This window comes from Aythya fuligula, chromosome 2 (genome assembly GCF_009819795.1).
Source record: "Aythya fuligula isolate bAytFul2 chromosome 2, bAytFul2.pri, whole genome shotgun sequence".
NCBI lineage: Eukaryota > Metazoa > Chordata > Aves > Anseriformes > Anatidae > Aythya > Aythya fuligula.
The window spans coordinates 135,355,132-135,426,576 of record NC_045560.1 but is presented as its reverse complement, the minus strand read 5'-3'; the positions used below and the strand labels follow the sequence as shown (position 1 = coordinate 135,426,576).

Genomic DNA, 71,445 nt, shown 5'->3' with positions numbered 1-71,445 from the left:
CAACCAAATATGAGGCGATCGGCAGCTCCAAGTCAAGTGCTAGGAAATGTAGCCAAAAAGCCGAGGTTTATACCACCAGGAAAAAGTAATGCGCTCTGTGCCAAGACTGAAACTAAGGAGGTGGACCAGGACATGAAATTAAAGGAGGTAAAACTGAACAATGCACTAAAAATTATATCTATTTGAACACCATTGTTACTAAAAGGTAGCGTTGAGCTCACCACAGACAATTCCAGCTTAGACAATCAATCTGTTTCAAACAGACGTTGGTACCTTTGCTCTTACAAGATTTGATCTAAATACGTTTCTCTCACTCTGAAATGCATACAGAAGAATGTCTTTAGAATAAAAGTAATAAGTATTAATAATATAGGTAATAAAGGTAATTAGTATTGAGCCCAAATACAGTTCTCAATGCAGATGAGGCACGTTGGCCTGGACTCTGAATTCAGATGTTTGGAATGCTGTGACAAAAGCAGTTTCAGAAAACACGATACTTATTCATGAAATGCCACTGAAATTGCAGTTTTGCTAAAAGAAACTTCCTCTGAAACCTTCAGTATTGACCAAAAAGAATGCAACAGTTTTTATTAATTTTATCTGTAGAAGACTTTTATTAAATCATGTCATAAGCCGCTTGCACAACCAGTGTTTGGTATTGTGTTCCTGCACTTACTGTTCTGAACACCGGGATGTGTATATTTGTGTAATATTGTATATATTTACGTAGACAGTTTGATAATGAGGATCACATGTCTATTACGATCCCTTCTGGTTGTTTTTTTTTTTTTTTAAATTTATCTTCAACTGCTCGAAGGAAACGCTATCCTGATCATGTTTCTCTTTTTGCAGATAAATGAGCAACAGGGAAGTGATTCAGGGCTTTCTAAAATACACAGCCAGAATCAAACTGTAAATTTTACACAGCCTGTGGAGCCAACTGCAAAAGTAAAGACAACAACAGCGTGGAACAGCGGCAGTAAGTGCGGCAGGTTGGAAATGAAAATGCTAAGAACGCCCAAAGCCGGTAAGATGCTCGTTCTTTCTTACTGCTGTGTAACGTGAGAGAATTTAAAAGCTTACGAGTGATGTGCTACTTCCTAAACTTTTATAAAATACTAATGTGTTGTGCAATGGGACCATTATTTGGTGCTCTACTTGGTAGAGTGTGACAAGAACAAACATCAAGTGAGTCTCTTAAATGGAAAACAAACTCAAAAAAGTTGACATTTTAAGAGGCAGTTGGTAGTGCCGCTCTTCAGGTGTGTGTCCTCGAGAAGAGTATTTATAATCAACTTGCTGTTACCCAGGGTAACATCACAAAGAGAGTTGGGATTCCCTAATAGAAAAGTGTTGTAATTTGGATACGTTGTTGGCCTCATGCAGAGAATGCTAACCATACTGAGGGAATTCACAGGTTTCTGAGAGTTTCTTCAATGCAAGATCTGAGCAGTTTTCTTCAGTGTACCTGGTGGGTATTGAGGCTCAAGCGTGGGTTGTTAACCCCGTGTAACCAGAGCAGGACTGGCTCTGCTCTCTCATGTGTGCCATTCATTATTTTTTTACCCTGATAATGAGTATTACTCAGAAAAGCTAATTAGTAAGCACTGCAAAGGTAGTGAAGCACCTGAAAGGTAGCAAATGGACTTTGATGGACCTGAATGACTCCGTGGGGTTGAGTGTCTTCATTTTCTACTCTTCGTGTGTAGAGACCCTCTGGTCTCTACAGTATCTGGCCCAGATTCACGGCTGCTCCAAAACCTGCCTCCCAAACCCCTTTTCCTATTTCCCAGTTAGCCCAGCTCGATGTTTGCTGGTGATCACCCACTGACCGCCACAACCAGGCAGTATGCCCGGCTCTCCAGTTTTTTTTGTGCTTTTTTTTTTTGTTTTTTCCTCTAAGAATTGCAGCATAAGTCTTGTGCAATCCCCAGCGCTCTTTCTAGCATCCTCTAAGTTCCACACCCAGGCAGGAAACAACCCCCTTCACTCCATCAGGTGCTCTCAAGAGCCTTTCCTATTCACTCTTCTTGTTGGCTTTCACCCTCAGAAAATGGGGTTGGATGGGCCCCTGGGGCAGGGGACCGATTCCATCAGGTGCTCTCTTTGGCAGGGGTAATGTGGGACAATTCAGCCATCTTTTATGCCCGGTTTTATGGGTTTTGTGTTTATCTGCAGCGTGCTGTAACTCCCAGTTCTTCCTGTGGTGCCCATACTTGCAGAGACCTTTCGGTGTGTGTGGGACAAGCTGTTTGAGCGGTCCTGCTTCCCTGTCCATACATCTGCGCAAATTTGTGCCTGCTGGTTCTCTCTGGCAGTGCATTTGAAAGATAACTGGTGGATTTTTCCCCAAAATAACTTGCCTGTGGCCTGCAGGGGAAACTGGCAGTCTTCCCAGCAACAAAAAAGTTGTGAAATGGACAAGATACTAAATATTTTCTGGTATCATGTGTCCCACGTGCAATTGGTGTGGGTTCTCTGTTGTGATCTGTTTCTGTTGATGTTGTACTCCTCACTGAGTGACCGACCAAATCATTTTGTGCCCAAGCCTTCCTGTGTCTGTAGCACGGGGCTAACCCTGCAGCTCCTTGTAAAGCTCTGATAAAGCCTGGTATAAAGCAAGGATTTTAAAAGTAGTGTGAATTAACTTCGTTTGTCAAAGCAATTCAAAACTCAAAAGCAATGGGAACCAGTTGTGAAAAGCAGAGTCACTATTGATTTATTTCTTTATTTATTAATGTCCTAACGGAATTATATCTGACTGTCGGTCTCTTCAACCAAAAAAGATTTCCCTATTAAAGGGGCGTTAAGACAATTTCAAGATTTACAGTCTGTGTGCATGCATTATTTTGGTTCGCTGTCTCGGTACCATTTAATGCGCATGATAAGCTGTTTGCTAACTCCATATCGTGCTGAAAGCTGCTGTGCTTGGGTTGCCAGTGCAGCAGTGGAATGTGTAAATAAATACCCCAGCTTCCACTGACGTTCTTAGGGAACACCTGTGGGCAGTCGGACAACTGCACTGCTCGTTGAGCTTTATCTTTCTGAAACCCAGCCCCGAGAATGCTGCGCATGCTTTCAGTAAAACTTGCTCTCTGACACACGGTGTCCTTTTTTCTGGGTGTAGACAAGGAAGGATTTGATCAGCTACCATCAATCTAAAAATTACAGCATGTCTAGCTTAAAAAAAATACTTGCTTTTCTAGCCTCCTTCTCAAAATAGGCTTTGTTTCCTAAAATTTCACTAATAAAAGTAAAATGAAAAGGACCCTGAAATTCTGCAAGATGAGATAAAAACCTCTAAAGAGGTTTTAGTAAGATTGTAGCAACTGTTGTAGGGTGAAACCTGGAGATGTGGTGTAGTTTTAAGAGAGCTGTGGTGGTGGTGCCAGGGTTTGGGCTCGAAGCTATTTCAGATGCAAGGTTGTGGCGTTCAACAAGCAGATTACTAACTGTGGTTATGATGAGCTCTGAATACTGGAAAATGATGCTTCTTCATAAATACATCTCTGTAGGAAAATAAACGTTATTACTGCTTTAGGAATCAGCCCGGGTTCTTTTGTTTGTTTGTTTCCAGAGGTAAGCAGTGTGGCAATCACTTTGGTTCCTTTTTTCATATTCAGAACTTAATATTCATCGCCACTGCCAACAGGTGTGCTGTGGGGAGGTCACTTATTTTTCTCATACGCCTCTACTGGATAAGTCTGTGTGTCTTTAGAAGCGAAAGTTACTTTACCATCCCAGAAATATTGAACAGAAATTGAAATTTATGTGTCTGGACTATTATTTCAGTTCTTAAAACTCCTCATTTTCTACTTGTTCTCATTCCATTTTGAGGTCCTGTAACCAAGTACAAAACAAACACAAATAATTTGAAGAATCCCCAGACAGGCAAATCTCTGACCTGCAGTTAATATCTCCTCGGTGTCTTAGTGCTCTGTCTGGATTACGTTGTTGGATTTATGCTCTGCAAGGTGATGAATTCAGATATGGTGCTAGTAAGAGGGATTGGCCAGGACTGGGGTTCTCACCTGCACTACCTTCTTCAACTTAACATTTTATAGGTAAAAATATACGTAACAAATTTAATTTATGCTTATTATCTGGGTTTACAGTTTACTTTCTGTTGGCGTTTTTAACCTAGGAGAACTTTGAGTTATTTCTCCTCTGGCTTTGCTACATCACACGAGGAGACAAACAGCTCTTGTCCCTTGTCTTTCATCCATCATTACCATCTCTTAATGCTTCTTCTAAGGGAAACTTTGTCAGAAGCCAAACTCGGAGATTACCTTTGAACTAGCAGTGCAGACAGATTGTAACTGTATTTCAGAACAGGATTAAAGTGTTCGCCCGATGATGACAGAGTGTTTTTCATGCTTATGATGTTAACCGTAGTTATTATTTGCATGGAGTTGTGAATACATTTTCCAGCCGCCCTGGGATGCTAATGTTTGCTGAGTTTGTTGGCCTGTAAAGTTTAACGTCTTTCCTCAGTTAAGGCATTTTTATTTTCATAATGGGATTGTTTGGCTCCTTCAGCTGTCTCGAGCGTTGTTACAGGTTAGCCTGGTTTCTTCTCACTTGATATGAATACAAAACTCTCTTAATTAATACGAATGCTATATGAGAAAATTTACTTTTCAGTAAATCATGACAGCACCACTCAATTGCCTATCACTGCTAATCAGAGGATTTAAAAAATGCTATTTGGAGTTTTTTTTCATACTGTGCAATTTCAGCCTATTTCCAGTTGCTAGATAACACAACCAAAGACATTCAGACCTGAAGTCTTATAAGGAAGCATACCATTGCTAGAGTTACTTAAGTATCTTTGCAAGTATTAATTGTAATTTCTATTATTTCATTCCTTTCCATTATTGCCCTTTACATCTCATGTCTGTTTATCAACAGATATTCCTGTTGAGTATTTTTACTGTGTGCCTGTATTAGTGGTGCAGCTGCAGTTCAGTGGGCCCCTCGCATGTTTTCATAAACAGTTGGTAAAGCAGTTAACTCTTTGGGTAAAAGATACTGGGTAACCACGTGTAGCTCCTAATAACAACTAAGTGTGCCTTAGAAAATTAGGCTGATGTTCGAGTAAATATATTGGAAAGAAATCGTCTGTGTCTCTGATCTGACACTGTTCAGAGATGGTTTTTGTGATGTTCGTTTGCTAAATGAACCAGAAGCGTTCATTTATCTGTCAGCCCCGGTAGGTAGAGCTGCAGATTGTCACCTCCTGGCCAAGCACCCTGCTGGCCAGCAATCGCTGTGGTGCTGGCATTGCTCTTGTTCTCATGACTCTTCAATCTTTATTTTTTTTTCCCTCACTCTTCCTATAGATTCCTCACCTGCTTTATGGTAGAGGCCAGACCAGAACCCCGTCCTTAAGGGTTTCTATTCCTGTGCTCAGAAGCACCAAAAGCAGCAGCTGTGACTTCCCTGCCTCTCCTGTTTGAAGGTCTGCAGTGGAAAAACCATTCCTGAACTGTAGCAGCAACCCCTTAACTCTGAGTCCTGGGCTGGGTAGCCACCTGCGATGCTCTATAATGGGCTGCTGTAAAACAAACCCAGCCTTGCTCAGGCGATATTTCCACGGTTAGTCCCACACAACCTATAATTTGATATGAACGTGTCTAGCTGTCCTGTGAATAACCAGGCTTGAGGTAATGATAGATGACATAACCAGGATATTCACACGTTTGAGAAAAGGGCAGTGAAATGGCAGCAAAATAAACTTTTCCTGTGTCCTACTTAGATGTGCTCTGATACGTGCGTTTGGACTCATGGAGATAAAGAAGGAGAGGGGAAGGAAACTGGAAATCAGAAGGGTGCTGCGTGGTCAGAAAAGGAAACGCACGTCAGAGTTGTTTTAGATGGAAGGAACCCAATGCTTCCCAAAAAGTTGGAGGGGTTAATGTGGAAGCTTTTCAGTAGAAGCTTGCCTAGTAAACCGAGTGGTGTTTGCTTCTTTGCAATGAAACAACACAAACTGCTGGTTTCTTTACATTTCAATAACAAAAGGTATACTCACTACTGAATAGAGCTATGCTGCACGTAAAGATAATAATCTTTTATGCTTTATTCCTTTGTTTTTATCATAAATTATTGAAAAATCACAAATTGTAAACAAGAAGAAAAAAGACTTACGTGCTCTTTTTAGTGCGGACACAGAGATCTAGCGTTGAAACTGCAGATATAAAGGAAACTCCCTTTTCTAGGGTGGGAGTGGGCCTGGAAAATGAACTGATGAAGCCAATGTATTTATTATTATTTAACTCCTTGGCAATTGCATGCAAATATGTGATATATAGTCTGCAATATGTAGGATATGAAATCACCTAACAGTGTAATTTTGAAATAAGGAACTTGGGAGATGCTTTGTCTAGAGACTATTTTTTAACAATTTAGGTTTAGCAGTAAAGGTAGTTCCAGTTTCTTCATTCATTCTGGGGGAAACTGTCCATATAATTTCCTTCTTAATTTCTCCTTCATTATCAGAATTTATTATCAGGCCGTGAGTAAGGAGTGAAGATGGACAAAAGAGGAAATTCACTGCCATTCTAAATTTCTCAGATATTTTCCGCTCCCACCATTCAGAAAGCCCCGTCGTGGGGGTAGGATGTGGGTTTGCTCCCCCCCAGCACCCTCCTGTCTCCAACAGATACAAAGCTGGATTTCAGGGAAGATGGGAGAGAATGTAACCAGGTAAAGGATGAGAAACGCCTTATTTAAGTGAAGTGGAAGGGGTTTTTTTGAGCTATAATGAGCACAGTTACAGACTTGGCCCGGATCCCTTCAAAGATAGTTGCCAAATCTTTCTGTAGCTCTGCCCATTGTTTGGATCCCCTTTGTTGCCATGCCAGCATAACTCGAGTTCAGCCCCAGCTTCTGGCTTCGGGCCTTAGGCTTCCCCCCCAGCAGAAGCTTTGTCACAAGACGACGTTCCTAAAACCAACGGGATAGCGGTAAGGCAGTTTGTTATCTCAGGGCCCTCAAAATAGCTGCTCTGAGCACACCAGAAGAATGGAGAAAGCTGCTCCTGTGTCAAATGCATGGAGTAGTGGGTAGGGAAGTGTTTTGAGGTTCCTATTAAAGAATAATCTCCAAAAGATGGGAGAATTGCAGAAACTTGGCTTTTCTCACATCCTTTTTTTTCTTTTTTTTTTTTTTTCTAGAGGCTATCTTGCTAATGGGGATTTAAGAACACAAATATCCTAAGAAAACCATACTTTGAAACCTTCCTGTATTTCCTGGCTGCTTCTGGTCAGTCGTCAAAAAGCTTATTGAAAACCAGGATCAGAGAAGGTGCAAGAGTGTCTTAGGAACCGGAGGCACTCCTGAGTTTGTAAAGAACGATGCTGCTCCCTTTTCTTAACATACAAAGCGAAGAGCTTATTTGTGGCGCTACGGGCACTTAGTAGGATAATTCGGAGCCCTGTAGCTTTAAGCCAAACTTGTTTGAAGGATGATTGCAGATCTGAATGTGTGGGCTGGAATGTCAGATTGAGATGAAGATAAATCCTTTAAAATTTGGCATGGAGAAGGCCGGCGTAATTACCTAATCTGAATATTTCCCATTTCAGTGGGCTAGATGTTGAGACAACACTTAGCATCAGCAGAGGGGACGGATGCATAATTAGCTTTTACGCCAGGAATTTTAGAGGACACGAGAGCTCTGGAGTGCATAATTCAGGCTAGCTTCGGGAGAGCAGTGCAAAGGTAATAATTACACTGTTAACTTCTGGGGTTTCTGGCCTTGTCCTGAGATCCAAGTGCCCAGAAGCTGCAAGAACTGTTAGTTAGATGTTAGCCCTGAGTATATGGTAGATGCTGATGACAGAAATAGATGCAGAAGAAAGAGTTAAAGCTTCTCTTTATTTTTTTCCTTTCCTGTCCCCCCTACCCCAAATGCTGGGCAGAGGTTTAGAAATATTTGTGCAAGGATAAGGGAAAGGAGCAGTCTGAGGGGTTCAGGTATGGTAGGAAGAAAAAAGTGTAAAGGTGATGGTGAAACGAGAAAAAAACTGAATGAAATGGGAAAGCTGTTTGAAAAATAAATTAAATGATCTTAAAATAATTCTCAGAGTCTGGAGAGAATATGTCCAAGCGTAGTAGCTTCCAGGTAAAGTTTTTCTGCAACTTTTGGCCCTCAATTCTTCACCATCCTCAGCCCTCTTCGTAACGAGTAATGCCTGAGCCCCTTAATTTGGGAGCTTACCCACGAAACAGCTGTCACCACGGGAGACCTTTGGAGCCGAAAACTTTTCTCAGCCACCCTTTGCTGCAGCCAGCCCTCCGGGCGGATCGGATGGCTTGGCACCACCTCGCTGGTGTGTCAGCGCAGAAGGCTGTGCGATGACCTCATGGAACTTGTGCAGCCCTCGCTACCTACAGACCCTCTCAAGTCCTCTTCTGCAGCTGCCAAATCCCATTTGCACGAGTGAGCAACTGCCTCGGTGCTTGCCAAATGTTTCTGCTGCCAGTACGCCCCAATATATTCAGAGACGTGTAACGCAGCCGGAGCTGCTCAATCCTCTTACGGTTTCTCATAAGCACGGGGGTATCAGGGTTTCACTTCAGATTTGGGATCAAATCTTGCAGTTGTTCTCTTCTTCTTAAGATTCTCCGGCTTCTACGGACTGCAAATGCCAAACCCAGGCCTACCCAGAGCTGGTGTGCTTACATATTAAATGAAAGAAAAATAGATCTCTTCTAGACTTACTCTGAAGCTACCCCTCTGTGGGCAGAGCACCCTTGCAGAGTTCAGCAGCCCTTTACTGACTTAATATTATTTGCATTTAAAGGTCCCAGCCTGGACCAGTGCAATTCACTTCATTAATAAGTCTGCTCCAAACTTCAACTTTCATGACATTCTTTTTTAGGGTCTCATCCTTAATTATCTCTCTGTGTGTGTACTCTGTAGAGATCCTCCCTCTTTTTTTTTCTTCAAAAATAAAAGCTTGTCATGGGGATATTCTTCCTCAGCGTGTTTGACAAAGGATCCTTCTCCCTTTTCTCTCCCCAGTTATTCCATAATTTTCAACTGCAAAGCCCTGGACTTACCTATTACCTGTAGTTTCAAGTCTTATTTCCCAACTATTTAAGTTCTACAACCTTAGCAAGGGCCTGTTGCTCGGTCCTTGAGTAACTGTGGTGGTTTTCTGTTCTCTAGATATTCCGATCTACTCTCACAGCTCCCATTTTTCACGAATTTCCAAAGACGAAGATTTCATCCACTTGAAAACTGGGGTTTTAGATGCTAACGTTTAAACTGGGAAGCATCAGGCTTCTTGAAAAGAAGGAATTAAGGAAATGGGGGAAAAAAGTTGCTTTGAGTGCTAATATCAGCACGGGGCAGGGGCAGAAGCACAAAAAAGCTGGGGGACAACAGTTTTTTTTTTTCAGCTGTATTATTGCTACACCTTTGGTAGCTGAGAGAAGCCTTCACGTGATGCTAATATGCAGCCTTCTCACCTCCTGTGATTCCTCACCCGAGTACTGACATGACCTTAGGCTGATGAGCAGAACTATTTAAAAACAACAACAACAACAAAAAAAAGAAATAGGGGAAAAAAATATCTTGTTTGGCAGCCGGCTGCGTTTTTTACAAGGGTTCTTTTACACTCCGGCAGAACAATATGTAACTCAGACTGCTTCCTTCGGGCGCTGGCTCGAAAGAAATCATCGTGGGAAGGGTCCCGAGCCTGGGCCCTGGTTCTGTGGCAGGCCTGGAGCAGCCGTGCCAAGGGCTCCCCTTCTTTCCTTGGGGTTTTTGGGGTTCCTCTGCCCGATGGTGGACATCTGCTGGGTGTTTGTGGGGAGGAGCCTTCACTCACACAGCCTGGCCCTGAGTTTTGTCACTAAAAGCCAAGAGATTGGGGCCTGCACAGCTCCTTAAACATCTGAGGGTGGGCTCTTCTCTGGCTCCTTGATTCCTATACTCCCAGAAGCCTAAAATACATGAGGCATATTCCTTTTATTTCATTTTATTTTATTTAACCGCTAGTACCCCACTCTGTAGTAATATTAAGAGCGAAATGTGGGGAAATAGGGAAGGATTAGGTGTTTAAAAGTAGTGGTTTTCATGCGGTGCTTCTAACCACAGCAGTATTTTGTTTCTCAGACTCTCACGAAACGGGCTTCAGCCCATAAAATGCTTTATTTAAGCTTGGCTTGAAAGCAGCTCCAGCAAAGCGGACCGGTCACAGTTTTGTGAGGTGGTGTGGGCAAGCCAAGCCTCGGGAAGTTGTTCCAAACACGCTTGTTGTAAACGCTGGCTGCTTTTTCATGGTGAAAGTCTCCTTTTCGTTTAGTTTCAGGCTTTTTGTTTTGATTGCGGCTCGCGTCTGCTCGGGGATTTTTCCCCTTCGAGCAAGCAAGTTTATACCTAGATCCTTATTGCCTGCAGATAGATATTTCAAGCTATAATTAGATTTCTCTTGCCTTCACCCCCCCCTCCTAGGCTCCCTTCTTGTCAAGGCTGAACATGTTAAGCCGGAGAGGCTGTTTGCCACCACCTCAGCTTGTGTTTCTTTCCACCCTCTGGCCTCTTGCAGCGACGTCCGCGGTTCTTCAAACTCAGCTGTTGCTTTTCGTGGTGCTGAGCACCTTCCCTTCCACCTGCAGCTTCCTCCGCTTTGTTCATTTTGTTAAATTTCAAACCTCGCCTGCGTTTTCTGTGCTCAGGCCTGGCTCAAGGTGATGCGCTTGGCAGCAGGCAACAGGGAGGCACCGACACAGCACGCACGTTGTGCCCCTAAAAGCCAGGTTTTCACCCCAAAGGAGTGCCTGGAAGCATCACCATGCAGGTAGCATGTTTCCCCCAGCTTCCACTCGCGATGGCAGGCCCAGAAATTTGGGACAGAGCCATCCCGTGAGGCAGGTCAGGCCGTTTCGCTGCCACCACAGCGATGCCACACGCCCCGAGAGGCAGGCATGTTCCAGCAGGGCACAGCTGCGGGCTGCAGCCAGGAGAAAAAGCCGGATAAAAAGCCCTTTCAGCCCTCACACCGCCGCCTTTGGGGCGTGTTTTTTTTTATTTTTATCATCATTTCACCAGGATCTGGGTGGGTTTTTTTTTTGCTCGCTTTCTCCCTCTGCCGCCACACGCCGGGCCGCGAGCGGCGGCTGCCGCTTTAAGAAGGCTCTGTGGAGGTAGCGGGAGCAGGCTGGCAAAATGCAGGAGAAGCTTAGCTTTGCTGGAAGGCCGAGTGTAACCTAACCAGCTGGAGGATATGCCGGAGCTGATTGACAGCAGGACCAGCATTATGCAAATACCGCCAGAGAGAGAGAGAGAGAGAGAGCGCGGCGGCCGGCCGGGGGCTCTCTGAGGGAGCTCCCTACACACGCCGCGCTTATCTGCCCGCTCGGTGTAACACTCAATAAATCGCCCCCCCAAAAAAAACAATTGTTGCTTTTTTTTTTTTTTTTTTTCTCTTTTTTTTTTTTCTCCTCTCCCTTTTTTCGGCCGCCCGTTGCGTGCGAAATCCCGAGTGCGGTTTCAGTTTGCGCGATGTGCGAGAGAGCGAGGGAGATGTGTCAGAGCTTGTTACTCCGGCTAAATTAGGTAATTTTTAGCCGGGTAACGTGCTAATCTTTAAACCTTTATGTCTTTAAATCCTGCGTGTGCCTGGGCTCTTCATACAAAAGTGTATTTTGCTTGTTTCTTCTCGTCTTCTTCAGTCTGAAGCCTTATGTAGGTCAGGCTTGGCTTAAGCAGATTTCCTGAACCTGCGTCAGCTTAAGCTGAAGGAATTTTAATAAACCCTCCCTTGTAGGCGTGGGCCTAAATGAGACTAGCCTAGTTAAGCCTGATCTTTTTCTGTTTGTGAAAAAGAGCTGAGCAGAGCTAGGGACTGCATGGTGGCTTGGGGACCGGCTCCCTTCATTCCCAGCTCACAATGGTGGGGAAGGCCAGATCTTCCAATTTCACCTTATCCGAAAAGCTCGATTTGCTAAAGCTGGTGAAGCCCTACGTTAAAATTCTCGAGGAGCACACCAACAAGCATTCGGTCATAGTGGAGAAAAACAAATGCTGGGATATCATAGCTGATAACTACAACGCCATCGGAGTAGACCGCCCGCCTCGTACCGCACAGGGCCTGCGCACGCTGTACAAGAGGCTCAAAGAATACGCCAAGCAGGAGCTGCTGCAGCAAAAGGAGACCCCCTCCGACTGTAAAAGCAGCATTTCCGAGCCAACCAAGAAAGTTGTGGAGATGATTCCACAGATTTCCAATGTGTGTTTAAGAGACAGGAGCGGTGTACAAAGGTGAGAGATTTTTTTTTTTTTTTTTTTTCATTCCCCTCCCTCCTCCTCCTGGTTTTGTTACTGAATGGTGAAAATGATGGCGCCTCCTGTCTGCTCTGCGACGCGTTGCTCGTGGGCAGTGTCCTGAAGGAAGCGGTCGTGAGAGGAAAAAGCCCCAAACTGGGAACAATGCCTAAATGATATTGCTTTTGTTTTATGGCAGGCTCGCTGGTGACTTAGCACTGCATTCATTTTTCAGCTCTTTCAAAGCCTGCTTCAGCCTTTGTCATACTCTGGAAAGTGAGGGTTAAGGGAGAATCAAAGGGAAAGAGTAGCTCCAACCTCTACCCCTCCCCTACCTTTTAATAGGCAGATTATTCAAACATTGGCAAAGTGATGGCTATTCTCCTCCATTTAAGGTAACACTGCAGTCATTTTGCAACATATGGCACTATTAGCAGTTTAGAGCAGATTTTTAACAAAGTTACTTCACAGAGCTGAGGAACCTCGTTCCCAGAGCTTTCTCCTCTCCTTCACTCTGCTGTCTGCGTATTACGTTTGAACTGATCCCAACCCTTTAAAAAAAAATGGACTGCCAGCACCACGGTGCCTTTGTGAGTTTTTTTTTAAAACACTTGTATTGCATTGAGGGTGATTTTCTGAAACTGGAGCAAAGCTCATTGCAGGCTAAACTCCATGCAGCCCTGCATCGTAGGGTAGGTGGTTTAAATGCACACAGAGAGAAACCGAGAGGTGCAGCTATAGAAGTTTTCTCTTTTTTTTTTTGTAGGTTTTTTTTTTTCTGCACTGCTCAGTAAAGTGAGACACACTGTCTAGGTTTGAGCCAGACATAATACAGGCAGGCAGCGTGCAGGCTTGCTCTCACAGCTGGCTAATGCCCCTCATATCTGACTCGCAACACTCTGCTGGTTCTGTATTGGTCCTCGAGGGATCAAAAAACACCCGGGTCAGGGCTTGGTTCCTCCCGATACAAAAAGCAAGGTAGGGAGGAGGGGGGAAAAAAAGCCAAATAACTCTCAGAAATCCTGAGAAAGCTCTGATTTTTTTTTCCTCCCCCCTCTTTTTCACCAACGGATTAATGGGAAGTGAACTTTCCATATTTTAATCGGCCACGCTGCTCCTTGGTGCAACAGCCAAAGGCTCTGCGGAGGGCTGGCGTGCGCGCACAGGGCGAATTGGATCCGTGGTGCCACTGGTTGAACTGAATGGTAGCAATTGTCTAAATCCCAACGTGCCAGATGCTCTAAAAATATGCTGCTGCGGGTCCCCGGCGTAAAGAAGTCTGAAGCAACTGGGCTGTGCTGCTGCTGCTCCTGGTGAATGCCCCTGGAGGAACGGTCCCAAAGAATTCCCTGGAACAAAACGAGGCTTTTAATTGCGCTAATAAAGGTTGCGGTGTCTTGGCTACCAACTTTTGTAAGGAGGAAGGGGGAGAAAAAAAAACACAACAGTGTGAGAACTTGGGTTTGCAGATCGGCTTATGAAAAGCGGTGACGCTTTTCATGAATGATTAAGAGCTAATGATCTCCGTAGTTTGTCTCCTATAATTTAGGCTTTTTTTTTTTGCAGGCTTTTATGGCTCTGGGAACATTGACTTGATTGCTGCTTACCCAAAATGGTTGTTCTAGGAACAGCCAATGCACTGTGTGTCGAAGGGAAGGATTATCATTTAAATACATATTTTTTTCTGCCTAATTACATCATTATTTGATAGTTCTAATTTTAACTCCGAGTTGCGTTTCCCCCTGATTTTGAAAACCCTGCGCTGGGTTTTAACTCGCTAGGATACGGCTTAGCTTTTGGGGAAGGAAATGCAACTTCTAATGAATCCAAATTCTTAATTGCACCTTTAAGCAATTTCTAGCTCACGGTGATTAAACAAAACCTAGCGAATCATGGGTGCCTCCAGGGTTCGAAATACCATCCCCCAGTTGTGGTAACTGTTGTTTGTCTTTCTTTCAGCCAAGTTGTCAGAAACAACATTAGTAACCACCGTGCAGGCGCTCCTTTTGTTTCCCAACTCCTTCTTTCTCTCTTCCCCCTCTAATTGTTTTCCTCTTAGGAGGCTGACACCGAAAGGGGAGGAAAAAAAGCCCCGTCTGAGCTACCTGAAGGTTTGCTAATGGTCAAGTTTCGGGTGAAATACACCGCAGGAGGTGAAATTGGCAGTGTTTGGAGGCTGTTAGGCTAAATCGGAGCTGTTTTTTCTTTCTCTTCAACCTCTCTCACTTTCTCTTTCTGCTCTCCCTCTCCATTTCCTCCTGTCACAATGACCTGCTTCTCCTGCTAGCTGTTTCCATCGTCTGCAGGCGAGACGCTGGCCGGGAGCCAGCAACCCCGAGCGAGGCTGAGCTGGTGGAGAGGGGGAAACCCAGCGCTGCAGCCAGCCCCGGGGAGGCACAGAGGGGCAGGAAAATAATAAAATAACTCCCGATGCTCAAGGAAAAGGAGGGAAAGGCATGTGAGAAAGAGGTGCCCAAAACAAGGAAAAGCTTTGTGGCATGAGGAAGAGGGAGTAAGGTGGTATAATCGATACTTCACAGGCAGCTCAGGTGGCGGTGGACAGAATTGAGATTATCCCAGTGTTTCCTTGGGGATAAATGGAAGTTCTGCTTCCAAAAGCCTCCTTCAGATGGACTTTTTCTTCCTGAAAGCTTTTTTTTTTTAATAGTTTGGGTGATTGGCAGAACTAATTTTTGTGAAATACATTTCTCCGACCCTGTTGCTCGTTCTTACAAATGACTATTTCGAAGTTTCCACGCTTTCATTCTAGAAATTGCACTTGCATCCTAGTAGATGTTGGGCTAGTTCAGGCTCCCTTGGAAATTGCACCCATGGCTGCTTATTTCTCTTGAACCGAGAGTTTTGCAGGCCATGGGGGATGCAGAGGAGAAAATGCTTCCTTTTGGTGTCTGCCTAAGGAGTTTGTGCACTTCCACAAGAAGTAGGATGTAGAAATTAAATTCCTCCTGTACTTCTGGGAACGTGAACCCACGCCTGCTGCTCACGGGCAGTGTTTTAATAATCAGTGTTCCTCAAATTGCGGCTTGTAGAGCTCAGAAGGAGGTTTTAAAAAGAAAGTGCAAACACAGCCACACACCCTGCCCCTTTAATAGGCAGCAGCTCAGGTCCTCCAGGGCTGGGGAGCATCTGGGGATGTTTTGCTCATCGTGGATCCCCTCGCTGCCTTGAGCTGCCAGCCACAGCTCAGTTATTCATGGGCTGGGGACCGTCTCCTGTCTCCCGTACTGTAAAATAGTTCAAGAAGCTGATCTGGCTTTAAAAAAAAAGTATTGCCTCAATCAGGGAGCGATGTGCAGAGCTCTGGGGTTTCAGACAAGTGGTGGAGAAGTCGGCAGGCACAGCTGGGGCCGCTATTAGCATCAAAGCCAGCGTAATGTCAGATCGTGACTGGAGGTGCTGCTGACTCAGGGCTCCGCACAAAGGCAGATGAGTCAGGTGGGTGTTGCACTCCAGAAAAGGGGGAAAAATGCAGCGCGGAGCTGTTCTGAGTGGCAACGTTTTCACGTCTCCTCTCGAAGCTTGAGAGAAATCGTGAGATCACTGCTTCGTAGGGAAGGAGCGAGGATTAGCTGGATTCCCTAATCTGCGGGGCAGGGTCATCATCTGGGCTGTGGTTTCTTCCCCCCAGGCACTTTGTGTAATTTTATGCAGCGATTGTTTTACATGGAAAAAGGCACACAAAACAAACAGCGAGGTGCGTGAGTCACAAACGGGGAACGCATTGGGACAGGACGAGATGAGTAAGTTCGGGAGATGGAAACGTTTCTGCCATAGCCCGCTCAGTCTGAGGCTATGCCCTTTTAAAATCACTTTCTCGATTATATAAACCATTTCCTCTATCACTTACATCAACTTCTACTTCTTTTTGTTCTCATTTATCACTATCATTTATCACTAATGCCTGTTTAGCCTGTTGCAGAGGAAGGGCCAACCAGGATTGTTCTTTCTAGGCTACACCTTGTAGTAGCAGTAGCATCTGCGTAAGGCAAAGCCATATACATGTGTTGGAAAGAAGGAGGGGAGCACATGGTGTTCATGTAATGAAGCAGAGTTTCAGCTGTAGCTAGCAAACACTAGGATTTCAAATGAAGCTTTGGTTACTTACATTTGTGTCTTTTTAAAATAGTTTTTGCTGGGTGATTTACATCTGATTTTGTGTGTTCTAGCGCTAGTATCGATAAAGAAACAATTGCTGGTACCAGTTCACCGCAGGCAATGTTGGATCACCATCCTGCGACAGTCATGATGGAGTTGCAGTCGGAAGAGGATGTCAAACCCCCTCCTTCGCTGATTATAGACTCGCAGCAAAGTGAGAACCTAGAACACGAGGAAGAACACCAGCTGGTGCATATTATGGAGAGGTCTCCTTCGACGTCGGTGTCTTCGGTTGACATGAGAGTTATGATGTCTCCCTCTCCCGTACCCAGAAGAGATGAGTTTTTTAGGCTTGAGGTCGGAGAACGCTTTAGACCGATGTGTGGGTCTGACCCGCAGATGCTGCAAATGCTGAAAGAAGAGCATCAGATCATATTAGAAAATCAAAGAAAGATTGGGCTGTATGTCCAAGAAAAAAGGGATGGTTTGAAAAGGAAGCAGCAGCTGGAGGAAGAACTGTTGCGAACAAAAATCAAAGTGGAGAAGCTGAAGGCAATACGATTACGCCGTGATCTGCCAGAATACAGCAGTATCTAAATATTTTATTACTCCTGTCATATCCCTTGAAATACTTAATAATAAATACTTTCACCCTAGCAAAGTTGTTCCTTACGTTAATATGGATGGATCCAAATGTGGTCTTGAAAGATGAGGGCATATTTCCCATGTTGTTGTTTATGTGCCGTAATAAAAATACCTTGTATGGGTTTGAGTGCACCACCTCTTCTGGTCTGAAGTATAATCAAATCCCGTAGATTTAAGTTATTAGGATGATAAAAAATGATAAATTTCTTCAAGAAATCGCCTATCCTTCCTAATCTTAATGAAGTTGCAGGTTCTTAAATACAGATAAAAAGGAGGAGTAAGGCGATGCTTAACTATGCTCTTCTTTTCAAGTTGGTAAATCTTATGACAGTGGTGAAATTTTGCTGGCATATCAGCATGGAAAACAAAATTACTGGATTGTTATATTTTTTTAATGTTCAGTAGTCTTTAAAAGAGTTAACACTTTTTATTGTTTTCAGTGGGTGAGCGTTTCCATAGGGAATTATCCAAATAGAGGCAGTGAAGGCAATACTTCATCGTTAAAACTGCATGTGTGCGTAATTTGTGTGTACAGTTACCATGAGCCTATATTCAGTTAGAGTAATTATACTGGTGATCAGCCACAGAAATGTCTAATTTGCTCATTTGCATGCATAATTACTACTGTGCATGTGCAACCGAGACAGTTGCAGGTGCCTTTGATTGATATCTAGACGACTATAAGCTACCAAAATGAAATAGTTGCTGTGTGTAAGTAATGTGACTTGAAGTCAACAGAAGATTCTTTGTTATTCCGCGTACCTTTTATAACTGCTGTTGTTCTGGTCTTTTGATTAGTTTCAAATAAAAAGCCCAAAATGAGAAAGAAATTGATTCTTCTGTCTGTCCTAGCAGCAGCACTTTCCTCTGCAGTTACGATCAACACTAATAACTGGAAAACAAAACAAAACAAAACAAAAAAAACAACCCACAACAACTGGAAAGCGTAAGTCCTGGCCAATTTGTCCATAATTCTTGGTCTTCTGCTTGTTATGAATAGATCCACACCTGCCTTAGAGCTCTGGTTCCTTATTCCATGTAACAGTACTTTGTTCTTCCTCTAACTTCTTGCATAGGAAAAGGAAAGGAAGCACAGAATCGAGGAAAAAGAGAACAAAGGAGGTGCAATTCCACCCTGGTCTCCTATCTCAGAGGGCCCCAACAACAGAAAGAACAAAAGCAATAGGAAGGAGAGATTTTTTTTTCCTGTGTCTGCTTGTTACTGTCGCTTCTGTCACTGTTTTTTCCCCAAATTTGCTTCTTTCTCCATTCCCACAGAACCTCAGCATGTATGGGGCACTGGTCTGCACCAGCAGACTCTTTAAATGCGGTAAGCCCTGCGTCTTCTTGCCAGTCCTCTGGGTGAATCAGGTTGCCTTTGTAACCACGGGGATAAATGCTTATTAAAAACTGAAGGCTGGAAGCACGTGAGTTTAGCTGAGGGACCAGTCGAGCTTAAAGCATCATACTTAAAATTTTATGACAGCGATGAGAGAAATTCATCTCGACTGTCAGTGCCCAGGACACCTTTATCAGGCTGCAGGTTGGGAGGGTAGAGGAAATAATTCTTTGGTTTACAGTCCGAGGAAAAATACAGTCAATGAAAACAGATCTCAGCAATATGGAATCGCCCCCTACTCGTCTTCTTCCAGTGGTATTGTAGAGAAGAGAGCTTTTCAAGCACTTGTTCTTTTGGGAACGTTTGCCTGCGCTGATGATGACAGTGTCTGAACGAGTGGCCTTGGTTTCTGTTCAGACCTTGCCTTTCTTCTGTCTTTTTTGCGGTTCAAGGACGTTGATCTCTTTTTATATAGCCAGGAACACTTCAACGAGATGCGCTCTTCCCTGAGTTTACAAGAGTCAAAGTCTTGGCTAAATAAATACAGATTTTATTTGTTCTGCCTTGCTGTCTGAAATGTGGCTGCTCAGAAACTGGGTAACAGCACGAAATTCCCTGCACTCATAATTTGGAGAGACCTGCTTTTATCCTTTCAGTTGAAAATCAGAATTCTGTTTTCCAATTTCAAGGAATTCCAGTTTGTTGTTTCTGTCCTTAGATACTACACAAATGGATTTTTACTAGCCCAGGAAATAATTCCCAGCTGGCTTATTGTCTTGCAGTGGTTTTGAATTATTGCTAGCCTTATTTTGGCTACTAAAATGCTCTGCAGAGACTTTCAAATATTTTCTCTTGAATTCTCCATTCTCCTTGAGCTACATCAGGAGGTGACCTCCAGGGCCTCTGTTGGCACAGCGTTTTTATTTTGAGGACTAGAAGCAGAGGAATTTCCAATCTTCAAATGCGTGTAGTCCTTCCTGAACTGAAAGGCGAAGCAGGTACAAAGCTCAGACTCTGGGTAGAGCAAACTGCCCGATATAGTCCTGATATTGAAGGGGGGAAGGATGCAAATGTGTAGCTTGTTTCTTTACTTGCGACATGACATTTATCTTCTTTCACTACAGATATATTTCTTCTGTCAGTGACATCAGTGCAGCCTGGTGCTGCCTATGTTCTGCCTGTCCATGCTGGCAGATCTTTCTCACCCCACATCTGCTTTTCAGTGTCAGGTTTGCATCGGACTTCTCACTTCTCGGTGCCTGGTCTCTTTTTTTTTTTTCTCCATGTATTCCTACTGTGGGTACACGCACACACAGCTGTGGCTAGTCCTTCTGGACCTTCAACTACAACAAATTTTTACCGTTCCAGTTTCATTAGCGTGTGTGAAAGCAGTGGCAGCAAGCCCTTCACTCCTTCACCCCCACCCTAATCCTGTTCCCTTCACCGTGCCTGGCGCTGCCATTCCCTGTCTGCGTGTTTACAGTGTACTGTGTACAAGCAGAGTAATTTTAGGCAAGGGCAAATTTCTACCATATGTTCACGTCCTCCTACTAAGATAACTGAAATAAACAGGCTGGAGCAGTGTTTTAATTCCCGATTTCATTTTAGGATTAGAGTAAAAAAACTAGAACTTTGGTAACTTTGTGATCATTGTGATACCATCTTGTGTAACTTCATCTATGTGAGTAACTCTCTAATTATTGGTTTATACTTTTGTCACCTGCTCCCTAACTATCTTTTCCTTTTTCTGCCCATAAGCTCTCAACTCCTGTTGTCATCTTGTTGGCTGTGTTTGCCTCCTGTCAGAATTATCAGGTAAAAATGGTGGATGAGCGACCTACTCCAAAACCAGGAAATATTCCTTACTAATCTTGCTTGTCATACTCCTTTTCCAACATCCTTCTCCTCACTACTTTCGAATGCTTTCTATCCTTTATGTTTCCACCTATTTTCTTGCTTGGGACTTTTTTCCTCAGGGAATGAAAAGGCGTAAACCAGAGCCTACGCACTTCGCATCCCGTGGATTGCCAACAGGCCAAGCTGTAGCCGTGCTTCTCATTATCAAAGAATTGCTCCTAAGTGGTGAATTCTGATGCTCAGGTTTGCTGGAGAAGCCATCTTTTCACAGTTCCCACATAAAACATTTTCACAAGGCGATTGAATCTTGTGTTGACGAAGTTCATGGTATTGCCCAAGGGTAGAGAGAGAGATTGGAAAAATAATTAGTTTTTTGTTTTTCCCCGTTTTCTTGAAAATTATTTTTGCCCCAAATTGCATTATAGAAAGGTTAAACCTAACAGAACTCTCCATACATTTAGCCCAGGACATGCAGACTTTAAATCACTGTGTTTTAAAGAGTTTTAAGATGAAAATCTTGCTTCTGAAACCTACAGTTCAAGTAGTTGAAAACCTCGGTTGCGATCTGTGCGTAAGCAGGGATGGATGAAGGATGGGGAACCCATTGGGACGCTCAGCAGCCTGCAAGCACTGCCATTCTCCGGTGTCCTTGCGTTTCCCAAGTGCTGTGGGATTGCACACCACTTTACCCTAGTGATCACACGGTGATTTGTTGATGTACCCAAACATTTGAGTGAGCACAGCACGTTGTCAGACTGGATTACTCAGACGAGAGAAATATTGTACGATTCTCTTTGCATACTCCATCAGCAGTTGTTCTGTGTTATTTGCTCTTTAGGAAACATGCAGACTTGAAAACCGTACTTCATTTTTTCAATCGTAAGTATGTGAGCAGAATTAAAAACACTAATTTATTTTTTCCTGACCGTTTCTTGCTGATTCTCATCTGTAGTTAGCATGATCACAATAACAAGCATAATTTAACATAAATACAGCCAAAAAAAACAATTTATCTGGATTCCGGTTCCCCTCCGTATGCTGTTGATGCCAAGGCCTGGTTTGGTTAAGTTTCAGTCATTTTGTTTACAGCACTCCGCGAGTTGCCTTTTGCTCACTTCGCATGGCTTTGTGTGATCCTTGTCTGGATTGGTACTGCTGCCTCAAAACACGCCTGCTTCTAAAGTTCAGAGCTTTGTGCGCTGGAAATAAGTGAGTTTATAAATTGCCAGTTCCACTTCAGATTCAATTTAACAGAGAAACAAGAGGACAAAACCTTTAGCTAGCTTTGGGGAGGGGGCAGGAGGGAGTTTGTACTTTTCCTAGTTAGTTACTGCAACATGATGTTTCCTCTGCCTTACATACAGATAAGATCTGTTGCAGCAATCTCAGGCTGTGCCTGTTACTAATCACTGAAGGTATCGTATGAAAGAAAGCAATTTATCATAACTCCACAGCAGTTTGCAGGTAAATTTCGCTTAGCCCACTTGTTGCTACTGTTAATACGATTCTGTGCGGACTCTGGGAACGTTTCGGGACGCTCTGTATCAGAAACACAATTAAAATTGGGCACACCATATATCCCAAATCCATACATCCATATGGATATTGGAATAAAGCTGGATGTTAGAATTACAATACGACGTATCATATTATGGCCCTGACTTTGGGTTGCATGTGTAAGCCAAAAAAATGTATATTTTTTCCTTTGTAGCGCTCTGGTTTCTCTGTGCTTTTGCAAAAGTCCTCGACACTTGGCATCGAGATGGTCTTTGGTCATTGCTGTCTCACATTTGGCTACTTCATAACTCATTGGCAGGCACAGAATGTGCAGTCTGTTTGCAGTAAGTTTGTTACACTTCTGTTATCGTCCCTAATAACTGAATTTTAGGGAGAATCTGTCCAAACTGGGCACATTGAGTTGCTGAGAGTTTCACGGTGATTTCTTCTCTGGGCACTCCTTAAAGGAAAGCAAGACAATTTGTCTCTGGGCTTGCCACTGGCACGCCTGGTGGCCTCAGTGAGGAAGCCACTTGGTTTAGCTCCAGAAGGGATGGTGTGACAGCACAGATCTCGAGCACTTGCCCTGCTTTCAGGACAGTTTCTAAGGTATTGAACTACACAGCCTAGCAGCTAATGGCTCAGCTCTTCTGTGGGAATTTCAAGACCAACAATAACCTGGAAAATATAGTCTGTAGTGGGGTGGTTCAGAGTGCTGAGCGTCGTGCACGCAGAAGAGGGCTGAATTAAGCTTGCTTAGGGAATTCAGCCGTTGTTGTTTGTTATAATTATTTCTGATAGATAAAATTGGTTCCTTTCATATCTCATCCTTTCCTGATGCGTGTGCACCTGTACCTATACACACACACATACCCAATAGATCTACTTATGGCAGCTGGATAAGAACTAATGTCGTGTGTGCTGCAGAAGCTGGTTGAACACCTTCCAGGTGACATCGAGGGATGTTCCCCAGTCCCTTGGGAACAAGAAGAGAACCCGGTGTGTGTGGAGGAAAGCTGCCACATCTCCATGGCTTTCAGTGTTTCCTAAGTACTCAGTTCAGGATTAAACCCAGGCAGGCTTGACACAAAGTAGGCTCTGCCAAAGGTATCCTGACTTTATGGCTCCTCGCATGGAATAATGTTATTAATTTATTAATTTGCGTTGGAATTTCTGTGCAGTGTAAACCAGGTTCAATTTTCTTCTGTCTAGAAGCAGCAAAAGCAGCACAGTAAGCACCCCATACCTGCACAAGGGTAAAATTCTCCTCTTCCCTCCTCTCTCATCTGCCGCGTTAGTTTTGCTTTTCTTGCGAGAATTACAGCTAAAGCCCTAGGTTTTTATGCCTTGGCCATAAATATTACTTTTCTGCCTGGCCTATTGAACGGATTAACTTTTATGTAAATCAATGTTATGTAACTTGATTTGGAAAGATTACTCGTTCCCTTTCCAAAGATTTCGTCAGCCACCCTGCAAGTAATCATTGCTGCACAACACATGAAAACTCTCAAAAATATGACTCATCCTTTGTGTGCCTCTTTCCAGGGTAATGTCATAAATTTTAAACAGTCCTGTTTAAATAATTTAGGTAGAAATATGTTGTGTCCCATGCTTATGGCAGAGGGGAAAAGTTCTATTGATTATTTTAAATACTCTTTATTACAATCCAGAGAAATTAAAGATGACTAAAAATGAACAGGCAAAACCAGTACATTAAAATGCTTTACTTTCTAATATGTGCTAAACCAGATGTGAATCTGAAGTATACACAATCTTAATACATCCCTTTCTGCCTGCTCTGTTTCCTACAACCTAAAAGTCTTCGGATTTTGTAAGATTTTGTAGATAGCAAAGTTTTATTTCCAATTAAAAAAGAAACAGTAGAAGCAATAGCAAATGTTTAGAGAATGCGAAACTGTATCTTGTCAAGGCCCCACGTATGTGTTTAGCTGTGTACCTTCCATTAACATTCAAGCAGAAGAGGATGCATATTTAAATCTCTGCAAGCTGCTTCAGAAATTGGCTGCTTTCTGAGATGGCTCTGATTAACCTGTGATTGTTTAACAGTCTAATAACTGCTTTGCTTCCATCCTTCTTAGTAATTTGGATTTTTCAGTAAATTAAATATTTGGAATTTTTCCACTTTTCCCATTTAGGCTATCATTTATCACAATAACATTCAATATTTACAGAGCCCAAGTACAAATGATGCTTTCCGATACTACTTTTCGCATTTATTTATTTTTTTTTTTTTGAAGGAAAAGAGCCTTTAATTGACAAATTAATCAAAACAACTTTCAGCGTGGATGGCAACACTAAGAGGAGCAGTAAGCAGTCAACTCGGATGGCATTTGAATGGTTCCAATATTTTATCACGCTGATCTGGCTTGCTGCGCCGAATGATGCCTGCAGCTTTTCAGAAGCCTCAATGATGCTGCTTTTTCCTTTGATAATGGGACTTGCACGTCTATTTCTGTGGACTTGACAGAAGCTTTCAGCTCAGTTCATTAAATTTTAAAGTGGGAGCTGGAGTCAGTTGGATTTTTAGACAGCTGAGAGGTTTAAGGAGAATAGTTTTCTGCTGTGGAGATATAAAAGTAAAAGCTTTCCTCCCTCCTCTGTAGCTGATACCCTTAAGAGCTAAAAGTTTCATTAAATGGTGATGAGGTTCCTCATTGTTCAACTTAAGTGCATCTATCATCTCTTTTATTGTATACAGAAAGCTCTCATTTGAAAAGAAAATTCAGGCTACAAACGCAGGTACCCAAAAATCTTGCAAATGCACGCAGCCGGTTTCCAGCCCTCTCATGCATTGCGGCGTAGTCACTAATTGCACAATCATGTGGTCTGGATCCGTAGGCTTCCTTGCCGGTATCTGACGTTATCTCAGTGCTTCAGAACACCGTACAGGGACTGGGTGCATGGAGAGCAGCCCCCAGGAGAAGGACCTGGGGGTGGTGGTTGATGAGAAGCTCAACATGAGCCGGCAACGTGCGCTTGCAGCCCAGAAAGCCAACCGTGTCCTGGGCTGCACCAAAAGCAGCGTGGCCAGCAGGGCGAGGGAGGTGATTGTTCCCCTCTGCTCTGCTCTCGTGAGACCCCACCTGGAGCCCTGCGTTCAGCTCTGGGGCCCCAGCACAAGAAGGACAGGGACCTGGCAGGGGGCTGGAACTGGGTGGGCTTTAAGGTCCCTTCCAACCCAAACCATTCAGTCATTCTACAGCTAATGTATTCAGGCTACACCTTCCAGTTGCACCTGCAAGTGTTCAGTGTTACTACAAATGAGATTGATTCTGATTAAGAATCAATCTGATTTCTGTAAAGACTTACCATTAATGCATATGGCCAGTGGCAGATCAACTCTTATTTTGATATTTCCAAACTTTGCTCGACTTCACAACCTTAAAAATAATTTGCTTAAAATAGGCTGTTTTTTGAAAGTGTGTTGGGTTAAGGTAGTTTGGTACCACTGGTTTATAGATATTATTCTTCTGGCTTGTAGAGCAAATTAACATTTCTAAATTAGTCCCTATAATTAAATGTTTTCATTTGTGTAAGACAGACAAGGTTGAAACTCCGATCTTTACCCTTTGAGGTAACAAACCAAATGACTGCACTAGGAGGCTGCTGCATTCAGGGTAGACCATTAATATTGTGGCATGCAGCATTTTGATCAGTGAGTTTTGCACATTTGCTGACAGCAAACAAACTGAAAGACTGAAGATATTTCATACTGAAGAGCAGAAATTACCAAAGGGACTTGGAGCAGAACAGCAAGGTCATCCAAGCTTTAGCTCCTCATTTGTCTACACCAACTTGTCCATTACAAATTGTTTGCCTGACTCTGGGTCCTGCACCAGTCCTAAATTCAGAACTGATTTGTCTTGCATGGTCAAATGGAGCCAGTTCAAAATCTTAATTGCTGCCACCTCATATATTGTACCTAAGCCTCCCCTTGCTCTCCTGCCCTGGCCCTACCCATATGGAGAGCAACTGCTGAACCTGAGTCTTTGCAGTGGAAGAGATTAAAAATCATAGTAATTTTATGCTATTTTTTAACCTTGGTAGTCTTAAAAATTGAATTAGGAGAAAAGTGAAACTAGAAGGAGGAGGAAAGTGGAGTGGGCCCTATTTATTGGGGGGGGGTGAATTGATCTGAGTGCCTTTACGTCTTTGTACGGCCATTTCTGTTCTGGACTCACCTGTGTGCCATCTTTTATGCTGCAATGCCCTGTTGTCCTTTGCTGTTTTCTCCCCTGCAGCAAGCTTTTCTTGCTCCCGTTCTTGCTCATAAAATCCCAGCTCTCTTTCTACTACCTGACTCTTATCCTAGACTCCAATCCCAGCCCGCCTCTGTCTCCATCCCCATCCCTCCTTTTAACATAAACTGTTGTCTCCTTATTCTTTTTATTCCCTTACTGCTTTCTAGCCTTTCCTGTGTGCTTAGCTTCCTGGTCTGACTGATAATCTCTTACCAGTCATCATTTTTTTTACTGTTGTAACATCAGCCTGCCTTTCCCATCGTAGCCTCTTTTCAGGCTTCTCCTCCCAAGGAACCCTTCCATGCAGCTGCTCTGTGTCCCCTTTGCCATCTTTTCCTGTTCGGCATCAGGAGGGGAGATGTTGTCTCTGAACGAGAGGGACAAAGAGAAAAATTCCCTGCTGGCAGGCTTGGAGGGGACCCAGCTTTGGTCCAAGCAGCAAGAGCTGTGACTACAGGGAAAGCTATTCTCGGCCTCGGTTAGAGCATGTCCACTGTGTAATCCGCAGGAAATTAAGCTGCAGAGAATGTGCAAACTGCATTTATTTCCAAGAGCTTTTAGCTCTCAGGAATGGAAAAAGTTTCACCCGGGCCAAAAGGAAAAAGAAGCGTTACCTTCTCCCCACATTTCTAGATTCTTCTCCACAGCATCGAGTTCTTAGAGCTTCTGCAAGGAATAATGGCTTGTTGAGACTCAAACTGCATTCATCTCTGATTTTTGTTCTCATAAAACAGATGTTTATGATCACTATTTGATCTTTTGTGGTTTTGTTTAAAAATAAGTTTGAGTGTATAACAATGTATTTTTCAAAAAATAAATTCCTGCTTGAAATACCAGTCTTTAGATGAATTAATTTTCACATTCAACAAGCTCATCCAACTAGTATGAAATGAAAGAAGAAATAAAAGCAAAACACCTTGCTTTTGCTTTAAAAAAAATAAATCTTAAAACAAAAATGCCCTACAGACTTGGACACTGATGAAATTGTCCAAATTAGGCTTTTCTCTGTCAGGATCTGAAGTCCCTGTAGGTCGTGCCCATAACTGAAATACTGATAGGACTGTGGGCCTCCCCTGGTAATAACGCTGGTTGCATTTGGGCTGCAATATTGATGTGTGCATTATACATTTATTATACATTTTGTGTTTAAAAGAGGGGTACAAAGCACTGGACTGTAATCCAGCAACTCAGATGTAGTCCCACCTGTCATTGATTCCTGTGGTTGTAGGGCAAGCCAGCTCAACTCTTCATGCTTTATCCTCATAAAAAGTCCTACAGAAGTGCTGTGAGGAGAGTTATTACACATTTTTCCAGTTTCAAGGCACGATAATATACGTTGACATGTTAGTTTAGTATTAAATTTATCATTAGACTGCAATTGCTTTGCAAACGAAGGATGATGCTATCTCTGCCTCGTATTTCTTCAAATATTCCTGGGAAGCGTTTAGCATACAGGGATTTCATACTGAACACGGCACTTCTGTGTACACCTCAGCTCTCTGAATGTCGTGAAGTGATTTGATTAAGGAATTTTCTGAGGCACAAAGCTGCTCAGCAACCTGACAGACCCACGGCTTCAAACCCCCTCTGACCTACTGGGGGCTGCTGCATGGAAAGGAAAGGGGCAGTCTCCTTTCCCTTCCTCATATGGCCCTTGGCTGCTCATGAGATTCATCGATTGGCCTCGCCCTGGCTGCTCAGCACTAAAGCTCACGGGTTTTGGCAGCGGCCCGCAGTTAGATGGGGTTAAGCCACCCATTAAACCCCACCTCGGCCTGAGGTGCCCGCGGCCCTGCTCGCTGGAGCCTGACTTCTCCTCACGAGCCTGACTCCTCACTGACAATGCACATGCGCTTTATGTTTTGTGGTCTTTCATAGTACGGCTCTCTCGGTGTTTTGGGAGTAGCTGAGCACTTTTCATCGCCGTGTTTTCTCCGAACCCCGCTCGAGAGAAACTGGTTAAGCTAGTTTGCCATCGGGACGCTCCCCCCGTCCCCTTTCCTGGATCCCGTCCCGTTTTCTGTAAATCATCACCTCCAGGAAAGCTGCTGGAGCTTTTCCTCACATCAAGCAAGCGATGGTTTTATATCTTGAAACTTAAGCCCTTGCTCTTTCAGCTGGGTGCGTTTCTGTTTGTGGAAGAATTTAAAGCCTCATTACCCACGTTTTTAAGATTCCCGAGCCCTTCCCTCATGTCACTTGCTGTGGTTCCTTCATGGTTAAGGAGCTGCACCCAGGCGAGGCAGCAGGCCATTCGGGAGAGATATGAGCAGGCATGATTTCCTGATCTTTCTCGTTGGTGCACACATAGTTCCTGTTACTTATTATTTGCAGTCCCAACTGATTAACAGCGGAGCCCGGGATCTCCACCTGCAGTTCAGGATCTCGGCGAAACCAGCTCTGTGTAAGGGCAGCAAGGGTTTTTACCCTAGAAGCCATTGCTCTCCATACCTATATCAAATACTGAACTTGGCTACCGTGCATACCACCCCAGTCTTGTTTTCATTCACGAAAAAATCCTGGCAGTGTATTGACAAAATTTGTTTATTCTGCTATTGCACGGGAATAAATCTTTGATGTCGAAGAGGTGAGCCCAAGTACAAACAAAAATGACAAGAGGAGCATATCATAAAGGGAAGGCTGAACACCAGTACCTGATCAGAGTTGGTAGTGAACAGGTTTAGATTTTTTTTCCCAGGGAATTCTGTAGAAGATCAACTTGAAAACATTTCATTATCTTTATATAAAAATGATTAAAGAAAGAAAAATTACACATTTATCTGAAACTCTACTGTAGTTTTAAGTAAAAGGAGAATACATTATGTAGCACTGAAGCAAATCACTAACAGAAATTTTTATAATCAGAAATTATGATCATCCAGAAGACAAACTGAGGGAAGAAATCTGAGCATTGCAGAGTCTGCTAAGTTTTAGTTTTCCCATAGGAACATGACACTGTTAGATGGGGGATACTGGTAGCCAGTTTGCTGCTCACTGGGGGCAGTTTGCTTTAGAAATCCTTCTCTTCAAAATTTACTGTTATTCAAAAATTCACTAAATTCACTACTGGAATTCACAAAATTCACTGCTGGAAACTGTTGCATGGTATGCTAGCAGTTTCCAGTATTGTTTCTAAATCGTTGTTTATTTTATTATTCTTAACTGAAGTGGGGATTAGAGGAGTTTGAAGAATTGTTCTTGACCTGAAAGTTAATCTGTTGGTGATTCAAATAACACCAAGCAGGACTCCCTGGGCAAAAGAGCAATGACCATAAAACAGATCTCAGGGGTCACCAAACTCATGTGGGAGGTCAGTCAATGCAGGAGATAAGGAGGTGGTCATTTGTTTATGCACGAGCATCCTTCAGGAGGGAAGGAGAAGGTTCTGCAACAAAAGCTCTCATTCTTGCAGTAACTTATGTAAAATCTTAAAATGAGGAAAGAAGCAGCAGTTGCTGATTAAAATGTGAGAACCAGTTGAAAAAGCGAAGTGAAAACAATCCTGTATGTATTTTTTTGGATCAGCTTGCATTTTGAAACTCAGAATAGAATCAAATCAGGCTCGTATTTTTAGCAACGTAGGGGGTTTCTCTCTCTCCTTTGCTCCTCCAAATCTTATTACTTGTGATTAGTGAAGATCCAATAGAGCCCTTGTACCTTTTTGCAAAACTGTAAGGATTTATTCTTGCTCTCGGGCTCATTTCCCAGGTTTCATCTGTGCAGAATTCTCTACATTTCAAAAGGAGGTCATCTGGTCTGTTTGCTGATCCTCGTGTGGTGTGCCTGTGCTCAGTAGCTGTTCTGCTACCCCTTGGGGATGGGGGGCACTACAGTTGTCAGCCAGTGCCATGAGAAAAGATCAACATCAAGCACTGTGTTACCATTAAGTCCTATCCAGACACTAAAACTTACAGACAGCTTTGGGAAGAAAAGTATTCTCAATAAATGTAGCATTTTTAATTTAGATAATACTTCTTTAGTATATACTAGTCCAAAAAATTACACTCATTTTTATGTATGTAACTTACTAGCTTTTTGCAATTTTAAGAAAATGTAGACTTGATGTACAAGCAATAAAGTTGCCTCTTTATTTATTGTGAAGGTGCCTGGTATTATTATAAAGTTGCCTCACCATTACTGTGAGCAACTCTTGCTGCTTCTCCTTTAAATACCAGCACGCTTGGAAATTTTGGAAAGGTTAGTCTGTGGCATAAGCGCTTTTTTGTAACAGATTTGTGTAGCGTTGAATCCCAGATGGAATCAAAGGAGCAAACCGATTTAAGCCTTTAACCAGCATGCAAGGGTATTTTAATGAAAATTAGTCTGATTCTCTCTTTGAAGCTGTGCATGTGCTGAAAAGGAATGCTACAGATATTCCTTTAGATAATGCTGAGGACTTATCTGCCATTACTTGACTCATGTCAGATTGCAAACTCTGGGAAGCATGCGTTTATTCTTAATCGATATTATAATCAACAGCTGTCTGTTCTATTATGATTTCTTAACCTTATTAACCTAAACATTTTGTATTAGCATTTATATCTGTGACACTTATAATGAGCTAACTGCTGACAAATCTAAATCAGTCTCAACCTGGTAGCATCATTTGAATGGGTGCGAGCTCAAGAGATGATCTGTTTCAATGTTTGCATAATTACTTATTTCTAAAGGCCACGAGGAAAACAGTTGAAGTAATCTTTTGCATTATTACAGTTATAGCTATTTTGCAAGTTTAGGACTAATGGCTTTGGCCTCAGACCTCTTTACTGGCCTCCTTTGCTCCCTTTCTGGAGTCCTGTATTCCCGTCCTTGCTTCCAGAACATTGCCCAGCACCATCTCACCAGGACTTCTCATTTTCTCATATGCTTGTTTCCCTTCTGTTTTCTCCAGCCATTCCTTTTATTCTTTCTACACGCTCCTCATCTGTTATGTCAAGTCAGGAGTTCTCTGATTAATGTACTTTGTCCTTTTTCTCTAAATGTCCTTTTCCTGAAAGTACGTACTTTCCAAAAACAATTTAATGGTTCCTATTTCAGGATGAGTCCTTATGTGCATTTCTATCTCAGTCCAAACTTAACATAAACAGCCCAGGAGAGGAAATATGCCGCTTTGTTTATATAAGATGAAATGCATAGATTGTCCTTGATTTGTTTGAAATGAAAATGACTGTACGCTTCATCAAGAGAGCTTGAGATATTCTTTGGTATTTTATTTCTCTTTTAGATGCAGCGTGTTTGCCAACATCAGGAACGGCAAAGGAAGAAGCAGCACAGGAAGAACCTGACTGCCTTACAAAATATTTCAGTGTTGTGTGGTGTAAGGCATCAAAGAAAAAGCACAAGAAGTGGGAAGGTGATGCTGTTCTTGTGACAAAAGGAAAGTCAGTAATTTTGAAAGATATGGAAGGCAAAGACATTGGAAGAGGTACCGTAGATTTCCGTGTTTGTGTAAGTGAAGAACTGGCTTAAATTTAATGTGCTTTGAATAACAGAGACAAGGTTCTTTAGCTATTTTACAGTTCTCAATACCAAAGTTGAACACCGGATGAAAACACAGTAGTCTTTTTTTTTTTTTTGTGGTGGTGGGAGATGGAAAGATGGCTTTATGTTTCTTACGTACAAGGCAGATGTATGGGGGAGGCTGGAGCAGGCTGAATAACATTATTCACAAAACCACCAAATGCTAGTCCAAGGAGCGGATATGGAAATGAGCGGTGGTACTAACTCAGCTGAGATGCCAAATGAGGAAGAAGTAGTTGATTTTGGTTGCTCTTATGCTGCATTGAAGGTGTGAGAATTCAGGGAACATACACAGGTAAGGTTCTTGGAGATACTCCTGTCAGTAGTATGGTAACTGGGAATGTCTGAGATTGGAGCTGTACTTTTCAGCCAAACAGCTAAAAATATTATCTTTGTCAGAAAGACAAGCAATAGCAACGGTTTCCAGCCAAGCCAAAGTCAACTGTGTAGCAATTTTTAGTCTTGCAGTTTTAGCAGCAGCTGCTGCTGTAAGACACAGTTTGGGTTGTTATCAGAGTTAAAAATAAGACTTGCAAACTATAGGCTGCAGTCAACTTGGAGCAGTATTTTTTTAGCGAAAAAAAAAAAAAAAGAATTAACTTTGCTAACTGAGCCAAAAATATTTGAGGAGGAAGTAGGATTGGAAAATGTTGCTACAAAACATAATTTGATTAATATTGGGGCCAAGGTGGCTTCTCAGCTCTTTTGTTACAATCATGACATTGTGAACCTTGCTAGGACCAAGCAGTTGCAATTTGCAGGTCAGTCTGTGACTTAGAAATTAATTCAAATTCATTTATAGCAAAGCAATATATGTACAGACTTGCTTGGGTTTGAAAAAGGCAGGGAGAAAGAGAGTAATGCATGGAATGCATCAGCCACCACCCTGTTGTTCTTGTGTTTTTTTCAAGTCCTGTCTTCTTGAATTAGCAGAAAACACAATAGAAAATTGAGTATTCTCATTGTCACCGGTAAAATTTTTTTGTCTGTGTTTGATTGTGTCGGGGAGCACAATGATACCAATGCCATTGGTCTAACTTGCTCCTTTAGAGTTGCTTGCAATGCTCGTGGATTCTAAGAAAACCATAAATTCCCCAGTGTAAGCAGTGGACATTTTAAATTTAAATTAGCAAAGAATAGGTCATAACTACCCTCTCCAGGTACCTCGACTAGAAAGGCACATTCCTTCTCTTATGTCCTGGCATCTTCAGCTCTTTAGTGAAAGCAGATATTTTTCTTTCAAGAATCAAACAAGGAGTATTATGCATTTTTGCATGCATTTAGAGGGAAAGAAAAAGGCCTCCCTTTGCCTTTTGGCTTGACTGTTTTTCAACACTTGCTTAAGCTTTGAAACAGCTCAGTAAATTTCTGCTCTTAAAGGAATATGCATCCAGATCTTCACCTTCCAACCTTTTTGGAAGGACACATTCCTAGAAATGGGAAACTTTTTTTTTTTTTTTTTTTTCAAACAGCTTTGCAAACAGCTCCCAGCATTCTTTCTATGTACTATCTACTGGACACAATGTGTGTAAAACACTAGGGTTTTTGCCTCTTTTACAGGTGAGTGCTTTAACTGTTGGTCATCACAGTCATGCTTTTAATTTTTCTGACCCAACTAAGACTCTGAGCCCATTTATCCAGAGTGGCACAAATCCAACAATTGGAGTAAAAAAATAAATAAATAAAAAGTGCCTGCTTCTAATTCTGAGAGAGAGGTGTCTTTGACCTCCCTGAGTTAAGAAAATAAATTATAGGTAAGCCTCCCATTTCTTATGTGAGAGTTTTAACAACTAGAACACTGTTTAAAAGAAGGAACCACAAAACTTTCCTACATCTTTATATTAAAAGGAAGTGGAACTACATCTTTATTTTTTAATTAGACTGACCGGTAGCTGCTCTGGGAATAGTTCACCTGACAGAGTCCCTAGGAGGGCAGAGAAAAATGCTTCAGCTTCCTGATAGGTTTTGAAATGAGCAAAGTATTGAATATAAAATATATATATGAGCAATATATAATATATAAGAGCAAAGTATAAATCCTGGCAAAAATCAGAGCATATATTCCCAGTTGTGAAAAGCTACTTTAGAGAACGGTTTTAGAATAAGAATATTTTGTCTAGATCAACAGCAAGAGGGGCTAGTGGTGTTTGTGCTGGGGTACAAAAAGAAGGGAAAAGGACCTAGAATGGTCATTAGTTTTACACAAGTTTAAAACTAAGGCAAGCTGCCATTTTTTATGATATGGTATTGTGATTTTTATAAATTTCCCTTAAACGAGTACTTGACATTCAATAGAACTCAGGGGTGAGAATGGTAGAATGTTTGCTCACATATTCTGGTATCTAATTCTGAACATTACCACTGAAATGTCAAGTCTGTTAAGGAGGAAAAGACTTCATTTATTCACATGTTTAACAATTCAAATGCTTAAGAATCAAATACCTGTTGACAGTTTTATTTTTCCTTCCTGCTGATGAATACTGATGTTAAGGAAGTATTATTTGCTGTGTTGTCCTAATTCATACATTTTTATATTCTTTTAGGTACTGGATATAAACCTAAAGAGTTAGACAGTCTTGATGAAGGTCAAACACTGATGATTGGAGGAAAAGAAATTGAAGTGATGGGTGTAATTTCAGCAGATGACTTCAGCAGTGGCAGGTGTTTTCAGACTGGAATAGCGACTCATGACACAGTCCCAACTGCTTTACCTCAAGCTACTATGAAACGATTCTGTAAACCGTTCAAAAATGTCTGTCAACCCAATACTAAAGAGAATATTCTCAACAATTCTCAAAGCTGCAAACCTCGCCATGATCCCAATGCTTCAAGTAAGGTTCAAATGTTTAAGGTTATTTAATCATCCTCTGTTTGTCAAAAAAGTTGAGGGTGTAACCAAAATATTCACGTTCCCATATGTACTACTGTAGGATTTCTGAAATGAAGTAGTCGTGTTTCTATCAGTGCCGTGTTAGGATTTTATCACTTTAACAAGTGAAATGCTTTGCGGGTCAAGTTTCTTGTAGTTGTTACAGATGGCTGTAAAAACAGGTTAGAGTGGTTTCTGAGAGGTTTGCCAAGAAGAATGTGTACGTTGATCAGAGAAACAGGCTGACATACCCTAGAAGTTCTAGATGAGTTCCAGCTTCCCGCTGGGGTCAGTGAAGCACTAACAGAATATGGCAGCACCGTAATTGCTGTGAAGGATCAGTAATAGATCAGGTAAGCCAGATTCAGAGAATTGTTCCTGATGGTGCCTGATTCTTCCCAGCCAGTGAGTGTAATTTCACTGCCCAAAACTCAGCAGGATATATTTTGGGATAAAAGTTTTGATTTGTAATACTAGAACTACCCTGTGCTGAAAAGCCATGAGAATTCACATGGAAACTGACTGGTTAAGCAGTTGTATAAGAGGGATCCTGTAAGCATTTGATAAATGCAGGAAGTGCCATTGCTTATCTAAACAAGACGTGCTCTTCTGTCGATCAATAACAAACCAGTCATACAACCTGCTGGTTAGGAACTATGTTCTGCTGATGGCTTTATCTTTCGGATGGAAGATAGAAACAATTTTAAAGAAATATTACTAAGTAGAGCAATCCTTTTTTATTTTTTTTTTTAAAAAAAGGTTGTTCTGGATTCTTACTACAGTTTGACCTCCATCCAACTTCTTATCCCATATCTTGATATTGTAAGGCTTTGCAAAGCTACTGCTTGAGTGCTATGTAAATAAACAATGAAATCCTCATCATCTAGCAATTAATGATATCATTTGCGCTTTTGTAAGAGCACTTTCATTAGCACCATCTTCTAGACTCAATTCAGCATGATTATGTTGTTTCTAGTAATGCAGCTTCCTGTGTTTTCATGATGATTCTGCATTAGCTTTCTAACCGAAAATCTGGCAAAGAGCTGATATATTCTATACCCAAATGAATTTCTTTGTTGCTTAAGCAATATTCTGTAAAAAAATTGAGTTTTATTCTAGTTCTTTGCCTTCTGTAACTTTTCTTCTGGTGAATTTGAGCACCTCCTGTGACACTTCCCCAAATTGCCTGATATGGAAAGCCCTCAACACATCTGCAGGTTGGACTATCACTCATCTTTGTTAGTGACATGGACAGCGGAATCAAGTACTCCCTCAGACAGAGCTGGGGATGTTCAGCCTGGAGAAGAGCAGGCTCCAGGGAGACCTTACAGAGCCCTTCTAGTACCTAAAGGGAGCTACAGCAAAGCTGGGGAGGGACTCTGTCAGGGAGTGTAGGGATAGGACAAGGGGGAATGGCTTTAAACTTAAAAAGGGTAGGTTTAGATTAAGTATAAGGAATAAATTCTTCACTCAGAAGGTGGTGAGGCACTGGCACAGGTTGCCCAAAGATGTCCCATCTTTGGAAGTGTTCAAGACCAGGCTGGATGGGGCTTTGGGCAACCTGGGCTGGTGGGAGGTGTCCCTGCCCATGGCAGGGGGTGGGAATTAGATGGGCTTTAAGGTCCCTTCCAACCCAAACCATTTTGTGATTCTGTGATTAATGTCGTTTAACTCAGGAGGATCACATAGCTTGCTTAATGCCTTGCGGCATAATTTCTTTCAGAAGTAATGGAGATATTTTCCTAGACCAGGACCTCGGTATTGGAACATTCAAAGGTTTTCATGCTGAGGTCCATGACAATCATTGATTAAAATGCAGCTTTTTCAAAATGGAATGTTGTTTATCAGTGTGCTCAACAGAACAGAGTGCAGTGACAAAGATGGAAAAGCTTGTCTTTCAGATATGATTTCTAAGCTTTTAGTCCAGAGCTCATTTAAACTGCACTTCTTCCCCATCTCTGATACTGCAAAATTTTGTTAGAAAAATGGTATTTTTGTCACCGTTGCCTTTTATGTATATCCAGATGCAATTTGATGTAATCTATCAGAACTCAGCCCTTTGTCAGTAGGAAACAAAATCCCTCTGAGTGATACAAGCCTTCAACTGACCTATTTCCATGAATAAATTATCAATATAGATCTATTCCAGCAACATAAAAATATCAGAGGCTGTGAATGCTTTCTCATTCTGTCTTCTCACAATTCCACTTTTCAGTGAGGTTGTATAGCATCAATATAAGCAACCTTGTATGGACTTTGTCTAGCAAAATAATGACATCAGAGTTTATAAACAAATTATGACAAGCAAAACTGCTATACAGATGTAGCCAAAGGACATATCCCACTCCTTCGTGCTCTCTTTGCCCCTGTATATCTTCAAACTTGTCAAATTCTTGTATTCACACACTGTGGCAGCCTTTGTTGGCTCACTCTCATTCTTTCTCTCTTTTTTAGCAAATCATTGTCTTATCTCTGTTCCTCAAGAAGAGAAGTCTTTCCCAGCATCCTCAAGAATATCCCCTTGAAATAGTGTCCAGGTTTTCTGTGGGTCATTCTTTGTGTTCTTAGACTTTCCTTTTAGAAACCTTTTAGACTTTCTTCTAAGTATTCAAAGTCGTCATGCAACATTTATTAGGTAGGCAGTTTCACTTCATAAAACAATACTCAGACTTTCCAGTTTGTCACTTTTACATTGGAAAAAAGTGCAAACTATTCTGGAAACCTCTGCAAAGAGATTTTTATTTCAAAGGCTATCTAAAAGTTCTGCTGGTAAGTGCATTTTCTGACTGAGAATGGTCCATATATTAAACTGTATATTTAGCAGTCATCAGATCATTGGCTATTTTTTCTGTAGATGATTTAAATAAATAATACTCTATGCTAACTGACTAAAAAAAAGTGCAACATTTGCATATATTTTTTACTTCAAGATTCTCTGGTTATGCCAAGACCAAATGCAAGCCATCAGTGGATGTTCAATAAGGCAGGTTTACCTGTGGTGGATGTAGTTGTGGATCCTTACATTGCAAATAACCTCCGACCACATCAGAAAGAAGGAATTGTATTTCTATATGAATGTGTAATGGGAATGAGGTAAGAACATAATTATTCTTTTAGATTTCAATACCTATAATATTTTCAAGTCCATGTTAGAAATTAAAGAATTGGAAGGGGGAAATTTGAGAAGTTGTTCAGTTAATTAATATTAATAATATTAATAATTTTCTCCTAGGAAAGGTTTCACAGGTTTTTTTTTCTGACCTGTATGTAGCATTGTGCTTGCTGTGACTTTGCCAGATATGATAAGTGCAGCAAAGGGCCTGTCAGTTCTGCTGAAATTAGCACGTCTTGAAAACACAGATACAATCTGACCCGTGCTAAAGCACCGTGCTAAAGCACACTGCTTTCTGGGGTTTATAATTCATAAAATTTATAATTATTCATATAATTTATATTTCAGTCATTTGGGATAGAGAAACTGAAGGAAGTATGTATAGTGAAGGTATAGAGAAGGCATATGCAACTGTTAAAAAAAAGTATATATTATATAATATTTTAAATTCTAAATGAAGATATAACTATTTGGTTTTGGAGGGCTAGTGCATTAATGTAAAAAATGAGGAGTTTCTCTCTAAGGACTTCTTGTCCTTCCTGAATGAAAACCTACAGCAGAGCCTAAGTATAAATAGGTTCTTTATACTTCAGAAAACAACCTTGAGAAACAATTCCCCAAAACAGTTGTAAATAATTACAGATATATCTTTTGAAATGTTATCATTTTATCTTACAGAGTTAGTGGCAGATTTGGAGCTATTCTTGCTGATGAAATGGGCTTAGGAAAAACTTTGCAATGCATTTCACTTGTCTGGACTCTCCTGCGTCAAGGGGTCTATGGATGCAAACCTGTAGTAAAGCGAGCACTAATTGTGACCCCTGGGAGTCTGGTAAAAAACTGGAAAAAAGAATTTCAGAAATGGTTGGGAAGTGAAAGGATCAAAGTCTTTACAGTTGATCAGGTAAGATTTATTTCCAAAAGGGGATTAGGTCATATCTGGCTCAGAATATAGGACTTGTGATTTTTTATTATTATTATTATTTTTAACCAGAGACCTAAACTAGTAATCCTCTATTAATATTTATTTGGAATACTTCATTTCTCCTTCATGTAGTTGTCCAAATGTGCATTTAGCTGTCAGTAACCAGGTTATAGCTCAAGCTCTGCCTGCATCTGTCGTATCTTCCCTCAGGCTTCACCTTTGCGGATGTAAAAGGTGGCATGCTCTTCCTCGTCCCTCTCTGGTTTAAGGAAGAGCTTTCTGTTGTACATCAAAGTGCATACCTTCCTTGCTTTATGTAACACCACTTCTAGCTTGACTGACTTGTACTCAGTTTCTTTGGTAGTTCCTCGTGCTCTGCACTGAAAACTTTTTCCTCCTTGTTTCAGCTGTCTGCTTCAGGTCACTTTAGAAGGTTATTCCCTTTACTGTCACTGTCGAGAGTTAGGTTTCTGTAAGGATGATTTAGTCTTATACCACAGCTAGAGGCTCAGTGTTATATAACGTGAATATCTCTTCTCTCTGGAAGAAAGCAGACAGGTACAAATCTCAATAAAGAAGCTGGCTGACGCTGACCCCTATCCCTCCTATTGTGGAGCTGTTCCTGCTGGTAATGACACTCCCAAATTCCTGTATTGCTCATATGAATCCCATGTGCTGAGGGAGTATCTCACCTTTTAATCTCCTTGGTATACCTCTAGGATCTTGCCTCATTTTTGGAGCTCTCTCTAACTGCAGAAACTCAATGTTCTAACATGGGCTCTGTGCTTCAGTGAGCTTTACTGACCACATCAGTCAGGAAAGCACCTGGTAAAGACAAGTAAAAGAGAAAGGAGTTCAAGGAGTGAAGGTGTACTATCACTGACAGGGCTTTCTCTGGAGATACATATCTTGCTCTGGTTACTCAGAAAGGCTTTCTTGTCATGCTTCCCTTTAAGCATGGCTCAGTATCTCAAAGTGTTGGCTCCCCTCAGACTGACGTTTGTCATGCTGTGAACAGAAGTCTCTCTCATGCCTTTATTAACACTTCCAAAGCTTTTAAAGTCAAGCTCTGTTGTTTATAATTCGCCATCCACTATTTATTTTCCTAAGCCCTCTGCTTCCCATGTCCATTTGGAGTGAGCATTCATAACAGAAAGAAAAGGGAAGTTACTGAGCAAACACACAAACTGTGTTTTCTACAGGAACATTCAACAATCTACCATTCCCTTGCTTCTTCCTTGGTCCTTACTGTTTAAATCATCCTCGTGGGAGGAAGTGGAGACACAGGAGGTCTGTGCCTGTAAAACATTAGAGGAGTATGGGAGGCACCAGTGTGGGGACACCGACACTTAACATGTCTGAATGAAGCATTCAGAACACCAGATGAAATGCAATAGAAGCTGATTTAGCAGCTTTGATTTTACTAAACAAGAAGGATATAAAACACAAATGGTAAACGTGTAATGTTTACATTAGTGTTTATGTCAAAGATACAGATATTTATTTTCCACAGTTATTTTTTAATCTATATGTTCCATACAATTACATTGAAGGAAAAAAATGCTTCATTTTAAAGATAACCTAATTCTTGCATAATCTGCTTTTAGTTTCTTGTAATATTTTTACTGTCTATATGAAACAGCAAATATTTCAGACAAAGTGGAAGTTTTCAAACTATTTTAAATGTAGATGTAAATTTTATAGAACATATAAGATTTTGTAAAAGTAATTATTTATTTGAATACCACTCTTATTGCTGTCAAACCCCTGAAATTACTGAACCTACTCATCTTCCACTGGGGCCAGTCTACATGTACATTTCAGTAATAGGTGCTCTTTGCATCACTTTTTTTTTTTCTTACTAACTTATTTCAAGACGTGGAAATGAAGCAGATTGCCTTGTCAAGAACTGTAATGTAATATAGGTTGAGAGGTTGAGAAATATAGAAGTTTCTAAAGGAAGTGGATACAAGGCAAAATATAATATGCAACATTTTTGCCTGACAATGGTAATTAGAAATAATTAAATGTTTTCTTTCAGTTACTACGAATAATGTTGGGAAGAAAAAATCCAACTTTGCTGACAGTTACCGTGACCCAAACTGACAGTAGCTTTTATTTGTCTTTTAATTTAAATAGCTTTAATATTCCTATTCATTTCATTGGAGCCATTTGGATTGAGGACACTCAGCAGCTTTTAAGATTGTGCTCCCAAATAGCAACGAGTACATTGTCATGCAAAGGCAAGATGCAATATGACTTGCCTGGGGTATAATGAGGTATTTAAAAATAATTTACTGTCTATCTTCTACAGAAAAACAGCAATTATCCTACTGTTATTTCTTCAGTATAACATAAAAGGAAGAGCTTGTCTCAAAATTTATTTATTTATTTTTCTATTCTTGCCTGTAAGGAATACACTCAAAGAACTAGCAGACTTTTCAAAATGTGTTAGGCGTGTTTTCCTCATTCTCACGCTGAAGCACTGAGAACTGATCCTAACCCTCCTGTGACAAACTCTTAAAAAAAAAAAACAAAAAAAAAACAGGACATTATTTGCTTTTAAAATGTGAGCACAGTTTACTTCTGTCAAAATGCAAATGTCAGGCAGCGGACATTGCTTTGAAAATGAAAGTTTCCTCACAAAAATTGCATTTAGGTCTCATTAATCCACGTTATCAGTGTTTGAGGTGTGTTTCAGAGCATAACTCCCATGATCTGTTTGCAGAGCATCACTTCTACAGAGGTTGTGTTGGGCTGGTTTTTAAGTTGAAGAGTCTGGAGAAGGAATTAAGGCAAGGTTCAGGATTCAGCGTTTTTTAATTTACACCTCACTGTCTACGCTAGATTCGGACTAGTGCAAAGCAGGGTCTGTTTAAGGAGTAAGTGTGGGACATCATGGGGCTCTAATGCTGACTGACAATTGCTCCCTACGAAGCTCCAGGCACCTCGCTTAAACCTGTCAAGTCACTCCGGGTAACTGAAAATGGAGGCTGTAATACATACATATCTTGCAGCTAGTTAAGAGGATAAATTAATTCTTTGAAAATGACTTGTAAGATTATTATATGCAGCGGTGAATATCTTAGATTTGGCTGCAGAGGGGTTATAATATGTCAGGACTCTCCTTCTTTTTAAGGGATTCTAGCAGTCCAAATGAGTATCCAGGAGAGGGAAGCTGCTCAGAAAGTGCAGGAAAACAAAATGATTTCCAAACCCTGCTCATCTTCTGATGCTTGGCCACCAAAAGATCAGGGGGCATTGCGTCTGTCCTCAGGGCTGCAGTATGGAGCCTGGGTATGGACAGCACTGGGTGTTGCCAGCAGGGCTCCTCTGCTCCCGTGTTGGGAATGGAGGGTGAGGGAAATTTTCTGCCCTCAACTCCAAAATGGCAGTAAAAATACTGGGCAGAAAACAGGCAGTTAACTGCAGTCTTGGAAGCAACAGGAATGCCATGGTCCAGTTCAGACACCTGGGGGAAATTGGTGAGTGCCCTCGTTAACCTATTCTTCACAGCTCCTTGCTTTCTCCATCATGTGCTGGGCCTCTTCGTGAGCAAGATGTGGGGATTCACCTACCACTAGGTACTTTGTGGGATTAACTTGCCAGATTTGGCCCATGGATTCACCTGAATCACCTACTTGAAAGCTCTAAAGATTGTGGTAATTAAGTGGTATTACTCTTTCAGTGTATTACACCATCTGGCTGCAGACTTAGTTGTCTGTCTTTGGTAACTGATCTTGTTTGGAAATAAAATTACCTTTTGGGGCTCCAGGTTGGTCTGCTTCAAAATTAAAGACATAGTTCAGCTTGTCAGCTGCTACCGTTGCCTGCTAAGGAGGTGAACAATGTTAGGAAACAGGAAAGAGTGTGCAAGGAATTAGTATCTGGAGCTAAGTGGAAAGGTAAGGGATGTGCCAACAGAAGAATTTTTCATTTTTATGTGTAATTACAAGACAGGTAAGCAATCCCAGTACATTCACAGGTCTGTAAGTATGTAAACAAATAATCATAGAATCATAGAATCAAAAAGTCCTGTAAAGAAGGAATTCCAACACACAGAATCATAGAATCATAGAATATCCCGAGTTGGAAGGGAGCCACAAGGACCATCAAGTCCAATAACTATTTCTTGGAGGTTTCTTTTTTTTTTTTTTTTTATTTTTTGAAGGAGCTCCCTTTCACATTACAGTGGCTTGTTAATTTAGTGTTTCTTTTTAAAGCTAGTTCGGTCTATAGGGTCTAGAACTGTACAATTGTGATTCTGGTTCACTCTTGAATGGTCTAAAATGGACAGCTGTTGTTGGTTTCCTCATTGTCACATTTGATAAAAAATAGACTTTGTTCTGGTTGTTTTATCCTGGAGTTTAGAAACAAAAGTTTAATGCAGGGTTTAGAGATGAATTGAATTTATTTAGCAATAGACAGGCATGTTTTCTGGGACTATTTATAGGCTTAACTCTGTGAGTCCTAGGCTGCTTTTAGCTTTTGGCCAACCCATCAATGTTAAGGGCTTTTAACAAGGTGAGTATCATATTCAATTTAAAACTGCAGGTGGAATTTTAGGCTGGCAGAAAGTGGTAACTTCCTACTGCAGCTTGAGATCCCAAAGTGAATGTACAGGCAGCCACTTATGCCTGTTTGTTATCATCTTTTTAATCATCTATTTGAAGCCAACCTAAATGCCAGGACTGGGAAGCTGTTATAGGGAATGTGCTTTTCACCTTCATGATAATGTGTCTCAGAGGATCTGAAGGTCTAAAAGAATAATAAATTGTCTATTAATGAGGTGATAAAATAAAGTTAGAAAAAAAATGCTGTATCAGCTCTCTTATTTCCTTTGCAAATTAGGAAGGAATCAATAATCCAACTCTTGGAGGAGATGGTAAATGTTCTGTGTCATGCTGGAAAATTTCTGCAGACATTAGATCTTTAAATAGTGTGATGAGTGATCTCCAAAGAAAAAGTTGTATGATATATTTTCTTTATGCCTGTAGGACCACAAAGTAGAAGAATTCATCAGTTCTCCACTTTATTCGGTTATGATAATCAGTTATGAGATGCTGCTACGATCTTTGGAACAAATTCAGGCAATAGAATTTAACCTCCTGATCTGTGATGAAGGACATCGTCTGAAAAACAGCTCCATTAAGACAACTACAGCCCTTACTAGTCTGCCTTGTGAGAGGAGAATTATCCTTACTGGTTGGTATTTATAGTTGCTTGTAATATTTTGCTATGCTGAAAGTGCCAGCCTGGGGGAAAGGGAAAAGATATTGTAAATGTGACAGGAGCACAATATAAATTTTGGCAATGGGTATTAAGCACACAAATCTTGGGTCTTGTTAAAACAGATTATTTCATTAAATTTTTATTTTTTTTTTAATAAAGGCAAAATTTGTCTAACTTAAAGGACAGGCAAGGAGCCTAAGAACTTTTGTAAGGAAATCGGGACTCTGTTTATATACAGTCATTATTTTCTTTTGTATTTATTTAATAAAACTGATTTAGAAATTGACTTTCTGAATTCCTTTATCAAAACAACTAGATGTGCAGTCTGTTCAGTTAGGGAGACAGTACTTTATTAATCACTGTTCTAGATTAATTCAGTGCTCTGAGTAATTCATATTGGAACAAAACTTCTCGGGATGCATTCTCAATGTTAAATACTGCATTCAACAATTTTACTTCTGTCTGTTTCAATAAATAGTTACCAAATGCATAACTACTTTTCTCTCTTTCCAGGTACTCCAATCCAAAATGACTTGCAAGAATTTTATGCGTTAATAGAGTTTGTAAATCCGGGAGTACTTGGTTCTTTATCCACGTATAGAAAAATATATGAGGAGCCGATTGTCAGATCCAGAGAACCTTCAGCAACAAAGGTATAGTATTTAAAAAATGCAGTTATAGAAGGAAATTAATAGACAGCAATGTGAAATTAGCTTTCTATGGAATAAAATGAAGCTTAGGACTGCTAACGGCAGCAAAAGCTTCTCAGCTTCCTATTTGAATAAATTCAGTTGTTTTCCAAAGTGGGGGGGAGAGGAATATGTGTGTGTTGAGATCGTGGCATTTCAGCTGCATTTTCATTATCAGGCAAAATATATACTTCCAACAACATGCATTCCTGATAATGCCATGTAAATTTTGATATGATTATACTCTATTAATTCTCAGTTTCTTCACAATACTGCAATATCTGCATGATTTTACTTCATCTTTACTGCATACAGAAATTCTGGAATATAATTTGAGCCTTGGATGTCTTTTCAGATATTATCCTCCTTTCTTTAAGACTTTAGAAACCAAACCTAGAACTAAGCTAATGCAGTGGTACTAATTGTAGAACTGATCATTACATTCACGTACTGAAAGTGGTGTCATTAAATCAAAATGTTCATTAGCTGCCTAATTAAAATCATATAGAAAAATATTTTGATGGAATGCAAGATGAACATTAATTTTGCGCTTTGTTCTTTTAGGAGGAAAAGGAATTAGGAGAAAAAAGAGCAGCAGAACTCACACGCCTCACTGGACTCTTTATTCTTAGGAGAACACAGGAGGTTATAAACAAATTTCTCCCCCCCAAAAAGGAGAGCATAATCTTCTGCCGACCAACAGCACTGCAACTTGAACTGTATCGAAAACTGCTTAGTTCTCAAGTTATTAGATCCTGTTTACAAGGCAGGCTAGAAAATAGTCCTCACCTAATATGCATAGGAACTTTGAAAAAACTTTGCAATCATCCATGTCTTCTGTTTAAAGCTGTAAAGGTATCTATTTGCATGGGGGTGGGTGCCTGCAATTAGTCATTTCAGTGGACAAAGGTCACTAAAAATATGTTATGGTCAATGTGCATGTTAGTTAAGGTCATTTCCATGCTCTCTTTTCACATCTGACTTGCTTTAGGAGATCTGCTTGCAAAAATGTAAATGTTCGGAAATCTGAACGTACTCAGGGAAGGTATCTCTACATCTCCCTGTGGCTTTAGGGTATTTTCTTGTTCTTTGTTGCCTTCATCTATTTTCCCTCCTAGTTTTGTCTCTGAATATTTGTAGATCTAGATACAAATGTGAATTTTACACAGAACACTTAGCTAGAGATTATTCTGTATACTCTGTCTGCTGGTTCCCCTGAAACTTCCCTGCCCGTACATTTCTTGAGTTCAATGATACCAGGAACTGCAGGTTCAACATGTCATTGGTACTAGATGTCTCAATTTTCACTTTTCCTGGAATCCTATCATGCTGTACACCTTATTATTTCTACAGAAATGTTCTCATTCCTATAGATAAATAGAGTGATAGTTAGAGCTTAGTATTAGTAACTTCTCTGGACACTGGTCGAAGTCCAAGTAAGGTGAGTGGAGATGTAAATGTTCCTTAAAAGAGGTTCTTGGTGACTTTGTAGGAATGTCCACAGCAGACATCCCTGACATAACTGACAACACTGTCAAGTAAAGTTTGTTGCTTTACTTTATGATATAAGCTTTTGATATTTTTTTGTAAGTGAAAGTGTAAGCCTTTAGAAACTATGTTGGTGAAAAGGGCTGTAAATGCAAGTCATTTATTACTACTGTGAGGTTTTATTAGTTTGGCTTTTTCCTCCTCGTGAAACATCGATTTTCAAATTACAGCAGAATATTACCTTTATTTCTTCTATTTTGTTGTTATTACTTGTTAGCTTTTTTTCACTTCCCTTGTATAACTGAATCCTAATGACAATGTCTTCCCCCCAAAAGTCAATGATTTTGGACTTCCATGAAGAATAAACAGAGTATTGATTTGTTTTCCCAAGCTTTAGTTATGGCTGTATATCTGTTTGGTTGTTGAAGTAGAGAAGAAGTCAAATGCATTTTTGAGTTTTTGGTATTTCAACTTGTTCTCTTCTCAGGTGTAAACAACATCTTGGATTAGAGGGTGTAAACACAGTAAATGCTATCAGTAAAGTTTTAAAAATAAAAAAGCAGAAAACATTTTAGTGGGGACATGAACCTTGAATCCTTTTATTTTTAATAGGAAAAAAGCTGTGATCCGATGAATGATGAGCATGATGAGTCCAGTCTCTATGAAGGTCTAACGGATGTCTTTCCACAAGATTATACTTCTGACACTTTCTCTGAAACTGATTCAGGAAAATTGCAGGTGCTGGTGAAGTTGTTAGCAGCAATCCATGAGCTCAACTCTTCTGAAAGGTAAGTGTGAAAGTAAGGTAAAAGGGAGATAATAAGAGTGACCTTCTCTATATTGTTTTGCTTTTCAAATGTGTAGGGACATAATATTTAAAATAAAACCTTTGCAGCTGTTTTCAGAGGTGCCAAGCATATTTATGCATTTTACTTCTGGTTCTTCCTTGTTAAATTACTAACCTATGACTTGCAGCTGACATAATTTTCAAAGTTGCTCTTCATATTATTTCCAGGCAAAGATAATTGTATTTTTCATCCTGAGTTCCAGCAACTAGGATAGAGTTTGCTACAGCTTCTGTGCTATGACAAATTATCTTTACCTGCAAAGTCTCCCCAATGCTTTGTATCTCCTTGAGGCAATTATTTAATGTATTAAATATTTGAAATTGCACTAAAATATTTTTAATGAGTGGATTATGAGTTCTTTCCCCTTTAATCATGTTAAACTGCTCAGTGCTTGCTGCCTTTTCTGTCCAGGGCAACAAGTCTTAACAGGTGAACTTGCACAACAACTGCGTATTTCCCCCATGGTAAATGTCACTGACATGTAGGAAAACCTCTGCTTATCATGGGGTAATAGGATGCACATGGTTGGTTACTGTGAAATTGCTGATTCATGGAAAGCTCAACGTGACCTTGTGTCTCATGATAACTTTTTTATGTACTCATACCTTAAAGCCCAGCCATTTCAAAAGTATTTAGCTTTTAACTTTTATTTTAATTGATGCTTAAATAGGACATGCTGTAATCAGTAGTGTGAAGTAACAGCAGATCTCTTGGCACTTGTGAAATGGAATTTGTTTCTTCCTGGTGCTCTCTTCTTACAAATCAGAAATCTGAGCTTGTCATGGGAGTTTATATGCCTAGCATCCAATGAAACCAGTGACAGCTAAATATCTAAATGTGCTAGCCTTTTTTCGTGTAAGTCAAAAAAATCAGGGGTGTGAGGAAAAAACACCTTTCCCCATGTCAGTGCTTTGGGAGTTGCTGAGTTATAGCTCATGTTGAGGCATTATTGTATAACTTCCATAACTTTTTTACTTTAATTCAGTGCTATTCATGTTTCTTTTTCTTCTGTTTCTCTGCTCTCATTAGCGTTAAATAGTTTTTGCAATATACAGACCCAGTTCCAGTCCTCTTTTAAAGTTTGTATTTCTACTTTTGAGTGGAAACAAAGCTGTGAATTTCAGGTTGATTGTCAAAAGTCTACCTTGCAAAGTTTTTACAAACACATCTTGGATTTAGTTTGATTGTAGAGGCAACTGTGATAATAACAACAACAATAATAACATAAAACAAATTTTAAATGTTAATTTGCAGAATTTTCCCTGAAATTGTTTGTATAGTTCTTCCGTATTTCTGTTTATTAAAAAAAATATATATTTTAAATAAAAAATATTATTTGATGTAATTTTGTACATTTAGTTTAGACTTCTAAACAAAATATATCAGAAAATGCCTTAACTGTGATTATTATTTATGGCTTCAATTAAAAAGATCTTTCTTTGTCATCTCAGTAGTATCATCCTCACTACCTTTGAGGACAGAAACTCAAGATTTTCAGATCTTTGAAGCTTATTTGCTCAGAATGTAAGAGAAATAACACTGACATAATAAGAATCATTAGTGTAATGAACCAGGAGACTTACTCGTTTTAAAAAATTCCAGACTATATTTTTTGTGATATTTTTCATCATGCCTCAGTCCATTTCTTTTCAGTCATTCAGTGTAGGCAAGAGTCATTGCTTTCTTATCTGACTTTCATGATTTTATTTATCATTATTTTTCTAGGCTATCTGTAGAAGTTCGCAGTAGCTTTTTCAATAAGCAGAGTCATATGTATTTTTAATTAGCTGCTACAACATCCTCTGCAAATGCTGCCTTAATGCTGCCAGCTATGTTATATTATATATATAATATATATTATATATATATCTATGTGGTTTATTCTGGATCCCTGTAATCTGTGAGTTGGGCCAAATTCTATTGTGAAGGAAAACATTAATTACTTAACATTCAAACACTAGATGATAAGACTTAATGCATCCAAATCTAATAAGTGCTTCAAATAATATTAAAAGTTTCCTAGGAAATATGAGTAACCTCATGTTGATGTTTAATTTTTGCTTGACTTGTGATTTCATTTTTTTAGTTGTCTTCAATAATTTGTTGTTGTACTTTAACTTTGCCGAGGTCTAAGATGATATATTTTTTTTCTTTTCTGCTTGACAGGGTTGTACTAGTATCCAATTACACCCAGACGTTGAACATATTACAGGAGACATGCAAAACTTATGGATACTCTTATACGAGACTTGATGGACATACTCCTGTTTCCCAGAGGCAACATATAGTTGATAGCTTCAACAGTAAATTCAGTCCAGCTTTCATCTTCTTGCTGAGCTCAAAAGCTGGTGGAGTAGGACTGAATCTGGTCGGGGCATCTCACTTGATCCTGTATGATATCGACTGGAATCCAGCTACGGATATTCAGGTCTGATACAACTGTGTATGTGCAGGTTGGGATGGGCATCAAATGAGTTCTTGATTGATTTTGAAATGTCTGGCTTTACATGTCTTATTGCTGCCTCACTATCACATTGTATCTGGGTAAGTACAATACTGGAGGAAAACTGTGAGAAGAAAATAAAAAATATTTCTCTGTTTTTATATATATATATATATACGTATATATACACGTATATATATGCATCATTAGAATGACTCCATCAGTAAAAAAAAAAAATGAAAAGAGTAGATCAGATTCTGGTTACTTTGGAGGAATGAGTCATATATCTCTGTTGTCTTCTGATCACTTTTAAACTGGAAGCTTGCTGTTTCTAAAAAGAAAATAAAATTATGATTAGAGTGTGTAGCAAGTGTTGCTGTTGATTTGCCGTACATAAGAAAAAGGGAAAGGTCCTGATCAGAATTAAGAGAATGAGAAAATCATGTGGCAATGATGTTAAAAGAAAGAAAACAAAGCTAGTACCGTTGCTTGTAACTGTGCACATGGCCCTAAGGGATTATTTAGTTGGCATAAGAGCGTTCAGTTAAAATACTCCTTAATAATAGCAATTAAAAAAAATACTTTTATAAGCACAGGAAGAGACTTCTGATTATAGATTAATAATAAATTCTTAATACCTACCTGAAAGAAGCTCCAATTCTTGCCCCTGCTCCTGTTCCAACTGTGAATTAGTACCCCCATGTGGTCACTTGTCACGTTGCTTTAAACACTGTTATATCACTCAAAATTGCTACTGCTTGCCAAATACAAATCAAAAAAGCTTGCCAAATACTGCAAGCCATTTATGAGTACTTGAACCTAATATGTACATGTAACCCTAACATTTTTGACAAAAATCATGTAATAGTACTCACTTACCTTTTTTGTTTGTTTAAGAATTACGTGTGAAACTACAGTCTTAAAAGAAAGGGAATAGTCATTTATAAAGATGTATTATGGTAAAAAAAAAAAAAGAATTGGAGATGGGGGAGAATGACAAGTATTCCTGAAATATTAAACTGTTGCTAGTGTTTAGAAAAGAAATGTAAAGAGGGGATTGCTGGCAGGAAGGATATAAAAGCCCCGCTTTCCTAATATAATATACACAAAGAGGAGCATAAATAGCAGAAAGAAAGTAAATTATGTTTTGAAAATAATTTGTAGTTAATACCAGAATATTTTTATAAAAATAGTCAAAGACAGCTACTGAGGAATGCTTTCTTTGGACAACATCTTTTTGAATGAGCTAGCAGATCTGGTAATTTGATCAGCAGATGCTAAGTTTTAGCTGAAATTCTATTGTATCATATGCTGTTAATGCTTTTCATCTTTTTCCTTTCCTCAGGCAATGGCCAGAGTGTGGAGAGATGGTCAAAAACATACTGTACATATTTACAGACTGCTAACCACAGGTCAGAGATGGTGCTCAAATATACTCCAGACTAAGGCAGCTATTGAAATATTGCCAATAGAGGAAAGAGAGATAATGTTTTTGGAAATTATTCATTCTTTTAAAATATACATAATTTGTTTTGAATTCAGTTAAAATAGTGACATCACATTGACTCATTTACCTTTTCCTTGCTCTTGTTTTAGTAGTTGAAAATAGTGGCTCAGCATTTCCTATGAATATTGTGAACAAATGGATTTGACTTTTCTTCTTGGCAAGTACTGGTCAAAAATTATCCCAGTGTATCTATTGTTTTTTCAATCCAGGCTCAATAGAAGAAAAGATTTATCAGAGACAGATCAGCAAACAAGATCTTTCTGGGGCAGTTGTAGACCTTTCCAAGACATCCGAACACATCCATTTTTCCGTTGAGGAGCTCAAAAACCTCTTCACACTTCATGAAGATTCCAGCTGTGTTACCCATGACTTGCTTGAGTGCGATTGTATGGGAAACAAAGACCATCAAAGTGAGTTTCTTTTCCATTATCTCTGACCATTGATGAAGGAAATGCATCCGTTTTGAATATACAGTCTGTCACTGGAGAAAACTCCAATGCTCAGTAAAATAGGATTGAAATAATGAATTTCATTATGGGATCTGCCACATGATTTTTCTGATCCATAGGAGCTCCTGACAAGATGAAGAGAAGAAAAGATTAATTCCTTACCCTAACAACCAATTCCTATATCATGCCTCTTGATTCCTTGAATTAGCTATGACCAGCTGAACTAGTGATTCATCACAACCAAATGCAATTGTGCCAAATGTGGTGTTTTGTTTCTAAATATTCAAGGACAGTAATGATAATTTCAATTTTCGATTTCTTAAAGGAAAGAGAGTCTACTGCCCTAGTACGTTGCTTTGCTTTTGGTATAAAATATGTATATGTAGTATTAACAGATATCACAATAAAAAGAGCCAAAGGAATGGCTACAAAAGCACACATTCTCAACAGACATAAGTAAGGAATTAAGTAATACAGACCTGATGTGATTATTTTGCTTGATGCTTTTCAAGTCTCTGTGCCATAGGCTAGACCTTTCTATTCCTTTCTCAACTCATTCTATCCAAAATGGGGAGGACTTGGTTAGTGAAAGCACAAAGCTTCTGTAACCATGACAATGTGAGGTTTTTCCTTATTTTTACTCCACTTGTTGATTTCATTGTCTTTGTATCTTTCCTTAAGGATTGAAAAATTAGACCTTCTGTTCTTGTATGAGTAAGTGATGTTCAAATTATGCCAGCCTGCACTTAGGCACTGTTACTCCCCGTGGTACGGAGCCATGTGGGAGCAGTTCTTGAAGAGCTGCTGCCTGTAGGCAGCCCCTGCAGGCTCAGTTCGGGAAGGATGGCAGTGATCTCCCTGTCCAATCTCAACCCTTGAGCCCTTTTCATTGTATTTTGTCCCCTTTCCCTTTGAGGAGGGGGAATGAAAGAGCAGTTGTGGTGGAGCTCAGCTGCCCACCACAGAATGTACAGAGTGCACTAGAGATCCACCTCTAGTGTGCTGAGTCAATGAAATAGCCATTCAAACTATTTTTAGCTGGTTGGAATGACTCCTTTGGGAGGAAATCGAAATTAGTTCAAGTTTTGCTGCAACAGACTTCTACCTTCAGAGTTAAAGAATGGGAGCAACCCAAATGTCACATAAAAGGGAAAACAAAAGAAAGGAAATTGCTAGATAGGATATTTCCTTTCCCATCTATTTGTGAGAAGATTCATCTTTGAGCTAGCAGATGGTGATTTTGATAAATCTGATCAATAAGCAAGAAAGAGAGTCTTTCTCCTCGTACTGTGGATACATATGTTTGGTTTTCATTGACATAGAATGATTCTATATGATGTTCTATTTTCTCTCATTTATTATCACTAACTGGCTTATTGATTCAGACTGAAATTCTCTGTCTCAGTTTTCTCTGATTAATTTTCTTCATCATTTTTTCAGATCCTTCCTTGGAAAAGCCTTCTGCATCTAGAAGTTGCCAGCTTGGACAAGACCAGGGGAAGCCTAATTCAAAGAAGCCACTCTCTATGTCACAGCTGATGCAATGGAAACATTTCTCAGGGCAGCATCAGGCTCTAGCTGATCCTTTCCTTGAAAGGATCAAAGAGAATGTTTCTTTCATTTTCCAGAATGTAACGAGTCCAACTTCCCCTGCCCAATAAAACCTGAGTGTCTTTCCCTACCACTTGCATCCTCCTCCTCATAGGTATGGTGAAACAACCAATGTGCAGTTACCTTTTGTTCTTTTTGCCAAATTTTTTAGGGTGTTTGTGATGAGGTTTCAGGATAAATGTGATTATACAATTCCTGAGGTTTATAAAAAGTTACAGTTATTACTAAGTTAATCATAATTGCAGTAATTGTAATACAGGTTTTTGAACCTAACTTTGCTTTCAAGTCTCCTGTTCCTTTGATATCATAATTAGTAAGATTATTTTTATATACAGTCTTATGTATGTCTACTTTGTTATATGGTTTTAATTGGATCATAATGATTTATTACTTGTAAAGCTGGCAACCCATCAGCCACATTTGGTGCGATTAGGCAATGCTATGTACATGCATATGCTGTTTACAAGAGTCTGGCTGGATTTTTGTTTTGACAACGAAAAGTTATGTATCTGTATAATTGTCTTTATAACAAGGGGAGGTGTTTGTTCCCTTGAATCTACAGTTTAATTCTAGTAGGAGCAATAACCACTGAGGTCTTAAAGTCTGAGGCCATGGCTTGTTGTGTCAAAATGTTATGAAATTCACCCATTGCTTTTCCTTGGAAAAATAAACAAACTTCATTTCTCAGGCATGCAGAGTACAGGCTTATCTAATTTCTAGCTAACTACCTCTGAGGACACCTTTTGACAAACGCTGGAGTACTGCACACATTTTCACTGTATATTTTTCTTATGACTATATTTTCCTTCTTCTCTGAAGGCACAAAAGCTAGAAATCAGATTACAGCTTTTAAGTGAAGTACTTCAAAGGGCCCAGAAGAACAGAAGATTGGATAATTTTCAGAAAACCTGCAAACTTACAGAATCTGAAAGACCTCGAGCAAGTATAGGGCTGCATTGTGGTAATCCTGCACTGTGCCACATTTTGCACGACCTTTTGATATTTGGAACCTGTTGTGATAGCAGTGGCTCATTAAAAAGCCCAACCAACTTTCAGAAAACAATTGATTGGTTTGTTCTACGTGCTGTAACAGTGCTCTCCCTCCCCCTAGATTGTCATGGAGTTCACAGTCCATCCTAACCCATCAACAAACATTTTCCTTACATTTTGACGCAGTTTGGGAACTGAAAGTCAGATGCACCGACTTGTCTCCATCATAGACACTTATTTCAGAGGGTTTTTGAGTCTGATAGCTGAATGTCACAAGCAAATACTGAAAAACAAAGTGAGGGAATGAACATTTTTTGCCATGCAAATTTTGTTCCTTGGTACAATTAGAATGATGTTAGTAGACAGAGTTTAATTCTTTAACATTTTAGGTTGTCTGTTAGAGCCTGTTCCTCACCCTGCCTGTGGTGGAGCATGGTGGTGATCATGCTTGTCCAGGTGCTGTGCTGTTGTGGTGCCCATTGTCTGCTAGACAAAAGCTGTCTGACATCTTACAGCTCCCACAACTTATTTTAATTAGCAAGGCCAAGGTTTGCCTGCACCTTTGTAACTCAAGAAAGACAGATTTTAACTATTCTGTACAGTAATGATTATTGTAATTAAGTTATCTGAGTGAAGATACTAGATCTGTGTTGCCCTTAAGTTTGTAAGTTGTGCCCCTGTCTGTCTGTAGGAAGGATGCCAATTTCTCTGTTCTCTGCTGTTGCTGGTTTCATACGTGGTTTTGTGCATCTGCATGAAAAAGTGATTGCTTGTTTGGTTCCACTGCTGGTTGTGGGACCTGGGTCATCTCTCCACTGGATACACACGAGTGCACTCCGGTTTGGAGCAAATCAGCTGGCAGCGCTTGAGGAAACTGGGTATATAATAGAAGGAAGTTTGCCCCAGGACCCACACCATGTCACGTTTCATCTTTGACGAAGGCAGTCCCCTGGGGTTATCTCAGCCAGCCTTCGGACCTCACGTGTTGAGTCCCTGCCCTTGGACAGTCCTGCTCGCTGTCACACCACGCACTGCTCCACACAATACATCTGCAGCTATATGCTGGCAGAACACACGTCTGGCAGAGAAGCCCTTTCATTGTTTGGCCTGCAGGGGAGTTGTATTTTGGCAGGTTTTAAATAAATAAATGAAAAGCTGATGCTGGAGCACCGTGGAGATCTTGGGAGGCTGGAGGTGATGAGAGCTCGGATGTCCAGCTCTGCATGTAAAGGTGATCCAGGCTCAGATCGCTGCTCTGGGAGGGATTTCTGGCAGGTGGGCACTAAGAAATGTTGCTTCAAGGTTCAGAAGCCCAAAACGTGATCTATGCCCTGCTATGCCAGGCTGTGCCAGGTCTCTGGCAGTGGCAGCTGCGTGGTGATGGGCAGTGCAAGGCTCCTCCGGCATGCACCCACTAAGCCAGAGGGACACCCCGCTGTAACCCCTCACACCTCTGGGCACGGAGAACGTGTGTGCTGCTTGGTTGTTTGGGTAAGACAGCACTACCCAAATTACAGGTTGAACATGGCATTACACGTGATACAGATTGAAACTCTGATTCAGAAATTTGATGAAAAGTTACAAAAAATAGAAAATTACAGTTCTCACTGGAAGAACAAGTTGTGGAAAATACAGGAAGCATGAATATGGACTAATTTAGTATGCCATCTGTAATTCTCCCACAGCAGTCTGCAAAAGCCCCCAGATGAGATTAGCCCATCCTGCTCAAGCAATCATGGTATCATAATCAGTATTTTCACACAAAATGCAGCACGTGGGCATGTGAATTTCTTCACCCACAGGTGAAAAATGTCTACAAGGAAAAGGCCCCATGATCTTACCGTGATGTGATGCTTGGCTGATAAGGTATATCGAGGATTTCAAGTTCCCACAAGGTTGTGTTGCCCCTTTTCTTAACAAATGTGAAATTCTAGAGGATGGAGAAGGTGGCTGGTGCTGAAAGATGATTTGCAGGTCCTAGCAGGTGGTCTCAGACGTGGTGTCTGGATTCACTGCCGGTGATGCCAGCTGTAGAGCACTAAGTAGTGCTTGTTGCAAGGTCCCACCAAGCAGGACTAGTCTCCTAGACCCAAGACTTGCTCTGCAGACAGGGAGAGGCAAGGAGTGTTGAAGCCACAGCTGTGTTCTAGTGCAATGCTTGAAACATAAAGTGTTGATTAATGCCTTTGGCTGTCTGTTCCAGTGTTTGAAGGATGCAAGTGTTCATCCATCTTGTGCTTCTCATAGATCCACTCCAAAGACTAAGGCAGGTCTGCCTAGAAGAGGTGTCAAACAGTGGCTTCTTAATAGCAACATGAAAAACAAGAGGAGCAGAAAACACAGGTGTAAACACAGTGGCAAGCAGCTTATTTTTTTCAACAATATTAAGCAGAGATTGCCTGTTAGTCTTTGTATTTTAGTAAAAGTAGGAAAAATACATAGTGTGTAGAAGTACGTATGAGGCAGCCAGAAGTCCTGGTGCTGCTATGGGTGTGAGATATTGAGGGTTATTAGATTATTATTCCGTCTGAGCAGACAGATGCAACCAATATTATGTTTGTTGCCAGCCCTTAGCTAGGAGGAGGGGATTTTGGAGAAATTCTGATACTTCTGGTAGAGGGCACAGTGCCAAAGACACAAGCATACTGCATGTTCTTGGTTAGGACCAGGCAGAAGGATGTTGTTTTATTTATTGCTTTATCTTCCATCATTTTTTTTAAACTGGTTTCATATGACTGTTTTTGTTGATTCAGTTTTTAGCCATCTTGGCTCACTTTTTTTTTTTTTTTTTTTTTGGTGATTTAGATGGTGACCCTCTATCATTTTTCATTAGCAGTCTGAATTGCCACTCTATTCACTTCTTGCCAAGGAAATGTATAACGAGTTTGTATCACAACTGCAGTAGGTCCATGACGTATTCTGACGGCAGGTTGACATCAAGTCCAGTTACAGGTTTGCCTTTTTTAGAGATCTTGAAGCTCTTTGACTCGTCATCTGCTACAAAAGGGTGCCAAATAGTGACTGAATGATTTTGTAATGGAAGAAACTCAGGAATTTCTTAAAATGCCAAATATGGAGCAAGCTTTGACAACTGCTCGGGGTTAGCACCAGGAATTTGCACAGAGAGACTCCAGCCCTTGCAGGCAAGAAACACACAGAAGGAAAGTTGTTCTTTCATGTGCTTTCCATTGAATGAAAATGCTTGTTTATGTGTGGCTTAAACAAATGATGTGTTTGCGGCTGGAAGATCTGGGAAGGCTATAAAGAACAATGAGGAAAACCACTTCTGGCTTTACAGCATAGCTGAAGGATAAGCTGAACCGAAATCTGGTTTTTAACAGAGCCTTGTGTGCACCAAGGCAAGACGGCCCTTCCAGAAGTGCAGACAGAGACACTCACAGGACCTGCGGCGTGAGATGCAGTGTCCACTCAGGAGGAGATAAGCACCACCACGTCTGCACAAGCACCACCACCGAATCAGGACCCAGAGAAATAATACTGAACGCTGAAACTGACTTGGGAGCACTCTCTGGAAACTTCTTCCAGGCTTAGATGTATTGGCTGCGTCTGCCTTTCACCCAGCTTTTCATCAACTTGTTGAAATCTAAGCTGATGCAAAGGAAATGTGTCCAAAGACATCTGCATCCTTTGCTTCCTCCAGCCTGTTCTCTTTTCTTGCAGCCTTGATGCCAGCCCGAGTTCTCCCCCTGCTCCTTTGTTTGCTTAGTTTGATTTACACCCACTTGACAACATATGCTCCTCATTTTCCTTTAATTAATTTCCTTCCAAGCAGGCGAGATGTCAGTCACTCTGACAAAAGCCTGTGCCCCTGCAAGCTAGTTTTTGGGTATTTTCTGTCAGTTAGCTGAAGGTCTTTTTCCTCTCCTCATTATGACTGCCTTGGCCCAGGCTTTAGTTTTCTAGGGTGTGAGTAAGCCCCCTTATGACCCCTGACTTTTCAAGATTCATCCTGATGGATGGAGTTTGCCGAACAATGAAAGTGCAGCAGCCTGATTTTTCCTCCCTCCAGCTGGAACGGGTTGACTTTGGTGGGATTTTTGTCCTGTCCCGTAACTGGTGTGGCTGCAGGGGTCTGCACAGCCTCATCAGGTCAACAGAGTTCTGGGCACGAGTCAAGGCTGACCCTTAAATCTCCCAGATTTGGGATCTGGATTAGATTTTACCAGTTGGAGCAAGCAGCATTCCCTCATAGGTTTTGCTTGTGATTCTGGAGTTGTTTTGGATTCTTCTTATTATTCTTGCTGCAAGTTGTTGTCTGCTCTACGCAGATATCACTATTAAAAGGAAAAAACACATCACGTTTGGTCAAAGGAGGGAGAATGCTGTCCCCCATATTCTGTACTGGATGCTGGGCTTCCTGAGTCTCACCCTTCTCCAGCTCTTGGCAAACGCCCACGGAGACACTGGCAAAACTTTTGTTTCCTCTCAGCTGACGTCTCTAAGCTTTTACAGAGCCAGTGAGTTCTCTTTGCTATTGATTTGTCAATCACTGCAAACCTGAAAGTACAATCCACATGGAAATGTTTGCAACCTTCATGGCAGTACAAATGCTCAAAGAATACTGATAGCATTTTGGAAGCTGCAGGTGTTCAGGATTAAACTTGCCTGGTGGCCTTTTAGCTGCCTTTTTTACATAGGCAGCACAAAAGCATCTTGCATGAGCACATACTCCATTTCCTTGACTCATCCAGCTGAGAGGATGGACAGTGATCTGTGAATAAGTTTCATTTTCGTAATAAAGAAAGTTATCATAAAATGGTTGTTGCTACAGCCTGCAAGGATGCGATGAACAAAGCAAGGAGCTGCAAAAAGAGGAAAAAAGTGACAGGGTAAGGCAGATAACTGCAGACCAGTTGGGTTGGCGTTTCTTCTTGGCTGTACATCAGGGCAAGTCTCTTAAGGTAGAGTAAGGTAAGACAATTGCTACTTAACATTTTCTTGTATTCTGATACCTTTCAGTGTGACAGGCAGATGTATTGCAAGTGATGCACACAGAATTTGCACTTTCTACCCATACAGAAATCTGGTACCATTTATTTCATGTGAGAAATTCCACATTCGTGAATGTCTCTGACTTACTTTTTGTGTACCTTTATGGTCCACCAAAAATAAACAGATAAATAAAACCAAACCCCCAAAACAGCAATGATGAACAAAGCCTGAGCAACCTGATCTAACTTTGAAGTTGACCCTGCTTTGAGCAGAAGGATGGACTAGATGGCCTCCAAATGTTCCTTCCAATGTACATTATTCTGTCATTCTGTCATTCTGGACTGTGTTAGGAATATGGAGAAAGTATAGATCTGTGAGGGGAAGCAGCCACTGGCTATCATCTTCCATGGTTCATTGGGAGCTAAAATCTGCGATGGATATGAAACAACAGAATCTGATCAGGGACAATGAGATATAAAGACCTGATATGACAAAAGAATACAGGAATTATCTTTTGTGGTGGGAAACCTAATGGCAGGCACTAGGAAAGCAGCCTGGAAAGGGTTGTGAGATCTTTTACTGACAGCTCCCTGAATCCAGTGTTAATCAAGTGCTCTTGGGCATGCGGAGAGCAGTGGAAGACTGCCTACACCTGAAGCCACTTGAGCTTGTAGCACCAGCTTTCCTCAAGTTGCTTTTAGCAATGGGTCTGCTCTTTGTCTAGTCAGTGCATCTTCCTGTACATTGTTTTGCATGACAACATTTGGAGATGTTGCTTTGCATCTCCAAAGATGTTGCAAAGGTCTTTAAGAAGTTGCTAAAGTGTTGTAAGTTCTAAAATCCCAGCCTTGACCGACCTCAACACAAGCTCAGAAAACACCTTGCTAGAGCTTTTGTTCCCTACCAGCTATGATGGTGTTGGAATTCAACAGACAAGTATTGGGAGGTAAGAAGAAGCTGGGGACAAAAATATCACTGACCTTGCTGAGCTGAAACTCTTATGAGCCAAATTTTTTTTGGAAAACAATTTGGACTTAGTCTTTTCTTCAGCATGCAGGCAACCTCTGGAAAGAAGCTTCCAGGACAGCCATAAAAGCCACCCCCCAGCTACAAATGACTGGGCAAAGTTTGCTCATCTGAACTCATCCCTCCTCCTGCAGAGCCTTCAGAGCAACAACAAGCCTCCTGATACTTCTAATTTTATTTATTTTTTTCCATTGCTATCTCATCTCAAGGGTGTTGAGACCTATGCCCGTCAGCTGGTACACATTGACGTAGTCATGGTGTGTGGTGGTGCAAATGCAACCAAACCACTTGTTATAATATAAGAACTATTGGGATTGCTCCACACAGTGTTCATTCCCAAGCTTTGCCACCGCTGTGGGTCTGGCTGCAGACGCTCTGCTAATAATGGGAAGAGGAGGGTGGATAAACCCAGCTATTTACCTGGGATTTTGGAATTGGGAAATTAAAGGTGACTTCAGGCCACCCCTTTATTTATTTTTTGGCCCTGGTTCCATCTCCCTGTGGCTGTTCCAGCCCTTGCAGCGGCACGTTCCCAGGAGAGGCACAGCTCGCTCGGAGCCCCGTGTTCCCGCACGCCTGGTGCAGCTGCCTGGCCTCCTGCCCACCTGGACCCAAAACAGCTCAAGGGAACCACTTGGGCACATGACGTGACTGTCCTGTGTCGGCTCCGTCCATGTCAGAGCCGTCCCTGCTCTTACGCAGAGCCTTGAGATTAAAAAAACTCCAGCCAGCCTTGGCAAGCAACTCTGTCTTGCCAAGCAAGTGCGAGAATCACACTGGCCGGTGCCTTTGCTGCGCTTGCTTTTTATGATTTGTTTTAGGCAGCATCCAGCAGAGGCAGGCAGAGCTTTTCTGAGGGGTGACCTGAGGGTGGCAGCAGCTGCCCGCGGTAGTGTCGGCGCGGGTCGCGCAGCGCTGGCTGCCCACCAGCATGCAAGGAGACTGCAAAGCCCTTGGCGAGGGCTCCTTTGGGGTGAGGTGACAGAGGACCACTGCCCTGTCCTGCATCAGCAGCGCCTGTGACGAGCAGGGAGGCTTCACTGCAAAGGACAACCACTGTGAAACTGCTTCCAGGCAGAAAAGAGGCACGCTGCCCATGTCCTGTACGAAAACCAGCAAGCTCTGTCGTCAGTGAGTTACGACGTGGCCGTACCTTTTGGCAGAGAGGGCACACCAAGTGTGTTTAGAGCTGATGTGAAAGGCATGGTGTGCTGCCCACAGGCAGGAGAGCTGAGCACGGGCACTGCAGATCCGTCAGCCGGAGCTTGCTACCTCAGTGCTGTCCGAATGCTGCTGTAAGCACCCGAAAACCCGCTGTCCTAAAACCATCCCACAGCTGCAGGCTGATCTGTGAAATATCTCAAGTCTCTAAACACCTACACAATCCATTAACGTCCCTGGGGGTAATCTCAGGTCTGTGTTTCACTGCCAGAGACTTGCCACCACGCAGGGAGAGTCCTCGTGTCTTTCTTCTAGTGCTGTAGGTACCTGTGGGTCTTTTTTTTTAGGTACCCAGTTCTCCCCAGGCATGCACCTAACGCAGGGCTGTGGATACTGAATGCAGGCAAGGCACCCCAAAACTTTATGCTGCACCACTAAGTCTCAAAGCACCTGAGTCTCTGCAAATCCAGCTGATGCTGGCACCCTCTGCCAAGACCTGATTGTGAGCCAAGAGGGAAAAGCAGAAATGACTGCATAAAACTGCTCCGTTCTTTTAATTTCCAGGGCTAGCAGAAGACAGTAGGATCTCATAAGTAACTTAAGGCAGCCTTAGGGCTTCTCTAAAATACAATGCCTGGTAATAGTTCAAAGAGGTTGCTCCATTATAATCCATTATAAACCTTCAGACGTGCTTCAGTGGTGGTTAAGACCACGGAAGGTCCCAGCTCTATCCATTACCGAATTTGGCCACTTTGCGTCATCGTATCAGGATCCAGGATCATGGTGTTTCGTTTGGGAGGGCCAGAGTCCCAGGGGACAGAATTAAATCTTGCTGCATTGCAATTAGGCAATAAAATTTTGAGACCACACACAAAAATTCTTTCAGGCTACACTTCTCCTGAAATCCTTGAGTAAGAGCTGAATAGGAGAGCAACAATGCTTTAAGTTTGGCACTTTTTTTTTTTTTTTTTTTTTCCAAATCATCAGAGCCAGTTCAAGCAAGACTGGCATTCCCCAGCTGCTTTTCCCTCATGCCTACAAGCCATCATCCCGTCAGCGTGCTCAGCTGTACTCTGCTGAGAATTGAAAGTTACAGATCCAGAGGGCTGGTCTGCTAAGGAAGGTATCTGAGATGTTGTCTTTCCCCAGAGCTGTCCATCTTCACTCTTCATGTGTGACAGCTTGCACTCCACCTCTGGGTGCTCTCCATGTGCATGGTATACATCCCATGAAGATATATCTGTTATACATCCCATGAAGATATCTCTGTTACAGCATCCGAGCCAAACCTGGCTGGGTTGATTCCAGGTTGGTGGAACCTGAAGGGCATTTCTAACAACCAGGACTGCAGCATCATGGTCATGGGGTTCATCAAGGTCATGGGGAGAAGTCTGGTGAAACAGGAGGAAACATTTGTCTGTACCACTGATATAAAAACGGGTGCTGCTCCCACTTCATTCTGTAATATCCAAGCAGATAACTTCTGGTGACCAGAAATTCCCTGTAGGGGTTGTTTATTTTCAGCCAAAGCTGCTTTGTGTTCTGCTTTTCCCAGTCCCGTGAAAACCTATTGAGCTGTCTGGAGATGGGCCTGGTGAGAGCCCGTGTTGAAAGCAGACAGCTTTGAAGCAGTCTCTGCCAAAGGCCCTGATGGACAGGCAGGTTTAATGACAAGTTCAAACTAATTACCCAATGCCCAGCCCCTGGCTGCTACCAGCGGTTGCCAGCAGCTGGTCCTGTTTCGGGGTGGCTGAGGGTGCTTGTGCTGCCAGCTGGGATTGCACAAAGTCCTTCTGAACCTGGGCTCTGGAGCTGACCTGGAGCCTCCATTCCCACCGACCTGTCTGCACGTTGGACTCGGTTGTTCCCCGTGTGGTCTCTCTCCACCCTCCCCCAGCTCCCCACGTAACCGGCAAAGCCAGGAAACATATGGCCCTTTGTTATTACGGCTTCCGACTCAAAGGGTTTGCTACGTGATTTGTAACAAGCAACAGTTGTGCCGGTCAATCATGCTGATAACAAGCTCTGATCTGTGTGCTGCCTTGGAGAGCTGGCAGCTCTCTCGTGTCCCCGAGCCCAGTTCCCAAGGTTTGCCCTGGGACACTGCGGCTGTGGCTGGGGACCAGGCCACAGGGCCCCAGCCCAAGCCCGACGCCTGTCCCCAGGCCTGGTGGTGGCCCTTGGTTCAGGTTTAGCTGAGGCACAGCTGAATTCAGCCTGTCTGGACGGGAGGCCCTGGGCACAACCTGGCCCCCAGGAGGCTCCCCCTGAGCACCAGGAGCCCTTCTGTGCTGTGCGGGTGACGGAGCCCTGGCACAGGCTGCCCAGAGGCTGTGGGGTCTCCTCCTTGGAGCCCTTCAGCAGCCGCCTGGACGTGGTGCTGGGCACCCTGCTCTGGGTGTCCCTGCTTGGGCACAGGTGGCACCGGGTGGCTCCAGAGGGCCCTGCCAGCCTCAGCATCTCTGGGATCCTGTGAGTGGTTGGTATTGAGGAGGAAAAACTTCCAGTGATGGTTTGGCAGGTTATCACCAGTTAACGGCCTGTCTGTCCTTTTTAGGAGAGGAGTTGCACAGTTGAGTTGCTGGAAGTGTATGTGAGAGGAGAGATGTAGAGAAACTGGCATTATGGTTACTGTCAGGCAGTGCAGAGGAGGAACATCTGATGAGGAATCCCCAGCATCATAAGTGGATAACGCAGTGTTGACCTGAGTGAGGAGTGGCAGCATTTCCTAGGTTACACCGAGACTCCCTTCAATACCAGAGAAAGGTTTAATGGCAATAAAAGGCATTTTATTGTTCTAAAATGCAGAATTAAAAAATAATAATAATCTAGAATTCAAAGAATCACAAGTGTTAGAACGGAAACAAGTGTTAGAACGGAAACATGCTTTTACGATCTCCGGAAACTTGAAGTCTCCAGAGACCTCCCTCTGTGCACTCATACATTAATTAACAGAATTAATCTGCAGTCCTTTGTCAGCCCAGCCCACCCTGTGCATCTTCATGCTCAAGTATCTGACTCCAGACAGGGGCCTGAATGGTCTCCAGGTGTGTATGATCTTAATTCCTGGAGACCCACTGGCCATAAACACACTCTGCTGGCCTCCCTGTAACATAAAGTGTTGAAAAGTAATTATGGTATCAATTTCTCCTTCTCACATTAATTAATTTCAGCAAAGAGCATGTGGGCTGACCTCCTCTAGCTGGTGAAGCACAGCAGGTGGGTGCACATTGAAATGCAAATCAGTTCCTCTAGGTAAATCAATTACATTGATTGCAGAGTCACCTGGTTTGTCTCAAGTGTAAATAGTGGAAGTCGGCTCCTTTCTTCCTTGCACTTCTGGATGCCTGAGATCACTCTCTGGTAGCTTTCCTTAGCTGAGATATTTTAGCAAAAGATGCACCTCAAAAACACAAGGTTGCAGGCATGCTGAAGTAATGCTATAACAACCTGCCAGGGACAAGTCAAGCAGAGAGATTTGAAGTAGAAATGCTGAAAGAAGATTTAAGGGTGGAATGCCGTGCTGCACTTGCTAGTAGAGTTGGGAAACTTATTGCTGGAGGCTACAGTAACGTACTGCAATGTGTGTACTGCAGGCTGCTCTTGAACAGATAGTGTATGTCAGGGTGTCAATCAAAAGCTTGTGAAAGCTGGGAATTTCCCGGATGAGCACGTCTCAGGTTGTTTATCAACACTTTATGCTGTCCAGACTCATTGAGAGAAATTCAGTATTTCTTATGGCTTCCAGAAAGGTACCGATTTTTGTGCAGGAACACAAAACCTCTTGCTCTAAAACTCCTTGTGATTTGCCATAGTGGACATGTTTGGAGACAAGGTCCAACTGGGTGGCTTCGTTAGCCTTTCAGGAAAACAGAGGAGTTGATAATTGTAAATACACAAGCTGGCATCAGACCTTTTCTTCTGGCCTGCTGTGACTTGTCTATCTGTTGGTCCTGCTGTGTGTCCGGCCGCTGATGGCATCTCCGAGAAAGCATTTGGGTAGGTAATGTTTCCTTTAAAGACTTCTGAGCTCATGAGAGTGAGATAGTGCATTCCCATGTGGTTAAGTTATGCTCTTGCAAGTCCCAGCTCGAAGTGTTAGAAAAACAGCCTTTGGTTGCTAGGAGGTGCTGTACGGGGTTTAATTAATCAGGATGGTTGTGCCTTCTGTTTGCTATCACTGCTGATATATCATAGAGGTTTCCAAAGCTGCACGTTGTGATGGACTCCTGTTGGGCCGACAGCTTTACTTATAGAAACACACGCTACGAACGCATTTATGGCAAATGGCAGTCATTACAACACACTGCACGGAAAAACATCGCAGACGTGAGGCCCACAAGAGGTGCTCAGGCTCTGCACAAACTGCTCCTCTGTCCGTGCCATTACAGGCAGCAGCGACACAGAAAGTCAGCCAGTGCAAAAGATTCTCCTCTTCCACGAAACGGGGAAAAGAGGTCGATATTTAGCTCAAAGGTTTTTTTTGGTCGGGTTTGGAAACAGCAAGCTAAGCTTTCTTAACAAAGTAAGAGATTTGGTTTGCCCCTTGCAAGAGCAGAAAATGCTGCCACAGGGTGCAGCCCCCTTACTGTCACCAGTTGAGTTGCCCAAGGGATGTATTTCCATCAATAAAGTCTAAATTCAGCCAAAAAGGTTGGTTAGTAGATGGTGAGATGGTGAGACAGCAACTCAGCAGGCAAAACAGAAAGGCTGTGCAGAGGGTGATGAAACCTACTGGAGTTTGGAGTAGTCTCTTCAACTCGATGGCGATGTGTAGTAGACACAGCGCAGTCTTGACTGCACTACACACACAGGATTAAAGCCACACGGTTTTCAAATGCTCTTAGATATTGAACCGGTTGGACAAGTAAACTTGCTGCTAGTTGGCTCTGACCATCCGTTCCCTTGGAGGTACCGTCCAAACAAAAACATTTAGGTTTCCCTCAGCTGAAGTCAGGTATTTCCTCAGCGAAGTCTGTAGATGGAAGGCAGGCACGATGTCCAAACTCCCCAAAGCCCTTAACTTGGAGACACTGTGCCAGTGACTTCAAAACAAGTGGCCTCAGGGTTCAGGTATTCAATGCAGCATGAGCCAGGAATGGATGCCCTCATCCTGTGTCCCCTGAGACCAGCTCACTTCCTCACTGGTGTAAGAGCCATGTGAGGATGGGCTCAGAGCCCCCACCACCATGGTTCAGAGGGCATGGGACCAGCAGTGCACAAGATCTTCAAGTGCCATGCAGGCGGGGGTGAGGACTGACCTTAATGAGCAAGCTACAACTCACACCTAACCCCACATGCACCTGTAGGCTATTTATTTTCTCTTTCTCTCTCTCTTAGCCTTTGAAAGAGGGGCCTGCATGGAAGGTAAGGACAACCTTTTGCACAACAGCCCCTGCTACAGGGGTCTTGCTGAATACTTCAGATGTGTGGTGGAAATCCCTAAGGGCTCAGGCTGTCACAACAGTGTGGGCACCAAAGTGAGTGGTTTGTGAATCTCAGGAGAGTTACAACAATCATGGACACAGCAGTGGCACTCAAGGGCGAGGACAGTGTGCAACTGGGAGCAACTGAGAACACTGACTGGCAAAATCCTGTGTGCCTATATCCTCCCATGTTGGGCTGGGTGGGGTTTGTAGGTTACTGTGCTGGAGTTCATCTCCCAAATTCCGCCTGCACTGCACTTGAAGAACTTGTGCACTTGTTTTTGGACCAAGTCTAACGCGCTTTCCCTCCCTTGTGCCCCTTGTATAAGTGCTAGATGTGAGAACAGTACAGGCACTGTCTTTTCTGTACTCAGTAACACATAGGCACCAAACCAAGCTGTTCCCTGCACAGATGCTAGACGTGATTACACCCACTGCCCTCTCACACTGCCCACATTTCCCCCCATGTTTCCTCCTGGGGTCCAAGTCCAGGCACTGCAGCATCCTTGCTCCAGTGCTGCCTTTCTCTGCTCTGCAGCACTGAAGCAGCACAACGTTGCTTGCGCCTTAAATTGTTTTGCAGCCTGCAGTGACAATCATCTGCTGTTTATGATGAGCAGGATTACCGAAACACCGGGAGACAGCAGCCAATGGATTTGCTGTGCAGGCGGTGCCTCTGCAGCAAAGCAGGCAGAGGAATCCCCGGGCGCTGCCAGCCAAGGAGGGTTTGCTGCTGGGGAGCATCGCGCTGGCTCGCTGGTGCTGACACATCTCCTGCAGCCAGGTACAAACTGGTTTGTTCTTTATGTCCCTGGGGTGAGTGATGGTGGCCCTGATCCTGCAAGATATTTAGGCAGCTGTTACTGAAATCAGTGGGACGAGATGTCTAAATAGTTATCAGTGTGGGACCCAGGGCACTGTTCTGCTTGCTGCAATTCAAATGCGTGGAAGGATCCCTCTAAATATTTCATGGCCTTGGAGACAAACCATGATGTGGCTGCAGAGCTAGGCACAAATATTCAACCCCATGGCAGCAGCAATGGAGAAACCCCACTCCTAACCTGTCAATACTTACAGCTAACATGCAGAAAGACAAAGTATAGTCAGCGTCTTAGAAATGCATTTTGTTCCTATGTGGCTTTCCAGTTTTCAACATCTCTCAAATGAAACAGAAATTATATGCCCTCAGATTTTCCTCATTAGAATTAATCAAGCACACTTGACTTGCTTACAGATGAATTTGATTAGGATCATGTATGCTCCTAGGAACCAAAAATAGCGAATCAGGACTGGAGCGTACGTGCTGCTGCAGCCAGCGCTGCTGCTTGTGCCTGCTGCAGCAGTGAACGAAGAGGTATGAAAGAAAAAATGAACAAACAGAAAGCTCCTAGAAGGGGAACCCAAACCATTGGCAACAGGAGACGGTAAACATCATGCTCAAAATATGGAAAGCAAGACCACAGAAAATGGAGAGGTTATAAAGCACTCAGTTTATTTAATGACCATACAGTTTGCTGAAATTCGTTGTTTTCTGACATAAGATGAGCTACAATGGAAAACTTAGCACTGTACCTATGCATACACAAATATTTTTCATACATTTCAGTGTATGGCCCATAATGTGTGGTTCTTGGGTCTGTGAGCTCACCTGCACTTGTTGTGATGCCAGCAGATTCTCCTGTTTGTGGTCTTTTAGCATTGAATTAAAAAACATTTTCCAAACAAAGCATTTCTGCCTTTGAGCTGAGTTTCTGTGTGTGCACTTCTGTAGATCTGCATGAGTTTTGCGTCCTCACCGCCACCTGTGTAAGTTCATTCAAAGCCCATGTGTGCAAACATCAGCTGAGAGATGCAGCACTGCACTGCATTTTTGCTAAAAACAAAATAAAAATAATCATAATTAAAAAAAAAAAAAAAAAGAACAGAGAAAGGAGGAAAGAATGCTTTGATTCTGATTTGACAGTTTACCAATATATCACATAAATTATTCTGACCTGTCACCCCTTTTATTTCTTCCTTTTGCTGTTAGTGTTGTTGTGCAGTAATCCTTCCTCATGCTTGTATCAGCAGCCAGCTCCATGAGGCCTGTCGGTGTAAGGGATGCACGAGGAGTTATTACCTGTTATCATGCCAGCCACCTGGGCCTTTGACAGATCTGAAATCTACCGAATTGTTTACTTAAGTGCCAGAAAATGCCTGGGAGAGGAGAAGCAGAGGTGTGAAAGGGGAATAATACATACAGAAATATCTGCATTTGAGATCATTTTTCATTTTTTGAGAGGTCTTGGGGAATTATACATACATTTGGTATAGTGTCATGCGCACAAGACTGCGGATTTTTTAGGGACTGGCAGCCCTTATCTCTACCACAGTGGTGGGTTAGAGTGAAAACACACGTATCAAGCTTTTAGCATGTTTTTAACATTCCTGCTGAGTGCTCTGGATGCAGAACCACCCCCTGGTGCTGCATTCAGTAGGGGGGAACCACCCTGGGGCCATGCGATGCTGGAGAACCAGGTGGCACAGCTGGGAGGGATTGCTCAGGTTGGGCCAGGTGCCTTTTTCATGACCTGTTTTTTTTTTTTTTTTTTTTTTCACCAGATAAATGTTCATGGCGTTGCACAACTTCTCGCAAGACAAATTGCATAGCTGGGGAGTTACCGTGCAAGCAGAGCTGTGAGACAGCATCCTCGCTGCCGATGGGTGCGAGGAGGCATTGCAGCTCCCACGCTTCCCCTGCTCGCATTTTGTGAGCCACCAGAACTGCCTTGGGGGCTGCCTGATGCCAAATATCGGGCTATTAGGGGAATACACAAGGGAGAGTTTGAAAAGCAGAAACATATTTCATGCATTTATTTTTTTTTTCATGTGTTTTTCAAGTGCAAGATGTGCCAAAACGTTTCCACTGGAAACTTTATATGAAATGATTAATGTAAAGGGGTTCTGCAATTCTGGCATCTCTCTCCCCTCTCCAGAGAGCCGTCATGGCTCATGCGTGGCAGCTCTGTTCTGCGTACTGGAAGCATTGGCAGCTGGAAATTATCATTTACTGATCTTCATCTTTCCATAGATCGTTTGAGAGACCCTACCAGTAACGAGGGATCTCACCCTTTTACCTGCAGGATGGGCTGGGATTCCTCTGGTAGGGCCAGAAATCACTCCAGCACTGAATTTATAACAAGCAGGAAAAAAATAAGCATTGTGTATGGTATTCAGACCAGCTCTGGGCATTCCTCAAATTCCTTCAAAGGGCAACCAGAGGGACAGACATGTCATAGCCCTGGGCTCTTTTCCCCACTGCTCTGCTATTGCATGACGCCCTTCTTAAAACCTCCTCCTTGCTTTTTGTCTCTTTCTTGCCTTTCCGAAGACTTCAGCTGAGAGTTTTCAGACTCCCTGCTGCTGTTCCCAGGAGGTGGCCTCTTGCTTTGGTGGCCCTGGTGGGACACGTGGAGGAGGGCAGCTTCCTCCAGGGAGGGGGAGATTGGGCATCTGCCATTTTGGAAACGCAGTGTCCTATGGGGATCCTGATAATGTGGGTTCTGGGACATTTATTGTGCTTACTCCTTACTGCAGCATCAAGATGTACTGGAAAAAGGGTTTTTCCTTAGCTATTTGCCTTCTCAGAAAGGGGAGAAGAGTGCAATTGTTCTGCTTGCCTGGCTCACGTGAACTATTTCCATGAAAATGTTGATGAGCATCCACACACAGTAACCAGAAAGGCTGCGGCGATGGTGTCAGCCCCAGTCTGCCAGCTTTCTCTGTACGTCAGAGGACTTCTCGGAATAAAGAGTGTGAAAGAGCAAAGAGCTGTCAGCTCTGGCAGTGACAGCCAGGAAGGTGACCTGTCCTGCCCTGTGCTCCCCAGAGCATCGTGTTGGCTCCCCTCCCGATGGCCGTGATGCAGCCACGGAGCCCATCTTGCTGTCCCCACCCCCAGGTGTTCAGACCCAGGTCCTAGCATGGTTCGTGTCCATCTGTGCCCACATCTCCTTCCAGAGAAGCCCTGTCCTGACCTTCATGCCTCGTCCTCACCATCTGCGGGGCCATGGCACCACCACCACGGCCAAGGGCCCCCAGCCAAGCACCCCCTGATCCATCTGCCTGCTTAAGGAGCAAACGAATCTGCCACAGGAATCTCCTGCACAGGGATTACATGTGCTATTAATAAAAACTGCCTTCAACTTCTAAATTGAGGCGCTTAAAAGCCGCAATGAATGCATTTTTCATTAATGAAAAAAGCCACTTTGCTGTCGAAACTTAAATAGACCCATGAACTTGTGTATCGTGTGCTATTTTAAAACTGTAAATCTGTTCGGCTTTTTCCATTGTGGTTATTTTCATATATCATTATGTTCTCACACAGGCGAGCCCTTGGTCTTGTAACATAAAGGATTCTGCATTTTCAGGCATGGGTTTTCGTGCCCAACTCAACAGACTTGGTAAGAAACTAGTTTTCAGACACTTTTTATGGTGCGAGGTTAAAAAAAGGAATTAAAGGAAGTATATGGCACCAAGGCAGCAAGAAATTAATGCTAACTTCTGAAAATTTGGCCAAAGATGTTCTAAGCATTTTTAAAAAATGTAAAAATGAGAAAACTTAAATATGGGCAAGTTAATTATGTTCTGAGATTTCTGTTTTTGGGAAAACCAGACGGGACTCAGGCTAAGAGACTGTCTTAGGCCAAATGTTGTATTACAGCATAGATCATGAGCATGGTCTCAGACTGGATGGTAAATCTATAGGCAGCACAAAGCCATGCAAAAAGCTGTGGGGCTTTGTAGGAGGAAATACACTCAACCATGTTGCAAAGAAAATCCCATTCTTTTCCGCAGTAATGCAGGAGAACTGAACAGCAGTTTCCACTCCTCCATACTCTTTCCTGTGCTGCCCCTTGGGCCTTGAAGATCCCAAAGGACCCCAGAGCTATTTCCTTCTCTGTTAAATTCTACATAAAAGTCTTCTTTGCTTATTCTGCAAATGCTTTGATGTCTGTTGTGATGCTGACTTGCCCTGGCCGTTGCCTGTCCTGTCGAGCAGTGCTGTCTCTTTGTTTCCTCCCATTTTCCATGTCTTGGGTTTAATAACAAGGCTGACAGCTGCCTGGCACAAGGGCAATATTTTTGATGTACATTTGTATAATGCTTGGCATGGAGGAGCCTCGTCTCTCACTGTGTATGTCAAATAATAATGATGTTGCTC

At 42.0% G+C, this 71,445-nt stretch overlaps 2 protein-coding genes across 3 annotated transcripts; both read left to right on the top strand.

Moving 5' to 3' along the window:
* The first annotated feature begins 11,828 nt into the window (after positions 1-11,828).
* Positions 11,829-17,847, top strand: FSBP (fibrinogen silencer binding protein). Its single transcript, XM_032182810.1, has 2 exons — positions 11,829-12,274; positions 16,465-17,847. Exons 1-2 carry the CDS (start codon positions 11,904-11,906, stop codon positions 16,988-16,990), a joined length of 897 nt encoding a protein of 298 aa, XP_032038701.1. The 5' UTR covers positions 11,829-11,903; the 3' UTR covers positions 16,991-17,847.
* Positions 17,848-31,222: 13,375 nt separating this feature from the next.
* On the top strand, positions 31,223-53,621 carry RAD54B (RAD54 homolog B). 2 transcript variants are annotated; one of them, XM_032182809.1, is made up of 13 exons: positions 31,223-31,418; positions 34,057-34,344; positions 37,313-37,475; positions 38,173-38,398; positions 43,417-43,624; positions 44,165-44,304; positions 44,905-45,195; positions 46,441-46,616; positions 48,843-49,104; positions 50,465-50,531; positions 50,836-51,036; positions 52,516-52,780; positions 53,506-53,621. In XM_032182809.1, the coding sequence occupies exons 1-12, from the start codon at positions 31,394-31,396 to the stop codon at positions 52,734-52,736; spliced, it is 2,268 nt and encodes a 755-aa protein (XP_032038700.1). In that variant the 5' UTR covers positions 31,223-31,393; the 3' UTR covers positions 52,737-52,780; positions 53,506-53,621. The 2 variants fall into 2 exon arrangements, with proteins under 2 accessions (XP_032038700.1, XP_032038698.1); XM_032182807.1 differs by lacking the exon at positions 53,506-53,621 and having other exon boundaries at positions 52,516-53,377.
* Positions 53,622-71,445: the final 17,824 nt, after the last annotated feature.

Coding starts and splice junctions, on each gene's coding strand:
- FSBP (XM_032182810.1), top strand. CDS start 11,904: ATGGTGGGGAAGGCCAGATCTTCCAATTTCACCTTATCCGAAAAGCTC. Junction 12,275..16,464: donor GACAGGAGCGGTGTACAAAG/GTGAGAGATTTT, acceptor TGTGTGTTCTAG/CGCTAGTATCGATAAAGAAA.
- RAD54B (XM_032182809.1), top strand. CDS start 31,394: ATGGAAGGCAAAGACATTGGAAGAG. Junction 38,399..43,416: donor AAGTCTTTACAGTTGATCAG/GTAAGATTTATT, acceptor TTATGCCTGTAG/GACCACAAAGTAGAAGAATT. Junction 45,196..46,440: donor TTCTGTTTAAAGCTGTAAAG/GTATCTATTTGC, acceptor TATTTTTAATAG/GAAAAAAGCTGTGATCCGAT.